At 37.5% G+C, this 61,166-nt stretch overlaps 2 pseudogenes; one reads left to right on the top strand and one right to left on the bottom strand.

Annotated features, from left to right (window-relative positions):
* LOC138919773 (olfactory receptor 2H1-like) overlaps positions 1–115 on the top strand; it is a 1,091-nt pseudogene extending 976 nt beyond the window's left edge.
* OR2T11P (olfactory receptor family 2 subfamily T member 11, pseudogene) lies at positions 45,781–46,734 on the bottom strand (annotated as a pseudogene).

Below are 61,166 nucleotides of genomic sequence, written 5' to 3'. Positions count from 1 at the left end.
GGATGCCCTGCAAAGACTGATGAAGAAGGGGATTAGCTTACAAAAAAGTACATGATCAGTGTTTTGTACTAGAAAGTAAATTGAAAATTATGACATTCTGCCGCTCTACATAAAAAAGAAGCTTTGATGTGCCACTAAAATGTTGGGTTTAGTAAAAGAGGGTAATTTATGACATTCTCTATCCCTATATCTCACTTGTCATTTTGTTACAAAAAGTAGAAAGTACAAATGTAATATCAATATTTGGTCAATAATAAATATTTAATTTACCAAAATAATAAATATTCAATTTATCAAAATAATCAATATTTCATCAGTAGGATGTCTCCATTTCCACATGTGATCCCATGAAGGAGAGGAAAGGGCCACAGGGCCAAGTTCTGACAACTAAATGCTCTTTCCTGTTATCCATGTTACTTCCTGTCACGTTTCGTGGGTCATGGGAAGTCAGGTGGTCATGTATAACTTCAAGTAGGCAGAGTTTTTAGATTTTCCCTTATCTCCAAAAGTGGAACACAACTGGGTGATGGTGAACCATGAAATGTGTGTTTCATGCATAAAAAGACCCGGCTGAGAGACTCAGTTTCCTGGAGATGAGAAGGGTAAGTGATGTTTTATTCATGAGCTGAGGGACAAGTAGGAGTTCCTTTTTCAAAGCAGTTTTATGGAATGGGTGTTTTTGTAAAAACCTAAGAAAATTTTTCAGAAGGACAATGCATGTTGCACTGTCAGCTCACTCAATAAAGTGGCAACTACATGTTTTGTTTTGCTGTTTCTCTTCTCATTCAGTTACTATTTACACTCTTTTTGTCCTCCCAATTAATTCTTTTTAAAGTAATATTATTTATTCCACTTCTTTCCATGGTTAAAATCTTTCTCTAATAACTGGTCATCCTGTTAGTCCTATTAGCTGTTTTAATTGATACTTTTCATTTGCAGTCCCCTCACAGAGCACAAACTGAGTCAATGTTCCTAAGCAAAAACATCAGAGTAGAGGTAAGAATTACAGAACACACAGAATTTTTATTATTATTGTTAATTATTTAGACACAGGCCCATTGTGCAATGTGCCCCAAGCAACCTTGGGCACATTCAAACTGACTCTGGCCTTTCCTCACTAAAATATTTAAAACAGTGAAAATCACCTTTTATCAGAAAAAAATTAGAAAATCATCACTGATATTATTCAGGCTGGAAACATACAGAGAGAACATTCAATCTCCAAACAGCAGAGTACAGATAAATATTCATCAAGATAGACCATGTCTTGAGCCATGAAATAAACCTTAACAAATTCAAAAAATTTGGAATTACACTCTTGGTGTAGTCACAGCAGGATTTGAGGGAAACTCACTGGAGACCACCTGGAATCTACACTGAACCAGCATTTGATACCATAGGGGCCCACTGAGCACCTCCTGGATCACTGACTTCTTCAGGTGACCCTGTTGAGTCCTCCTGAAACTCAGACCTCCTTATTTTAAGTTGACACTCCAGAGTTGATATGAGCTGTTTTAAGGTCTTAAGACTAGGTCTCTTATGGAGGTACTGGTACAGACCATAGGTAAGAGGAACCTAGGGGAATTCCCAGGCCAGGGGAGCCTAGAAGGAAATTTGGAGTGAATGGGGAAGGATGACCTTTTAAATTTGGCTTTAAATTGGAAAGAATTGTGTCTATAAAGTCTGAAAAAATTGCTTGATAGAGAAATGAGAGACTGGACACATCCAGCTCCAAAGAAAAGGGACATTCTCATCCCGGCTGAAAAGGCATGCTCAGGCGGTTGAGGACCTCACTGGGAGTGTTGGAGGATCAGAAGCCTCGTGATGTGTGGCAGTCCCTTGGGGAACTCACCATTGTTCACATTAGTTAAGTATGGGTTCATCCAGGGAAGAACAATGGGCTGGTCACCCATGCTCTGAGCCCCCAACACTGCTTTTAGATTGCCTGAGGGAGAAATTGAGGCACATAAGGGGGTGTTTATAACCTTTCTCTAGGAAGCAATGCTCAATGAGCAGTACATCTCTGACCCATTACACCATCCTTAGACATTGTTTGGACTATGCAGCAAACCAAAATTTAAAGGAAAATGGGAAATCAAGGTTCCAGAAATCCTGACCAGTTCCCCAATGGGCAGCCTCTCCTCTGAACACGGGTTGTCTTCATGTTGTGACTTTCAATTGCTTAACAAAAGGATGAATATTCTCATCTCAGATTACTGAAAGAAAGAAAGCAAAAAAACTGGGAAAAGTGGTTTTTGCAGCCATAGTCTGTTACAGGAACACCCTAGCCCAGAAAACTAAGGTAAACCTTTGTTGTATCTGTCTCTTTGTGTGTGTCTATATGTATGTTACAAAAATATGGCATTTTACTTGCAGATGGTACAATTTCTAAAGAGGTCTGCCCAATTGACTTAAAGTCACTGCTTGCAAAAATCTTTCTAAATGCAAGTAACTCAAATGTCTTTCAAGTTAAGATGATATGAAATAATCATTGATGAATGAAAGCTTGTTTAAGTTTGTTGGTTTGATTAAAACAAGCATGTCCTCGAGCTATAAGCATTGGATATGATGCACACTTGAAGCCTTTATACTATGTTTATTGATCAGATAAGCTTGATGTGGATTAAGGCTGCTCCAGCTAGAGAAGCCCAAGGTGACCTGGCCTACATGCCAAACTATATGACCCAGTGGACTTGTTTTATGGTATGAATTAGGACCGCCCCAGGGAGAGAAGCCCAGGGCGTCCTCACCTACATGCCGATCTATATGGCCAGATTCATATCTAAAGTTATATGACCGCACAATCACCAGACCCCATCTGCACTGAAATCATTTAATGACTTTTTACATCATCTTTTCTTTTCTCCAGTAAAAATAAGTCACGTACCCATGCCTTATAAAATTAGCCCTAACCCTCAACTCGGGGCAACAGCGGGAGCTCTGACCGCCCATGGGCCCTGTCCCAATGCCAGTGGGGGCAGCAGAAGCGGTGGCAGCAGAAGCTCTGACTGCCCATGGGTCCTGTCCCCATGCTATTCCACAGTATTCTCTAAATAAAAGATCACTACTGCCAGATCTTGAGAGTCTAAGAAATCTTTCTTTCGACTCCTCGGCTCACCGACCCCGCATCAAGCTGATGTTATCTCTATTACAAAACTGGTCAATAAAAATAATAATGAAATGATTGTTAATTTTGTCTAACATCTCATGAAGCCTTGTAGGCAATCTAAGTGATTAGTGGGGAGAAGTAACTAACTACGTTGATTTAAAAAAAGATGAGTGTTGGGTGAACTGTTAACAATGATTATGTGTTATGGTGTACATACTTAAAATAGCTTACAAAATCTCTTTGGTAACTTGAAACTTTGAAGTTTTCCTGGGTTAATTTAAATGAGAAAGATTCATTAAATATCTAGATCATCTCTAAATAGGATAGAATGTTGGACATTAATGATTAATGCAGGTTTTCCAACTTTGGGCTTTTTATAACAAGAAACTAAAAGGTGTTTAGGCCTATTGGTAAACATGTCTTGTGTTTTATTAAAGATTGTACTATGAAGTAACATGTTCCTAGAAATTATAAAAGTGTTTATAAATTTTCCAAGCCACTAAATGCTAAAGAAATTTGATAATTGCTTACTTCTTAATTTTCACTAAAAATCAAGTTTTCTAAAGGTTAAGTATTCTAATATACCATTGAAGCTACTAAAAATTAATAAGGGAAACATATTCAGGGAAAAGTAAGATGTAAATTTTCAGTTAAGAAGGTATAAAGAATGGAAAAATTTTGTTTATTTTGTTAAGAAAGGTAAATTTGTCCCAAAGTACTAGAAGGAAAAAATAAAGAAAGGCATGGGGAAAATTCTGAGTGTGTAAAAAAAAAATTATAGAAGGTTCCTGAAAGGGAAACCCTGAGAAGTTTTGTACAGGCCAAGTTGGCTAAGATTGAAATGAATCTAATTAAGCAAGTGGGTTCTAATATAAAAAATAAACTGGTGGAAAATTAGAATTTCACGTTCTCTATTAAAAGAATAATTTTCTTAAACTCTTAGACTGCTCTGTTTGTTTTTTTTTTTTTGAGGAAGATTAGCCCTGAGCTAACAACTAACAATCCTCCTCTTTTTGATGAGGAAGACTGGACCTGAGCTCACATCCGTGCCCATCTTCCTCTACTTTATACATGGGACGTCTACCACAGCATGGCTTTCCAAGCAGTGCCATGTCCACACCCGGGATCTGAACCAGTGAAACCCAGGCCGCCAAAGTGGAACATGTGCACTTAACCACTGTGCCACCCGGCTGGCCCCTAAACCGCTCTTGATAAAGAGATTATAAAAGGTTTTTCTTTACTTTTGATTAGGTTTACCTAAAAGACAGAAGATCTATATTTTGTTAAGACAATTTCCTATGTTCAAAAAGACTGAGATCTCTCTACTAAGATTTTTGACTGTTTCTGTTGTCACTTTGGTTAAACATTTTTATGAAGCATTTTTTCAGTGACCCTTGTTTCACAGTGACAAGATCAACAACCCCTTGATCTTGTTTAAGTATTTCTTTTTTGATATTTTTAACAAGCTCACAATAATTCATAACCTAAATGAAATCTTTACTTTGGCATTCTTTGAGAATTTCTGGAGCGCCCCTGGGACTTCTCAAAGAAATGTGTTCTCTCTTCCTATAAGAGGCAGATGCTAATTAGGCTTGTTTGGTATGCTAAATTGCATGGGAAGCATTGTCAAGTAAATGATGATAAACCTACATAGGTTATATTGTGTAAGCAAATTTTATTCACTATTTTAACCTTACTACCTTGCTTTCAACATCCCTAGGGGAAAAGACCACAACTGCATTCTATTATTTGATTTTATTTATAAATGGGTCTTATTTAAATGATAAGCAAGGATGTTATTGAGCAGGATATGCTGTCTGGCCTCAAGAATGCCTGTTACTTTGTATTAACTCTGCTAACCCAGTAAAAGATTTCCTTCTATAGGCTCAAGAAGTTGCCATGGAAGAAAAAAATATATATGTATATAAAGGTAATAACAAAAGGGGAAAAACAATACTTTTGGAAACTCTTCCACAGTGACTCATAAAGCCTATTGGACATATTATATGCCCAATGTATAATCCAGAGAACCCACTTCATGAGTCACAAGGCCACTTTCCCCTTCCTAAGGGATCCTTTGAGGTATGGTAATTGGGCTTTGTCCAAATGGCACTCTCTCAAGGATAAATATATCTTGTAATGATCTGTATGTTCTCACATTGTATTGAGGCTTTTCCTTGCAGAAGAGTGACAGTTTTAGGTAAATTATTATTAAAAAGGATATTTCCTGTGTGAGGAATTCCTTCCAAGTTACATAGTGATGGGGGAACTCATTTCACTAGATAGATAATTAAATCTATTTGTAACATTTGGCTAATAATGCAGCATTTCCACTGTACTTACAATCACCAATCCTCAGGATTGGTGGAAAGAACTAACGGCATAATCAAAACTCAATTGACAAAGCTCTCAGAAGTATATACTCTGCATGGCCAAAAGCTCTTCCGCTAGTGCTCCTTAATCTTAGATCTACACCTTTTTGTAAACATCAGCTGTCTCCTTTTGAAATAATAGGACAGCCTATGCAATTAGAAGAAAGAAATTTGTGAAACAACTTTACATAAGGGATATATTACATTGTTGTCAAGATCTTATTGATGTGCTTAAAAGAAATGAAAGGCTGGTAGTTGATTCTTCTTACAGAGACCACTCAGACCTTAAGGATAGTGGACTATAACCTGGAGAATTTATCAGAAGAGGCATCAAATAAAAGACTCTTTGGAGCCCTATTGAAACGGATCACACCAGGATGAGAAGATGGCATCTGTTATGGACAACTATCCCAAGACTCCAGACCAGGCCTATATTCCCAACCTTGTATTCCCTCATTTAAAGCTTTGTTATGCTTAAACTGTACACCTATTTTATAATTGTTCCACTTAAGATTTCAAAATACTATCCTACTTGAAGAAAGCTACAGAACAACAGCAGCATGTCCATAGTGGTGGCCTGTTGAAGCAGTGACCTGGGACCCAGGCCCCTGGTCTCAAAGCAGCAGCAATGCATCTCCAGCAATGACTTGTCAGGGTGGCAACCTGGGACCATGGGCAGGATGATGATCAGAGGCAGCTCCTGTGACCAGAGCAGGGCAGAGAGTAGCAGCATTTACAGTCACATCTATGGTGAGGCACTGAGCGGTCCCAGTTCCAGAGAGCAGTGACAACATTGCCTGGGGCCCCTGGCGACAGGTCTCAATGCAGCAACAGCTCCATTTTTATTTAAAAAAATATTTAAAATGGTTTTGTAGAATAATATAGAAGAAGTGCTTCATAACTATTGATTATATTATATGCAATTAGGTACTTTCTGAATTTATTTTTAGTAGAAAATTTAATAATTTTTGCTTTACAACAAAATAAGAAATCCCAAGTTACCATTTACTTATTTTGTTGTGTTTTGTACTGTTTTGTCTTTGGAGAGAAATTTATATATGTTTGCAAACTCTTTTATTGTGGACTCATCACTGAAATGTGTACCGTGTGTGTAATATCTTTATATGGACACATATACTCTGAAATGTGTAGTATCGTGGTAATAATCACAATCAAGTCATCTCTTAAGTATCATTAGAGTGTCAAAATCTGACTGAGACTAAATGTTTGAAATGTATCTCCTTTACTCATGTCTCTAATTGCACAAACAAATATTAGGGACACATAAATGAGGATACATATAGACTTTCATGTGTAATCACCCTCCTTTTGGATTTCTTGTAAATACCATGACATAAGAAGAATGCTCTATTAATTAAACACAGACATCAACAGTAACGGTTAATTTCCAGTGTCAACTCTACTTGGCCCTGAGATGCCCTAATTAAACATTATTTCTAACTGTATCCATGAAGTTATTTATGGAGAAGAATTCCTTTTGGATCAATAGATTGAGTAAACCATATTGCATTCCCTCATGTGGGTGGACGTCATCACTTTTGTTCACGGACTGAATAGAGCCAACAGGCAGAGGAAGGGAGAATTTGCTCTCTGCTTGGCTTGAGCTAAGACATTGTTCTTCTCCTGAACTTGCAGTGGAGACTACACCACTGCTTTCTCAGGCCTCCAGCATGCAGATGACAGATCAAGAATTTCCCAGCCCCCACAACCACAGGAGCCAATTTCTTACAATAAATCTCTCTCTCTCCATCACTCTCTATATCTCTATCTATTTGCATGTATCTATCTATCTGTGCAACACACACTATTGGTACTATTTCTCTAGAGAACCCTAAATAATATGTAAACTGCTTTGAATGTTTTCGTGAAATGCTCCCCATGGATTTTCATAAATCCCATTTACTACAGATTGACTTATTTGTCAGAGGGGATCCTTGGATTCTAGAATATTTTCCATTTTTGTTAGAACACAAATATCACACTAGCTCTTAATATCTAGGGAAGATTGGCTTAAAGTCACTGACTCCCCAAGATTTGGAAAGGTAAATCCTCTCCCTCTGATTTCTGTGACTCTCCAGGGCATTTAGATTCATGTGGTTTCTTGTACTTCGTGCTTTCCCTAAATGGTACCAGGATGATTGCATTAATATTTGGTTCCTTCTACCTTCCTTGTCCAACATTTTTAGGACAAGGGCTCCCTTCTTAGTCAAAGACAACTGCTGGGGCTCCTACCATCATACCTACATTTTAGAAACCTGGAATTAGAACTGGCAAATAAACATGCACGTGGTCACATTTTTTCTATGGACATTATGGTCTTTTTATTTGAGCACTCATGTTATCAGTAAATATTAGCTAATTTATTATTAAGGAGTAGGGATAAGGTGAGAACTAAGGAAATCTGGTGTCATCTTCCACATTCTGCCATGGCACATCTTACCCTTCACCTACATGAGTTGTACTTGTTTCTACCCAAAACACACTTTTCCTTGATGCACAGTCACAATCACACGCACTTACACACTTCAACTAAGACTATTTATTTAGAGGATTAAGAATGTTTACCAAGATTTCATTGAAATACTTATTCCTTTTATATGAAAATTTAACTGAAAATATAAAATGCATACTGATGAATTCACAAATATAGCCACACACATAAATTAACACAAAGTATGAATACTCATTTACTCACCACCTAGATCAAGAAAGAGAATACTATCAACACTCAGAAATTCCCCTCATGTCCCCATTGGGTCATCAGAAATAGCCACAACTCTGACTTCTAGCCTGCCTAAGTGGTAGACTTCAGCATATGCTCTGTACACCTAACTTCCAACTTGAATGCCCACAGGACAAAGCCATGCAGCCTGCTTGTATGTGTCACAGTTGTCTTTGCCCCTCACTGCCCCCACTGTTCCTCTAGAGAGCTTCAGTGATGGTAACAGGCTCTATGGATCTTGTTCTCCATGTCTGCTTCTTGGATCAGTCAAGCTTACCTGAATTAATGGTCATTCTATGCATTCCTTTAATGGTTGTAATTCTGGAGAACATCTTTTCATGATGGAGAGGCAGATAACAAGGAATCTGTTGTTATTTTTTATTATTGAAGTAACATTGGTTTATAACATTGTCTAAGTTTCAAGTGTACATCATATTTTGACTTCTGTGCAGACTACATTGTGTTCCCCAACAAAAGGTTAGTTGCCTCCACCGCTGTACAAGTGTCCTCCTTTACCCCTTTTACCCTCCTCCCTTCCCCTCTGGGAGCCACCAATCTATTCTCTATATCTATGTGTTTGTTTGTTGTTATTGTTGTTTTTATCTTGCACATACGAGTGAAATCATATGGTATTTGTCTTTTTCTGGCTTATTTCACTTCGTGTAATATTCTCAAGGTCCACCCATGTTGTCACAAATGGTAAGATTTCATCTTTTTATGGCTGAGTAGTATCCCATTGTACATATGTACCATTTCTTCTTCATTCATTCATTTATGGGACCTTAAGTTGTTTCAAAGTCTTGGCTATTGTGAATAATGGTGCAATGAACATAGGGGTGCATGTATCTTTTCAAATTAGTGCATTCATGTTCTTTAGGTAAATATCCAGAAGTGGGATAGCTGGATCATATAGTAGTTCTATTTTTATCTTTTTGAGGAATCTCCACACTATTTTTCAACAGTAGCTGCAGCTGTTTACATTCCTACCAACAGTGAATGAGTGTTCCCTTTTTTCTGCAGCCTCTCCAACATTTGTTATTTCTTGTCTTTTTAATAATAGACATACTGAGGCCAGCCCACTGGCACAGTGATTAAGTTGGCATGTTCCACTTTGGTGGCCCAGAGTTCACTGGTTCAGATCACAGCTGCCGACATGGTACTTTACTGCATGGCAAGCCATGCTGTAGTAGGCGTCCTACATATAAAGGAGAGGAAGATGGGCAGGGATGTTAGTTTAGGGCCATTCTTCCTCAGCAAAAAGAGGAGGTTTTGCAGCAGATGTTAGCTCAGGGCTAATCTTCCTCAAAAAAATAAATAAGTAAATAGCCATTCTGATGAGTGTAAGACAATATCTCATTGTGGTTTTGATTTGCATTTCCTTAATAATTCTATATTATTTTTGATTGGATCTTTTTTAAATTTTTAAAATTTTGTCTTGAGTAATCTGACATCTGGTGTTTGGGATACCCATCGTTTTTCACCATTTCGTGAGACTACTTTAACTTACAATGTTCAGTGATCTTGAACTTGGGTTTCAGAAGTTACTTTCTACCTCAACTTTGATCATGTTGACTGTATTTAATTTGCTTATGTTTTCATTTGTATTATTTGTATTTATGTGCACATGCTATAATATGAGTTCCTTTCACCACAAAAATCATAGTTTTTCTCCTAAAATTCAGCTAAACACTAAAATATATGAACAATGAAATTTTATTTATATAATTTCCATCTAACATTAAAAGCTAAAGTGTTGTTTTTAGGAGTATATGTTTATCTAGTACTACAATAAAAAAGTTCTGGTAACGATTACTATCAAATTTACTTGGCAAATCATGCAATCAATATTGTTCGAAGATTTTCATATCTGATAGAGGAAACATCTGATGCAGGAGACTTAAAAAATAATAACTAAGTTCATAGAAGATCTTAAATGAGATCCTGGAACAACAATAGACATAAGTAAAAAAACTGATGAAATGTTAATTTCCTGGTTCTGATCATTGTTTATGGGCAAGTAAATGATAAAATTAGGAGAAGTGGGGTGAGAGGAACATGGAAATTTTCTGTATTAATTTTGAAACTTTTCTTAATTTCAAATGTATAATATTGCTTTTAAAAATATAAAACAATATTTACAATAATAATAATTTAGTATATGTTTATCTTTGTGTTGAGGAGAGGAACATGTAGCTGTGCTTCTTGAACGTGGGGGACCATTATGTGAATTGTTTTGGAGCTGTATCTTCAGTGATTAAATAGTACATTTTGTTTTGTCATATTTTATAATGTAAAAAAGATAAAATTCATTTATAGTGTGATTATTTCTCTAAGAAACCCTGCTGTTGCCTCTGCCATTAAGTTATAAGAGGAAATTAGCTTTTTAAAATCTTCATAATATTGGCCACGGCCTCAAGGAAGCTAGACAGTCCCTTTGATGGGCACTTTGCACCATGTGTTACTAGACCAGGGTCAGTGGAGCCTCATCTGATACTTATCCTGATCCTACCCCCACAAATCCAGGTCTGAGAGCCCAGGAAGGCTAGGACATCTTGTCCCCCCTCTTTCATTGGCTTCCTAAGCATTGGGACATCAAACTCTGAGTAGCAGTACTTTATCCAACATTGTGCTTGAGTATATGATATCATTCCATTAAAGATTATTCTGTAATTTTAAATGTTCATATTTTTCATTAATGAGAAAAAATCATTAGTGATAGCTTGATAAGTTAATTTTGTCATGCAATGGAATAATGTACATCAATTTTGAAATGTTAATTGTGAGTGACATCAGCATTGCAACAGATTGAGTCATTCCCTTCATCTCCCCCTTCAAAGTCACAATCAGTGAGACATCCAGTGACCAATAAAAGACTCTCTGCACAGCACACCAGAACACTGGATTGAACCAAGCATCTATACATCTGCAGGTGGTTGGACTGGACCTCAGAAGAAAGTGGAACTAGGGAGCAGCCCATTCTCTCTCCTCCAGCAGCAGTGATGCAAAATGCAGATCCTCACACTGGCACACATGCCAGTGTCTGCAGGCTGCAAGGATAAACACAGCACTCTTGATTTCGCCCCTGACCCCACAGCAGTGCTGGGTGGTGTACACGCCCTGAGACTACAAGACACAAAGTGGGGCTGGCAACCTGGCCTCCTTGTCCTCCACCAGCAGTGGCACTGGTCTTTCCAACAGAGGGGACTATACCCAAGGTATGAATTTCCTAAACAGGGGCCGGGTGTCCTGTCTGAGTTTTCAGAGCAGACCATCAGTGCATGTGTGCCAGCACCGGCAATGAGAAGCGGTGGCCCCTACCACTCACGGTGGTGACAGGTGGTGTACACAGCCTGATGATTTGGGACACAGAAAAGAGACAGTGACCTGGTCCCCTCTCCCAAGAGTGTCATCAATATTTTCAGTTGTGGAGACTGCATCTGAGGTGATAACTTCCTCAGCAGGGGCAGGGTGCCTTGATTTCAGGTTTCAGAGACCACCAGCATGTGCACCAGCACCAACAACCAGAGCCTGTGGCCCCTGTCTCATCTGAGGGGCAGGTGGCACACACATCCTGAGGCTTCAGGACACAGAGTGGTGCCAGAGACCCAGCACCCTCCTCATCCCCAGGCAGTGGCACTGGTCTCTACAGCAGTGGAGACAGCAAACAAAATGTGGATTTCACTTGCAGGAACAGTGTCCTGACTTCAGATCTCAAATAAAAGCACAACAGTGGATGCCAGTGACCAGAGTCTGCAGGGCCAGCAACAACACTTGTGGCTTGGCCTCTTCTCACGCAGCAGTGACAGGTGACACCTGTGGCCTGAGGCTTCAGGAACCACAGTAGAACCTGAGACCCAGTGCCCAGTGGCAGCACCCCTTACACTAGTTCCACCACCAGCTGGGGCTGCACACAAGAACTCTGGCCCTTGACATGAACAGCAAAACCTGTGAACCCAGCACCCCTGGCACCAGTGCTATCAACACCACAAGATAACCCAGGAGGAGCAGCACAGGTGGTGCCTGGGGCAGCAGCATTCAAGCCTGTGGAGAACCTACAGAGAAGAAGGGGGGGGCATGAGACTCAGGCTACACCAGAAGCTGCAGAGTGGTCACAGCCTGGTGACTCTGGTGGAAACACCTGAGGGTGAAGAGACATCAAAAGCAATGAGACACCACCGTCCTCAGAGGCATGAGTGGCACAAGGAGGGCACTGATGATGCCCCTAGCAGAGGCAGTTGAGGACGGAAAGTGAAGGCTCTCAAATATAACCAGGAAAGCTCAGAACCAAAGTAGCCAAAGCTTAACCCAAATAAGAAAGGTGATTCTACCACAAATGCACAGGCAGAGGATAGATGCACCAAACACCGTGAACTACAGTAACACAGCAGAACAGAAGAATGACAGCTCTTCAGAAACAAAACCCGAAATCACAGAAGATTACAATCTAACTGACAAGGAATTCAAAATAACTGTTGTAAAGAAACTCAATGAGGAGACAGTGTCAGGATGGTAGTATTGACAGACTCTGAACTCACCTCCTCCCACAAACACAATGAATTTACAACTACTCTTGGAAGAACACCAATGAAAGAGAACCGAAAACTGGAACAAAAAGAACCCTCACAACAAGGGACAGTGCAGACTGAAGTGGAAGAAGCAGAAATTCCTTTCTGGAGAGAAAAAAGCCACCTTTGAGCCGTGGCACTTCACAGCAAGACAGAAGCAATCATAAGGTTTGAGGCCTTCCCTGAATCAGTAGGGGGCCTGAGCAGGGGTGCATTACTGCATAAGCATCCTTCAGACGCAGCACAATGGAGACAAGTGTCATAATCTGGCTTTGATTGCTATTCATAGCAACAGGGAATACACCTAGAAGAGCTATCACACATAAGGGGAAAAAACCCAGCTCTTAAAGGGCTCACATACAAATTCACCCATTTTGTAAAGCAATCTAAAATCACCAGAAAGAAAGGTATGCAGTCCTTTGTTGAAAAGAGTCACCTGATAGGCTCTGGGTGTATCTAGGTGAGAGGTAAGACCTCCTCAAGGACAGAAACATTGGTAGCAGCCATTATTATGACCTAGTTCAGGAGTGCTGACACAGATGTTGGCAGATACAACGAGCACTCTTCTTCTGGCCTGTTAGCACTGGGTCCACACCACACATCAGAGCACAAGTTTAATCCAGCTCAGCCAGCACAGCCAGCCTGCCCAAGGGACTGCCTCACCCAGCAGCAAGCCCTCAGGAAACTTGTAGGCCTGCAAAGGTGAAGGATCTGGAACCTTTGCAGCCTGGTGAGTCAGTCCCTCTCTGTGGGGCTGGGCATGAATGCGGGGTGGGCCTGCATTGGTGGGGCCCGTGCAGAGGTGTGACTGGGTCTACTTTAGTGGGTTGGGGCATGCACATTGGGGCAGAACTGTGTTGATGGGGCATGTGGACCTGTGGGTGGTGGGCCTTGACAACTGCAACAGACTTGTGTTTTGCAACATCCACATAAGGGATTGGTTCCACCAACCAAAGCCTGAAACAATTGGCTGCTCCTGTGTCTGAGGCCTGCCCCATGCAGTTTCAATCTGAAAAAGGGTGACAACAGCATTGCAGGCCAGAGGCCTACAGCAATTGTAAGCCCCTGAGACTAGCAACCAGCCACATACTGACTTAACAAGAAAAACTGCAATGAGAATGTGCTGTTAGATCTTGCAGCTAACTGTGCTGGGGCTCCCAATGCCTGATAAAGTGACTGAAGTGACCATAGCTGACACACTTAGCTATGAACTACAACCAGGCAGCCAGGGGGACAGCCTAGCCTCCCAAGGCAGCTGCAGCAAAGTAACCCTGCTACAACAGAAGAGCAAAAGTAGCCCACACAGGGGACACTCCTGGAACATTTGGAATTGGTGATGAATGGAAAGCACATGGCTGGGCTTCATAAGGCATCTCTTATATAAGGCCATCTCTCCAAGATCAGGGGATGTATCTTACCTACCTAATATATAGATATGAACACAGAGAAAGAGGCAAAATGAGAAGACAAAGGGATTCATTCTAAGTAAGGGAACAAGACAAAACCACAGGAAAAAACCTAAACAAAACAAAGATAAACAATCTACCTGACAAAGAGTGCAAACTAGTAGTCATAAGGATGCTCACTGAGCTCAGAAAAAAGAGTGGATGAACACAGTGAAAACTTCAACAACGAACTCAAAAATACTTAGAAAAACCAATCAGAATTGAAGAATACAATTCCAGAAATAAAAAACTCACTAGAGGGACTCAATAACAGATGAGATGATACAGAACAATGGACCAGAGAGCTGGAAGAAAGGCTATAGGAAATTGTCCAAGCTTCACACATGAAAGAAAGATAAAAAGAATGAGGACACTCTAAGAGAACTCTGGGACAACATCAAGTATGCTAACATTTGTATGATAGGTTCCCCAGAAGGACAAAAGAGAGACAAGAAGATAAGAAACTATTAGAATAAATAATAGCTGAAAATTTTCCTAACTTAAGGAAGGAAACAGACCTTCAGGCACAGGAAGCACAGAGAGCACCAAACAGGATAAACTCAAAGAGGCCCACACCAAGACACATTATCATTAAAATGTCAAGAATTAAAGATAGAATCCTGAGGGCTGACCCAGTGGCACAGCAGTTAAGTTCACACATTCTGCTTCATCAGCCCAGGGTTCATGAGTTCAGATCCCAGCCACGGACCTAGACACCACTTATCAAGTCATGCTGTGAAGGCATCACACATATAAAATGAAGGAGGATGGGCATGGATATTAGCTCAGGACCAATCTTTCTCAGCAAAAAGAGGATTGCAGCTGGTGTTAGTTCAGGGATAATGTTCCTCAAAAGAAAAAAAAAAGAGAGAGAATCCTAAAAGGCACAAGGGAAAGGCAAAATTTACATACAAAGGAAACGTCCTCAGGCTATCAGCTGACTTCTCGGCAGAATCTTTACAGGCTAGAGTGGATTGGCACAATATTTTTAAATTGTTGAAAGGAAAAAACCTACAACCAAGAATACTCTACTCAGCAATGTTATCATTCAGAATGGAAGGAGAGCTAAGCGAAAACTAAAGGAGTTTATCACAAAGAAACCAACCTTACAAGAAATGCTAAAGGGACTTACTTAAGTGGAAAAGAGAAGATCACAAGAAGAATAAGAAAATTATCCAAAATATAGCCATAAGGGGCCAGCCTGGAGGTGCAGCAGTTAATTTCACACATTCCACTTCAGTGGCCTGGGGTTCACTGGTTCAGATACCAATTGTGGATCTATACACTGCTTGTCAAGCCATGCTGTGGCAGGCATCCCACAAATAAACTAGAGGAAGATGGGCATGGATGTTAGCTAAGGGCCAGTCTGCCCTAGCAGAAAGAAGAGGATTGATGGCAGATGTTAGCTCAGGGATAAACATCCTCAAAAAATAAAAAAAGCAATAAAACCACTGGAAAAGGCAAATAAATAGTAAAGGTAGCAGATCAACCACCTATGAACATAAAAGGAAGGTGAAAAGAAAGAACTAGTAAAATGATCTATTTCCATGATAAGAGAGTAACAGATGCACAGGCATACAAAAAAAGAGGTTAGATATATCAAACCAGAAACTGTAGGTATAAAAGAGTAGAGCTTTTGACAAGAGGTCAAACTAAAGAGATCATCAACTTGACATAGATTGCTATATACGTAGGTTAGTATATACGAACCTCATGGTAATAACAAACCAGAAACCTATAATAAATACACAAAAACTTAAGACAAAGGAACTGGAACAAAATAATAAAGAAAGACATCAAAACACAGGGGAAGAAAAGAACATGAAAACATGAGTGCATAAAGATATATGCACGCCTATGTTCATCTCAGCATTATACACAGTAGCCAAGAATTGCAAGCAACCCAAGTGCCCATCAACAGACAAAGAGACAAAGAAGATGTGGTAAAGATACACAATGGAATACTACTGAGACAGAAGAAATGATGAAATCTGGCCATTTGTGACAGCATGGATGGACCTTGAAAGTATTATCCTAACTGAAATAAGTCAGAGGGAGAAAGTCAAATACTGTATGATCTCACTCATAAGTAGAAGATAAAAACAATGATAAGCAAACACATAGAAACAGAGATTATATTGACAGTTACCAAAGTGGAAAATTGGGGAGAGGAGGCAGTAAAGGGATGAGTAAGCACAAGTATGTGGTGATGGATTATAATAATTCTTTTGGTGGTGAGCATGATGTAATGTACACAGAATTTGAAATATATAATGATGTACACTTGAAATGTCTATAAAGTTATAAACCAATGTTACTGCAATAAAAAATAAAATAAAATATTGTAATTTAAAAATAAATAAATAAATAAACAGCTGAATAAATAAATAAGAAAAATGAAAACATGAGTGTAGAGAGCAAAAGAAGAAAGGAACACAGAAGAACTACAAAGACACCTGGAAAAAAGTAAGAAAATGGCAATAAGTACTTTTTTTTAATTAATAGCTACATTAAATGTCAATGGACTAAATGCTCCAGTCAAAATGCATAGGGTGGTCGAATGGGTACCAAAAAAAGACCATATATATGCTGCATACAAGAGACAAACTTCAGAATTAAAGGTATTCAAAAACTAGAAGTGAAGGGATGGAAAAGATGGTCCATGCAAATGGCAATTAAAATAAAGCTGGGGTAGCAATACATATATCAGAAAAAATAGACTTTAAAACAAAAACTGTAACAAGAGACAAAGGAGGGCACTACATAATGATAAAGGGAACAACCTAACAAGAGGACATTACACTTGTAAATATCTATGCACCCAACATAGGAACACCTAAACGTATAAAGCAATTATTAACAGACATAAAAGGAAAAGCAGACAGTCACACAATAATAGTAGGGGACTTTAGCACTTCACTTACACCAATGGATAGATCATCGAAACAGAAGATCAATAAGGAAACATTGGCCTTAAATAACACGTTAGACCAGATGGACTTAGTAGATACATATAGAACATTCCATCCAAAAACCACAGAATACACATTCTTTTCAAATGTTTGTGGAACTTTCTCCAGGATTGATCACATATTAAGCCACAAAACAAGTCTAAATAAATTTAAGAAGACTGAAATAATAGCAAGTATCTTTTCTGACCACAGAGGTATGAAACTAAAAATCAACAACAGGAAGAAAATAAGAAAAGCCATAAGTATGTGGAGATTAAGTGAAAATGCTACAGAACAATGATTGGGTCAATGAAGAAATTAAGGAGAAATCAAAAAATACCTGGAGACAAATGAAAATACAACAGACCAAAATCTATGTGATACATCAAAAGCCATTTGAAGAGGACATTTATAGAAATTCAGGCCTACCTCAACTAACAAGAAAATTCGCAAGTAAACAATCTGACAGTCCACTTAAAGGAGCTGGAGAAACAACAAACAAAGCCAAAAAATCAGCAGAAGGAAATAATAAAAATCAGAGCAGAAATAAATGAAATAGAGACTAAAAAAAAAAAAATTAAAGAGAAAAAAATCAATGAAACCAAGAGCTAGTCCTTTGAAAGGATAAATAAAATAACAAACCTTTGGCTGGAGTCACCAAGAAAAAAAAAGAGAGAAGGCTCAAATATAAAATCAGAAATGAAAGAGGAGAAATTACAACAGGCACCTCAGAAATACGAAAAAAAAAAAAAAAAAGAATAGTACGAAAATCTCTAAGCCAAGAAAATGGATAATTTAGAAGAAATGGATAAATTCTTTGAGTCATAAAACCTTCCAAAAACTGAATCCAGAAAAAGTAGAGAATTTGAATAAAGCAATTATCAGTAAGGAGATCAAAACAGTAATCAAAAATCTTCCCCAAAATAAAAGTCCAGGACCAGAAAGATTCCCTGGTGAATTTTACTGAACATTCAAAGACAATACCTACCCTTCTGAAATTCTCCCAAAACATGAAGAGGAGGAGAAATTTTTAACTCATTCTACAGGCCAATATTACCTTGATCCCAAAACCAGAGAAGAACAACACAAGAAAAGAAAATCATAGGTCAATATCACTGGTGAACAGCAATGCAAAAATCCTCAACAAAACAGTAGCAAATCAAATGCAGCACTACATGGAAAACATCATACAACATGACCAAGTGAGATTTATTCGAGGGATGGGTGACTACCTACAAATCCATCAACATGATACACCAAATTAACAAAATGAAGAATACAAATCACATGATCATCTCAATAGAAGCATAGAAAGTGTTTGACAAGAGTACGGCATCCTTTTATGATAAAAGCTATGAATAAAATGAGTATAGAAGGAAAATTCCTGAACATAATAAAGGCCACATATGGCACACTCACAGCTAATGTCATTCTTAATGGAGAAAAGTTGAAAGCTACCCCTCTAAAACGCAGGAACCAGACAAAAACGCCCACTTCCAACACTCTTATTTAGCATAGTATTGGAAGTGTTAGCCAGAACAATCAGGCAAGAAAAAGAAATATAAGGGAAACAAACTGGAAAAGGAAAAATGAAACTATTACTATTTGCAGATGACATGACTTTGTATATAGAAAACCCTAAAGAATCAACTAAAAGTGTTTCAAAATAATAAATAGAGTCAAGTTGTGGGATAAAAAATCAACATACCAAAATCAGTTGCATTTCTATACAGTAACAATTAAGTAGCAGAAAGAGAAATTAAGAATATAATCCCATTTACAATTGGAACAAAAAGAATAAAATACCTAGGAATAAGTTTAAGCAAAGAGGTGAAAGAACTGTACACTAAAATCTATGACACATTATTGAAAGAACTTGAAGAAATCACAATGAAATGTAAAGATATTCTGCGCTGTATGTTGGAAGAATTAAGATAAGTAAAATGTCCAGACTTCCTAAAATTGACTATAAATTCAATGCGATCCATGCCAAACTTCCAACAACATTTTTCACAGAAATAGCACAAAGAACCCTAACATTTATCTGGAACAACAAAATATAAGCATTAAATACCCAAAATATAAGAACTTATATATCTCAACAACAAAATATCTAAAAGCTCAATTAAAAAATGGGCAAAAGATCTGAACAGAAATTTCTCCAAAGAAGATATACAGATGGTCAACAGGCACATGAAAGGATGTTCAACATCATTAACTCTCAGGGAAATGCAAATCAAAACTACAATGAGATATCACTTCACTCCAGTCAGAATGGCTATAATTAGCAAAACGGGAAACAATGTGTTGGAGAGGATGTAGAGAGAAGGGACACTCATAAACTGCTGGTGGGAGTGAAAATTGGTGCAGCTACTATGGAATGCAGTACAGAGATTCCTTGGAAAATTAAGAATAGATCTACCATATGATCCAGCTATTCCACTACTGAGTATTCATCCAAAGAACTTGAAAGCACAACTGCATCAAGGTATATGCACCCCTATGTTCATCGAAGCATTATTAACAATAGCCAAGACTTGGAAGTAACCTAGGTGTCCATCAAGGGATGTATGGGTAAAGAAGATGTGATGTATCTACATAATGGAATATTACTCAGTCATAAGAAATGATGAAATCTGGTCATTTGTGACAACATGGACGGACCTTGAGGGTATCATGTTAAGTGAAATGTCGGAGACAGAAAGTCAAATACCAGATGGTCTCACTCATATGTAGAAGATAAAAACAACAAACAAACGCATAGTAACAGAGATTGGATTGGTGCTTGCCAGAGAGAAGGGTGCAGGAAGGAGTACAAAAGGGATTACTAGGCACGAGTGTATGGTGATGGATTCTAATCAGTCCTTGGTTGGTGAACATGATGTAATCTACACAGAATTTGAAATATATTATGATGTAAATGTGAAATTTATGTAATGTTATAAATCAATGTTACCATAATTAAGAAAAATTTTGCCCATATTGATGCATATGGAGAAACCATTCTGGTTTAAATCTGATTTTGCCTAAAACTTGTTTTTTCCCAGAGCAGCCTTACTTACGGCCCATCAAACATGCACTGTACATCTGCTTCAAACATTTGCCCAAAGAAAAGAGTGCACTCTTTAAAGATAGGGATGAATGTCTCCCTCTCTTTGACACCAATACCATTACTTCTTTGAAGATAAGCTTTTCTTCCCAGAGAAGCATGGTCAAGTTGACCAACATATGTGCTAAACTGCAGCAGAGTATCTTCTTGTGACTTTGGACAGAGAATTCTGTTCCTGGCATGCTTACTATACATTCTTTGTTCTGAAATGGTATATAACCATGACATAAGCCATTCTTTCCGAGAGTGCTACTTCCCTGCAGTAGGGAGTCCTTGAAGGCTAGTCCTCACATTACGCCCAATAAATATCACTCGTTCTTATCTATAAATTTGTTGTTGATGATTTGTGTCAATAATAGGATACAAAACAAGTCAGTAAATTTAAGATTGAAATCACATCAAATATGTTTTAAACCACGTTGGTGTAAAACAGAAATCAATAATGGAAAAGCTAGAAAATCTGAAAATATGTGAAAATTAAACACATACCCAAATAAACAATGGTTCAAAGAAGAAACCAAAAGTGAAATCAAAAGATATCTCAACATAGGGGCCAGCCCCATGGTGTACTGGTTAAGTTTGGCATATTCTGCTTCAGCAGCCTGGGTTCACAGGTTCAGATCCCAGGCATGGCCCTACACCACTCAACAGCCACACTGTGGCAGTAACCTAAACATAAATTAGAGGAAGATTGGCACGGATGTTAGCTCAGGGTTAATCTTCCTTAGTTAAAAAAAAAAAAAATGATAAAAATCACAAATGAAAATGGAAACACAACTTACCAAAACTATGGGATACTGTGAAAGCAGTTTTGAGAGGAATGTTTAGAGTAGTAAATACATTTTAAAAAGTAGAAAGATCTCAAATAAACATCCTAACTTTACACCTCAAGGAAGTAGAAAAAGAAAACCCAAGTAAGCCGAAAGTTAGCAGAAAGAAGGAAATAACAAATAGAGTGGAAATGAATGAAATAGAGACCCAAAAAACGTTAGAAAATGAAAGAAACGACTCTGTTTTTTCAAAAAGATACACAAAATTCTCAAAAGTTTAACAAAAGTAACTAATACAAAGGAAGAAGACAAATAAAATCAGAAATGACAAATGAAACATTACAACTCATAATACGGAACACACAGGATCATAAGAGACTACTATGAACAATTATATGCCAAGAAATTGTGTAACATAGGTGAAATATAGAAATTCCCAGAAAATACAACCTACCAAGACTGAATCAAAGAGGAATACAAAACCTAAATACAACAATAACAAGTAAGGATATTAAATCAATAATAACTTGCCAACACAGAAAAAGCCAGAACCAGATTGCTTCATTGGTAAGTACTACCAAACATTTAAGGAAGAATTAATGCCAAACCTTCTCAAACTCAACAAATTTTAAGAGGAGAGAAGACATCCAAATTCATTTTATGAGCCCAGCACTATCCTGATATCAAAGGCAGATAAGGAATCTACAAGAAAAAATTCTATAGACCCATATCCCCTGCAAAATATACAAACTAAATTTAGCAAATCAAATTCAAAAACACATTAAAAAATTATACACAGTGAGTAGGATTTATCCCTGAGATTCAAGGATGGTTCTGCATATGTAAATCAATATATGTAATACATCATATTAATATAATGAAAATTTAAAATCATATGTTTATCTTAATTATGCAGATAAAGTATTTGACAAATTACTCCTTTGATAGTTAAAACCCTCAATAAATTTGGTATAGAAGGAACAAACCTCAACCTAATAAAGGTCATATGAAGAAACTATAGTTAACACTATACTTCATGGTGAAAAATTGGAAGATTTTCCTCTAAGATCAGGAACCAGACAAGGGTCCCCACTCTCACCACTATTATCCAGCATGGTACTGGAGGTCCTAGCTAAAGAAATTAGGCAAGACGAAAAAATAAAATGCATCCAAATCAGAAAAGAAGGAGTAAAAATTGTTCTTATTTGCAGATGGTATGGATTTATATACAGAAAAATCCTAAAGACTCAACCAAAATACTGTTGGATCTAATCAACAAATTCAGTAAACTTGCAGGATGTAAAATCAATACGCAGTAAACTGATGTTTTTCTATACACTAACAACAGGGTATCTGAAAAAAAATAATGAAAACCATGCTGTTGACAATAACTTCAAAGACAATAAAATACCCAGTATTTAATTTAAGCAAGTAAGTGAAAGATCCACCCAATAAAAACTGCAAGAACTTTATGAAAGAAATTAAAATAGACACAAACCAATGGATAGATGTTTCATGTTGATGAATCGTATGAATTAATATTGGCCATAGTACAAAAAGTCATCTGTACATTCAGTGCATTCCCTGTCAAAATTCTAGTGGCATTTTTCACAAAAATTTTTAAAAATCCTATAATTTGTGTTGAACCACAAAAGACCCCAAATAGCCAAAGTAATCATGAGAAAAAAAATGAAAAATCTAGGGACATCACACTTATTTCAACTTATATTGCAAAGTTTTTGCTTTGTATTATTGCAAAATAATTACTCTATTTATAGTGATTAAATAATATGGTACTGGCATAAAAATAGACACTTAGACCAATAGAACAGAATAGAGAACTCAGAATAAACTCTAGCTTATATGGCCAATTAATATTCTCAAGGGAGCCAAGAAAATTCAAAGGGAAAAAGTCTCTTCAACAAATGGTGCAAGGAAAATTGAAAAATTACACGACTAAAAATGAAGTTGGATTCTAGATTACACCACTCACAGAATTTACCTCAGAATGGATTACAGATTGAAATGTAAGAACTGAAACCATAAAATTCCTGGAAAAAAACATAGGGAAGAAGCTCCTTGATATAGGACTGGGAAATAAATTGTTTGGCTATGGCATCAGAGGAAAACAACAAAATTAAGAATCAACAAGTGGGATTACACCAAGCCAAAAAGCTTCCTACAGAAAAATAAGCAATAAAGTACAAAATGACAATCTATGAAAACAGAGGAAACACTTGTAATGGGTATACTGGATAAGGGTGTAATATCCAAAATATATGAATTTCTTATACAACTCCAAGAAAAATAAGTCATAAGGATTAAATAGACCTTTTTTCCAAAGAATACATACAAATGACCACAGGTACATGAAAAGATGCTCAACATCACTAGTTATCAGGGAAATGCAAGTGATGTGTCACTTCACATCTGTTAAGATGGCTATCATCAAGAAGATAAGCAAAAATAAATTTTGGCAAAGATGTGGAGATATGGGAACCCTTGTACACTGTCAGTGGAAATTTAAATTGGTTTAGTGTTTGAAAAACAGTATGGATGTTCCTCAAAAAATTAAAAATAGAAGTGTGGGTTTCATTCCAGGGATGCAGGAATGGTTCAACATCCGCAAATTTATCAATGTGATACACCACATTAACGAAGAATAAAAGTGACATGATCATCTCAATAGATGCAGAGAAAGCATTTGAGAAGTTACAGCATCCATTTATGATAAAAAGTCTAAATAAAATGGGTATAGAAGGAAAATAACATAATAAAGGTGATATATAACAAACCCACAGCAAATATCATTCTCAACACAGAAAAACTGAAAGCTATCCCTCTAAGAACAAGAACCAGACAAGGACGTCCATTTTCCCCACTCTCATTTAACATAGTGTTGGAAGTCCTAGCCAGAGTGAGCAGACAAGAAAAAGAAATAAAAGGGATCCATACTGGAAAAGAAGTGAAACTGTCACTTTTAGAAGACAACATGATTTTATATATAGAAAATCCTAAAGAATCCACTAAAAATCTTTTTGAAATAATAAGTGAATACAGTCAAGTCACAGGATACAAATTCAATATACAAAAATCGGTTGCATTTCTCTAAACTAACAACGAAGTAGCAAGAAGAGAAATTATGAATACAATCCTATCTATAATTGATACGAAAAGAATAAAATACTTAGGAATAAACTTAACCAATGAGGTGAAAGAACTGTACATCAAAAACTATAAAACATTGTTGAAAGACATTGAAGAAGACACAAAGAAATGGAAAGATATTCTGTGCTCTTGGGTTGGAAGAATAAAGATAGTTAAAATGTCCATACTTCCTAAAGCAATCTACAGATTCAATGCAATCCCTAGCAAAATTTCAACAACATTTTTCACAGAAGTAGCACAAAGAATCCTAAAATTTATATGGAATAACAAAAGACCCCGAATAGACAAAGCGTTCCTAAGAAAAAAAAAACAAAGCTGGAGGTATCACACTCCCTGATTTCAAATTATACTACAAAGCCATAGTAACCAAAACAGCATAGTACTGGCACAAAAACAGACACAGAGATCAATGGAACAGAATCGAGAGGCCAGAAATAAACCCACACATTTATGGTCAGCTAATGTTCCACAAGGGAGCCAAGAGCATACGATGGAGAAAGGAGAGTGTCTTCAATAAATGGTGTTGGGAAAACTGGACAGTCACATGCAAAAGAATGAAAGTAGACCATTCCTTTACTCCATGCACAAAAATCAAGTCAAAATGGGTTAAAGATTTGAATGTAAGACCTGAAACCATGAAACCTCTAGAAGAACATATAGGCAATACACTCTTTGACGTCAGTCTTAGCAGGCTATTTTCAAGTATCATGTCTGACTGGGCAAGGGAAACAAAAGAAAAAATGAACAAACCGAGCTACACCAAACTAAAAAGCTTCTGCACAGCAAAGGAAACCATCAACAAAACAAAAAGACAACCTAACAACTGGGAGAAGATATTTATAAACCATATAGTAGATAAGGGGTTAATCCAAAATATACAAAGAACTCATACAGCTCAACAACAAAATCAAACAACCGAATTGAATATTGGGCAAAAGATGTGAACAGAGATTTCTGCAAAGAAGGTATATGGGTGGCCAACAGTCATATGAAAAGATACTCAACATCATTAGCTATCAGGGAAATGCAAATCAAAACTACAATGAGATATCACTTCGCCGTGGTCAGAATGGCTATAATTAACAAGACAGGAAACAACAAGTACTGGACAGGATGTGGAGAGAATGCAACCTTCGTACACTGCTGGTGGGAATGCAAACTGGTACAGCTACTATGGAAAGCGATATGGAGTATCCTCAACAAATTAAGAATAGATCTACCATGTGATCCAGTTATTCCACTGATGGGTATCTATCCAAATAACTTGAAAACACAAATGCATAAAGATACGTGCACCCTTATGTTCATTGCAGCATTATTCACAACAGCGAACACTTGGAAGACTTCACCCACAAAGGGACAGATGGATAAAGAAAATGTGGTGGTGGTGGTATAGATCTCGTCAAGATGGAGGTGTGAGCAGATGTTGAACTCGCCTCCTCCCATGAACACAGCCCGGTTACAACAAATTTTGGAAGAATTATCCTGGATTGAAAACTGAATACTGGATAAAATGAAACCCCACGACAAGGGACAGTCCTGACAAAGGCAGAAGAAGCAGTAATTCCTGCTGGAGAGGAAATAATCCACCTGTGGGAGCAGTGGAGCTTCTCAGCTAGCCAGGTGGGAGCCAGCCTAAGGTATGCAGCCCTCCCTGGAGCAGTGAGGTCTAAAGTGGGGGCGATAATGCAATAAGCATCCTTCGGACTCAGCCCAACTGAAACGGGGGTCTTACTGTCTGGCTTTGCTGGCTATTAACTGCAGCGAGGACACCCCCAGAAAAGCGATCGGCTGAAAGCCAAAAAGACGCAGGTGTTAAAGGACCCACACACAAAATCACTCATTGCAGCGACCTAAAATCACCAGAGAGAAGGCTGACAGTCCTTTGGTGAAATGAGACTCACCTGGTGGGCTCTAGGGGCATCTTGGTGAGAGGAGAGACCTCTCCAGAGACTGAGACATTGGTGGGGGCTGTTATTCTGAACTGGTCCATGTGTGATGATAAGGACACTGGTGGCGGCCATTGAGGTGCATCCCTTGGGCTGTTAGCTCAGGGGTCTACCACACCCACTAGAGCACAGATTTAATCCAGTTCAGCCAGGGCAGACGACCAGCCCTAGAGAATGGCCCCACCAAACAGCAAGCCCTCAGGCTACTTTTCAGCCTGCATTGACTGGGTGCCTTGATCCTCTATAGGCAGGCAAGGGTGTCTGCCTCTGTAGGGCAGTGCCTGTGTGAGGATCAGATGAATTGTGGGGGTCATTAGGGGAGAGGTGCAGGCCTCTGCTAGTGCTGTTGGGGTACGCTCCAGGGGGTTGAGAAGTGTTCATGGACCAGGACTGCATTGACAGTGTACGTGGCCCTGTGGTGGGTGAGGCTTATCAGCAGCAGAAGACTTGTGCTTCACAAATAGCCATAAAAAGGATCAGTCCCACCTTCCAAAGCCAGAAATAATTGAGTGTCCCCATGCCAAGAGCTAGCCCAACTCAGCTGTACTCCTAAGAGAATTGACAACAGCCTTGTTGGCCTCAGGACTATCACAACTGTATGCCCCTGAGCCTAGCAACCAGCCACACTGGGTACCAACCCAATTAAGAGCACAACTGCAATAAGAATGTGCTGATAGACTTTGTAGCCAACAGTGCTGAGGCTCCCAAAAACGGATTTACAAACAGCTGGCCAGGGAAGGAAAGATCAGACTCCCTGGATACCTGCAGTGGGAGTAACCTTGCCACAGCAGAAGGACACAAGTAGCCCACAAAGAAGTCATTCCTGGTTGTTATGGACTGGTGATGAGAGGGAAGCACACTGCTGGGCCTCATAAGGCATCTCCTACATAAGGCCACCTGTCCAAGTTCAGGAGTCATAGCTGACTCACCTGATACATAGAAATAAGCACAGAGAAAGAGGCACAATGAGGAGACAAAGGAATACTTTCCAATCAAGGGAACAGCAAGCAACTCCAGAAAAAGGACTAAATGAACAGAAACTAGCAAGCTACTTGACAAAGAGTTCAAACAAAATATCATGAAGATGCTCACAGATGTGCAGAGAAGAATGGATGAACACAGTGAGCACATCAGCAAAGAACTGGTGGATATAAAAAAATAAAAAATGAAGAATACAATACTCGAAATGAGAAATTCACTAGAGGGGCTCAATAGCAGAGTAGAGGAAGCAGAAGAACGAATCAGCAAGCTAGATGAAAGACTAGAGGAAATCACCCAAGCAGAACAGAAAAGAGAAAAAAAGAATTAGACAGAATGAGAACAGTGTAAGGGAAGCCTGGGATAATATCAAGCATGCTAGCATTTGGATTATAGGTGTCCCAGAAGGAGAAGAGAGAGACAAAGGGGCAGAAAATTTATTTGTAGAAATAATAGACGAAAACTTTCCTAACCTGAGGAGGGAAACAGACATCCAAGTTCAGGAAGCACAGGGAGCTCCAAACAAGATAAGCCCAGAGAGGCCCACACCAAGACATATTACAATCAAAATGTCCAAAATTAAAGACAAAGAGAGAATCCTAAAAGCAGCAAGAGAAAGGCCACAAGTGACATATAAAGGGAAGCCCATTAGGCTATCAGCAAACTTCTCAGTCCAGACTCTACAGGCGAGAAGAGAATGGCATGACATATTTAAAGTGCTAAAAGGAAAAACCTACAGCCAAGAATACTCTATCCATCAAGGTTGTCATTCAGAATGGAAGAAGAGATAAAGTGCTTCCCAGACAAGCAAAAATTAAAAGAATTTATCATCAAGAAACCAGTTCTGAAAGAAATGTTGAAGGGGCTAATTTAAATGGGAAAGCAATGACCACAAATAGAGGTAAAAAATTATCAAAAAAAACCAGAACAACACCAAAAAAACAGGCAATAAAATCACTTATAAGGTAAAAATATACTAAAGGCAGCAGATCAACTACCTGTGAAGGTAATATAAAGGTTAAAAGACAAATGTACTAAAATCACCTATTTCAATTATGAAAAGGTAATGGATAGACACACACGAAACAAAAGAGTATATATGATGTGAAAAACATATAATGTTGAAGGAGGGGAATGAAAAAGCAGAGCTTTTAGAAAGAGGTCAAGCTAAAGAGTCTATCTACTCAATATGGACTGTTATATGCATAGTATATTAAATAGGATCCTCATAGTAACCACAAATCAGAAACCTATAACAAACCAGAAAAAATGTAAGAGAAAGGAAATCAAACATATTACTAAAGATAGCCATCAAACCACAAGGTAAGAGAGGAAGAGGAAAAGAAAGAAACAGAGAAGAACTACTAAAACACCCAGAAAAAAGAAAAAGTGACAAAATGGCTATAAATACATATTTACCAATAGCTACTTTAAATGTCAATGGACTAAATACTCCAATCAAATGCCATAGGGTGGCCAATTGGATTAAAAAACAAGACCCATGTATATGCTGCATACAAGAGATGCAATTCAGATCTATAGACACTCACAATCTGAAAGTGAAAGGATGGAAAAATATATTCCATGCAAATGGCAAAGAAAAGAAAGCGGGGGTAGCAATACTTACATTAGACAAAATAGACATTAAAACAAAAAATATAATAAGAGACAAAGGTGGTCACTACATAATGATAAAGGGAACAATCCAACAAGAAAATATTTTCTTATATACACTTGTAGAGGGTGAAATCATCAAAATGGCGTGATGAGCTGACCCTGGACTCTCTCCCCTCCAAACTACAAGCAAAAAACCAGAACAACTGCATTTCAACCAAAAACTCTAATACAGAGATTGTCAGAAACCCACAGCACCAAGACGATGGAGGACGGAGAGGCTGCAGCTGGCCTCAGAGGAGCTGGAATAGGGTAAGAGGGAAATTCGCTCCCTTCCCTAGAGACTGAGATCTCTGCTGAGGGTGAGGGAAGGAGTGGGGGAGGGGCTGCATGACCAGGGAATGTCCAGCAATCCCACCACCAGTGCAGTGGAAACCCGCTAACAGGGGAAAGCTTCCACGTCCCGTGGACCCCATCAAACCAGGGCCCAGGGAAACCAGAGAGCGAGATTGGATTGGAATCCAGGTCTGCACAGGAGAGAACGTGCCCCTCTTCCCCCAACCCCTGCTGCATGCCAGCCATTGCGACTGAAGGCAGAGGGCTCAGAACGTGCAGCACTCGACCCCCATCTAGTGGCCACAGGCTGTAACTGCAAGTGAATACTACCATCATGCGCAAAAACGGCTCCTCTACCATCCAGCAATTTATAAAAGCTCCAGACTAGAAGGAAAAGAATAAAAACACAGAATTAAGTCCTGAGGACTTGGAAATAGCTAAACTAAGTGAAAATGAGTTCAGAGTAGCTATCATCAAAAAACTCAATGATGTAAAGGGAAAGATAGAGAAACAAGTCAACGAGTTCTGGAGTTACTTCACAAAAGAGATTGAAACTATAAAGAAGAATCAATCAGAAATACTAGAGGTGACAAATACAATGGACCAGATAAAACAGAATACGGATTCCCTGAATGCCCATGTAGACACCATAGAGGAGCAATTCAGGATAATCGAACATAGACAGGCTTAATGGCTCCAGACAGAGGAAGAAAGAGAAGTAAGAATTAAAAAGAATGAGGAAAATCTCAGAGAAATAACGGATTCAATGTGGAGAACCACCTTAAGAATCATCGGAATTCCTGAGTGCGTAGAAAAGGAAAATGGAGCAGAAAGTGTGCTTAATGAAATTATAGAAGAGAACTTCCAAAATCTAGGGATTGAGGGAGAAATGTGTGTGGAGGAAGCTTTCAGACATCCTAGATTTTTCAATGAAAAAAGACCTACTGCAAGGCATATAGTAGTAAAAATGGCAAAAATGAATGACAAAGAAAGAATATTCAGGGCAGCAAGACAGAAGAAAATAACCTACAAAGGAACTCCTATCAGACTTTCAGTGGATTTCTCCACAGAAACCTTACAAGCTAGGAGAGAATGGAATGACATATTCAAAACTTTAAAGGATAAAAATCTTCAGCCAAGAATACTCTATCCAGCAAAAATATCCTTCAGATATGAGGGAGAAATTAAATCTTTTCCAGACAAACAAAAGTTAAGGGAATTTGTAACCAAAACTCCTCCACTACAACAAATCCTCAAGAAGGCTAGCATACGTGAAAAAAGGTAAAAAGGGAGAAAGGGGTCACAAAACACAGAGTAGAGAGACAAAAATATAGAACCAGAATAGGATAGCAAATATTCAACTGCAGCATTAGGATAAAGGGAAGGAACCCACCAAAGCTAAGACGATCTTATCTCTCTAACCACAAACTCATAATATGACTTGAAATAAGAGATGAAAATAATAATTTAGGAGGTGAAGAGGAAAGGGACTAAGTCATTCTAGGCCAAGTAAGTAAGAGACCACCAGAGAATGGTCTATATTATACATGAGATTCTAAACACAAACTTCAGGGTAGCCACTAAACTGAAAAACAGAACAGAGCCACAAAATATAAATAAGGAAAAATCTAAGAAACCCAGCATAAGAAATTGCAGAAATCAATGGGTAGGCTAAAACACACAGGAAGAGAAACAAAGGTAACACAGGAAAACCAGATAACGAATGACAGAATGACAGCATTAAGCCCACATGCATCAATAATCAACCTCAATGTAAACGGATTGAACTCTCCAATAAAAAGACACAGATTGGCAAAATGGATTAAAGAACAAGAGCCAACAATTTTCTGCCTCCAGGAAACACACCTCAGCCCCAAGGACAAACACAGGCTCAGAGTGAAGGGGTGGAAACCAATACTTCAAGTTAATAGCAAGCAAAAGAAAGCAGGTTTTGCAATGCTTATATCAGACAAAACTGATTTCAAAATAAGGCAGGTAAAGAGAGATACAGAGGGACAATATATAATGAGCAAAGGGACACTTCATCAAGAAGAAATAACACTTATAAATATCTACGCACCCAAGACAGGAGCACCAAATTTCATAAAGCATCTATTAACAGACCTAAAGGAAGATGTTCAAAACAACAAATAATAGTAGGGGACCTCAACACCCCACTCACATCAATGGACAGATCATCCAGACAGAAAATCAACAAGGAAATAGTGGAGCTGAATGAAAAACTAAAACAATTGGACTTAATAGACATATATAGATCACTTCATCCAAAAACAACAGAATACACATTCTTCTCAAGTGTGCAGGGAACATTCGCAAAGATCGACCATATGTTGGGAGACAAGGCAAGCCTCTACAAATTTAAAAAAATTGAAATAATAACAAGCATCTTCTCCGATCATAGGCTATAAGGCTAGAAATTAATTACAAGAAAAAAAAACCTGAGAAAAGCACAAGGATGTGGAGACTAAACAATATGCTATTGAACAAGCAATGGATCATTGAAGAAATTGAGGAAGAAATAAAAAAATACCTGGAGACAAATGAAAATGATAACATGCCATACCAATTCATATGGGATACAGCAGAAGCTGTATTAAGAGGAAAATTCATCGCAATACAGGCACATCTTAACAAACAAGAAAAATCCCAAAGAAGCAATCTTAAACTACACCTAACTGAACTAGAGAAAGAAGAACAAATAAAGCCCAAAGTCAGCAGAAGGAGAGAAAAAATAAAAATCAGAGGAGAAATAAATGCCAGTGAAATGAAAAAGGTGCTAGAAAGGATCAATGAAACAAAGAGGTGGTTCTTGGAGAATATAAATAAAATTGACAAACTCCTAGCCAGACTTACAAAGAAACAAAAGGAGAAAGCTCAAATAAACAAAAGCAGAAATGAAAGAGGAGAAATAACCACAGACTCTGCAGAAATACAACGGATTATAAGAGAATACTGCGAAAAATTATATGCCAACAAAATGGATAACCTAGAGGAAATGGATAAATTCTTGGACTCCTACAATCTCCCAAAGCTCACTCAAGAAGAAGCGGACAATTTGAACAGGCCAATCCCAAGGAAAGAGATTGAAACAGCAATCAAAAGCATCCCAAAGAATTAAACCCCAGGACCACATGGCTTTCCTGGGGAATTCTACCAAACTTTCAGACAGGAGTTAATACCTATCCTTTTCAAGCTATTCCAAAAAACTGGGGAGGATGGAACACTTCCTAACACATTCTCCGAGGGCAACATCATGCTGATACCAAAGCCTGACAAGGACAGCACGAAAAAGAAAACTACAGGCCAATATTGCTGATGAACATAGATGCAAAAATTCTCAACAAAATTTTGGCAATCAGAATTCAGCAATTCATCAAAAGGATCATACATCATGATCAAGTGGGATTCATACCAGGAACACAGGAATGGTTCAACGTCAGCAAATAAATCAACGTGATACACCACCTCAAAAAACTGAGGAATAAAAACCACATGATCATCTCAATAGATGCCAAGAAAGCATTTGACGAGATCCAACAGCCATTTATGATAAAAACTCTGAACAAAATTGGCATAGAAAGGACCTACCTCAACATAATAAAAGCCGTATATGACAAACGCACTGCAAACATCATACTTAGTGGGCAAAACTGAGCACCATCACCCTGAAAACAGGAATGAGACAAGGATGCCCTCTATCACCACTCTTATTTAACATAGTACTGGAGGTCCTGGCCAGAGCAATAAGGCAAGAAAAAGGAATAAAAGGAATCCAAATAGGGAGGGAAGAAGTGAAACTCTCACTCTTTGCAGATGACGTGACCTTATGCATAGAAAACCCCAAGAATCCATTGGAAAACTTTTAGAAGTAATCAAAAACTACAGCAAAGTTGCAGGGTATAACATCAATTTACATAAATCAGTAGCATTTCTATATTCTAATAATGAACTAACAGAGAAAGAACTCAAGAACCCATACCATTCACAATCCCTACAAAAGTTATAAAATACCTTGGAGTGAATTTATCTAAGGAAGTGAAAGACCAATACAATGAAAATTATGAGGCCTTTCTGAAGAAATGGATTGTGAGATAAAGAGATGGAAAGGCATTCCATGTACATGGGTTGGAAGAATAAACATAGTTAAAATGTCCATTCTACCTAAATCAATCTATAGCTTCAATGCTATCCCAATCAGAATCCCAATGACATTCTTTACAGAATCAGAAGAAAGAATCCTAAAATTCATATAGGGCAACAACAGACTCTGGATTTCTAAAGCAGTCCTGAGAAAAAAGAACAAAACGGTCTTTTCAACAAATGGTGCTGGGAAAACTGGAAAGCCACATGTAAAAGAATGAAAATGACCATTATTTCTCACCATTCACCAAAATAAACTCAAAATGGATGAAAGACCTAAAGGGGAGACCTGAAACCATAAGGCTTCTAGAAGAAAATGTAGGCAGTACATTCTTTGACATCAGTATTTAAAGGATCTTTTCGGAGACTGATCTCAGAGAAGGGAAACAATAGGAAGAATAAACAAACGGGACTTCATCAGACTAAAGAGCTTCTTCAAGGCAAAGGAAAAGACAATTGAAACAAAAAAAAAACCCCACTAACTGGGAAAAAATATTTGCAAGCCATACATCTGACAAAGGCTAATATCCATAATATATAAAGAACTCACACAACTCAACAATAAAAAATCAAACAACCAGATCAAAAAATGGGCAGGAGACATGAAGAGATATTTCTCCAGAGAAGATATATGGATGGCCAATAGGCACATGAAAAGATGTTCATCATCACTGACCATCAGGGAAATGCAAATCAAAACTACACTAAGATATCACCTTTCACCCATTAGAATCATAAAAATATCTAAAACTAATAGTAACAAATGTTGGAGAGGTTGTGGAGAAAAAGGAACCCTCATACACTACTGGTGGGAATGCAAACTGGTGCAGCCACTATGGAAAACAGCATGGAGATTCCTCAAAAAATTTAAAATAGAACTACCATGTGACCCAGCTATCCCACTCGTGGGTATCTATCCAAAGAGCTTGAAGTCAGCAATTCCAAAAGTCCTATGCACCCTAATGTTCATTGCAGCATTATTTACAATAGCTGAGACATGGAAACATCCTAAGTGCCCATCAACAGATGATTGGATAAAGAAGATGTGGTATATATATACATGAGGGGATACTACTCAGCTGTAAAACAGAACAAAATCATCCCATTTGCAACAACATGGATGGACCTTGAGGGGATTATGTTAAGTGAAATAAGCCAGATAGAGAAGGACAATCTCTGTATGACTCCACTCATATGAGGAATTTAAAAATGTAGACAAAGAGAACAGATTAGTGGATACCCAGGGCAAAGGTGGGGTGGGGGGTGGGCACAAAGTGTGAAGGGGTGCACCTACAACACGACTGACAAACAATAATGTACATGTACATGTTCATGAACTCAATAAAAATTAAAATAAAATATATATATATATATATATAAAACTTATAAATATCTATGCACCCAACACAGGAGCACCTAAATATATAAAGCAATTATTAACAGACATAAGACGAGAAATAGACAGTAACACAATAATAGTAGAGGATTTTAACACTCCACTTACACCAATGGATAGATCATCCAAACAGAAGATCAATAAGGAAACACTTGCCTTAAAGGATACATTAGACCAGATGGACTTAGTAGATATATACAGAACATTCCAATCAAAAACCACACAATACACATTCTTTTCAAATGCCCATGGAACATTCTCCAGGATTGATCACATATTAGGCCACAAAACAAGTCTCAATAAATTTAAGAAGATTGAAATAATACCATGTATCTTTTCTGACCACAAAGGTATGAAAGTGAAAAATCAACTCGAGAAAGAAAACCAGAAAAGCCACAAAAATGTGGCCATTGAACAAAATGCTACTGAACAATGATTGGGTCAATGAAGAAATCAAAGAAGAAATCAAAAAATTCCTGGAGACAAATGAAAATGAAACCTGACAAGCCAAAATCTGTGGGATACAGCAAAATCAGTTCTATGCGGGAAGTTTATAGCAATTCAGGCCTACCTCAACAAAGAAGAAAAATCCCAAATAGACAATCTCAAAGTGCACCTAAAGGAACTGGAAAAAGAACAGCAAACAAAGCCCAAAATCAGCATAAAAGAAATAATAAAAATCAGAGCAGAAATAAATGAATTAGAGACTAAAAAGCAATAGAAAAAATTAATGAAAGCATCAGATGGTTCTTCAAAAAGATAAAAAATAATTGAAAAACCCTTAGCTAGACTCACCAAGAAAAAAACAGAGAAGGCTCAGATAAATAAAATCAGAAAAGAAAGAGGAGAGATTATAATAGAGACCTCAGAAATACAAAAGATAATAAGAGAATACTGTGAAAAGCTACATGCCAACAAATTGGATAATGTAGAAGAAATGGATTAATTCTTAAAAACATACAACCTTCCAAAACTGGACCAAGAAGATGTAGAAAATTTGAATAGACTGATCACTAGTAAGGAGATCAAAACAGTAATCAAAAACCTCCCAAAAGGTAAAAGTCCAGGACCAGATGGCTTCCCTGGTGAGTTCTACCAAACAATCAAAGAAGACTTAATACTTATCGTTCTCAAATTCCTCCAAAAAATTGAAGAGGAGGGGAGGCTTCCTAACTCCTTCTAAGAAGCCAAAATTATCCTGAAACCAAAGCCAGACAAGGACAACACAACAAAAGAAAATTACAGACCATTATCACTGAAGAACATCGATGCAAAAATCCTCACCAAAATACTAGTAAATGGAATACAACAATACATTAAAAAGATCATACATCATAATCAAGTGGGTTTCATTCCAGGGATGCAGGGATGGTTCAACCTCTGCAAATCTATCAAAGTGATACACCACATTAACACAATGAAGAATAAAAATCACATGATCATCTCAATAGATGCAGAGAAAGCATTTGAAAAGATACAGCATCCATTTATGATAAAAAATCTAAATAAAATGGGTATAGAAGGAAATTACCTCAACATAATAAAGGCAATATATGACAAACCCACAGCAAATATCATTCTCAATGCAGAAAAACTGAAAGTTATCCCTCCAAGAACAGGAACCAGACAAGGATGCCCACTGTCACCACTCTTATTTAACATAGTATTGGAAGTCCTAGCCAGAGCAATCAGGCAAGAAAAAGAAATAAAATGTATCCCCATTGGAAAAGAAGAAGTGAACCTGTCGCTCTTGCAGACGACATGATTTTATATCTATAAAACCCTAAAGAGTCCACTAAAAAACTTTTAGCAATAGTAAAGGAATACAGTCAAGTTGTGGGATACAAAATCAATGTACAAAAATCGGTTTCATTTCTATACACTAACCACGAAGTAGCACAAAGAGAAATTAAGAATACAATCCCATTTACAACTGCAACAAAAAGAATAAAATACCTAGGAATAAACTTAACCAAGTGGTGAAAGATCTGTGCACTTAAAACTATAAAACATTGTTGAGAGAAATCGAAGAAGACACAAAGAAATGGAAAGATACTCCATGCTCTTGGATTGGAAGAATTAACACCGTTAAAATCTCCATACTTCCTAAAGCAATCTATAGATTCAATGCAATCTCTATCAAAGATCCAACAACATTTTTTACAGAAATATAACAAAGAAGCATAAATTTATGTGGAACAACAAAAGACCCCAAATAGCCAACGGATTCCTGAGAAAAAAGAACAAAGCTGGAGGTATCACACTCCCTGATTTCAAATTATACTACAAAGCCCTAGTAACCAAACTGGCACAAAAACAGACAGACAGATCAATGGAAGAAAAGTGAGAGCCAAGAAGTAAACCCAGACGTTTATGGACAGCTAATATTTGACAAGGGAACCAATAGCATACGATGGAGAAAGGAGAGTCTCTTCAATAAATGGTATTGGGAAAACTGGACAGCCACATGCAAAAGAATGAAAGTAGACCATTCCCTTACATCATGCACAAAAATCAACTCAAAATGGATTGAAGACTTGAATGTAACACCCAAAACCATGAGACTTTTAGAAGAAAACATAGGCAGTATGCTCTATGACAATTGTCTGAGCAGCATATTTTCAAGTCCCATGTCTGACCGGGCAAGGGAAACAAAAGAAAAAATGAACAAAGGGGTCTACATCAAACTAAAAAGCTTCTGCACAGCAAAGGGAACCATCAACAAAACAAAAAGACAACCTAACAATTGGGAGAAGATATTTGCAAACCATATATCAGATAAGGGGTTGATATCCAAAATATACAAAGAACACATACAGCTCAACAACAAAAAAACCCAACAATCCAATTAGAACGTGGGTAAAAGATCTGAACAGAGATTTCTCCAAAGAAGATATATGGATGGCCAACAGGCATATGAAAAGATACTCAACATCATTAGCTATCAGGGAAATGCAAATCAAAACTACAATGAGGTATCACCTGACTCTGATCAGAGTGGCTATTATTAACAAGAAAGGAAACAACAAATGTTGGAGAGGGTGTGGAGAGAAGGGAACCCTTGTTCACTGCTGGTGGCAGTGCAAACTGGTACAGCCACTATGGAAAGCAGTTTGAAGTATCCTCAGAAAATTAAGGATAGATCTACCATACGACCCAGCTCTTCCACTGCTGGGCATTATCCAAAGAACTTGAAAACACAAAGGTGTAAAGATACTTGCGCCCCTATGTTCACTGCAGCATTATACACAATAGCCAAGACTTGGAAGCAACCTAGGTGCCCATCAAGGGACGAATGGATAAAGATGTGGTATTATACACGATGGACTACTACTCAGCCATAAGAAATGACAAAATCTGGCCATCTATGAAAACATGGATGGACCTTGAGGGTATTATGCTGAGGGAAATAAGTCAGAGGGAGAAAGTCAAATACCATATGATGTCAAACATATGTAGAAGATATAAACAAAGACCAAAAATAAACACGTAGAATTGTACATTGGATTGGTGGTTACCTTTGGGGAAGCAGGGAGGGAGGAGGGCAAAAGGGATGATTAGGCTCACATGTGAGGGGATGGACTATAATTAGTGTTCGGGTAGTGAACATGATGTAATGTGCACCAAATTCAAAATATGATATACATTTGAAAAAAAAGAAAGAAAACGTGGTATATAGGCATAATGGAATACTACTCAGCCATAAGAAATGACGATATCCGGCTATTTGTGACAACATGGATGGACCTTGAGGATATTATGCTAAGTGAAATAAGTTAGAGCATGAAAGTCAAACACTGTATGATCTCACTCATAATTAGAAGATAAAACAACAACAAACAAACACATAACAACAGGTATTGGATTGGTGGTTATCACAGGGGAAGGGGGAGGAGGGTAGGGCAAAAGGGGTGATTAGGCTCACATGTGAGGTGATGAACTACAATTAATTTTTGCTTTGTCAACATGATGTAATCTACACAAAATTCAAAATGTGTGTATATATATACTTCCATGTTTATTACAATATTATTCACAATATCCCAGATATGAAAATAAGTTCTGTTTATTGCACAGAAAATATTTACAATTGCGATAGCACTGGATTTCTCAGTTGCGATAGTCAACATCAGAAGACAAAGCAGTGATATCCTTAAAATCATGAGGAAAAATGATTTTCAACCTAAAAGTCTCAACTTAACCGAACAACTCTCAAGTGGGGTCATAAATTAATGTCATTTTCACACATGTAAGTTCTCAAACAATTTTCCTTCTGTGTACCTTGTTTAGGAATCTGTTGTAGGATATGCTCCGCTAAAATGAGAGTAAACAAGAAAGAGAAAGGCTGGGGGTGCAGACATCAAGGGATCCAGGGAGGAGTATTTGTGGTGGTGAAACATCCCGGGAGGAGCTCTGTGCAGCTAAGCTCCAGGAAAACAGTGTGTGTAGGAGCAGGAGGACAGAGGCTACATGAGGGATGGCCTACGAAGAAGATTTGGAGAATTCTGAAGTAGTCACAAGATCCAGAGGATATTTATCAGTAGGGAACTTATACAATATGGCAGAGGAGAAAACTAAGCAAACAAATCAGCCTGAGACCTGATTAATTCCAGGGTAAAAAAAAGAACATTAAAATGGCATGTTAAAAGAAATGTACCCAGAATGCTACTAATGTCTTTAATGCTATTTTATACCATCTTAATATAAAAATTGAACACTGGTTTGACAAAACCAGTGGAGCTACAATTTTATTGGAATGATGAGATAAAAGTATGTGCATGTTTGTAGGGCCAGGAGAGTGGGAAGGACCTAAATCCACATTACTGGCAGTCAAACCTGTATCAGTTATTTATCTTTGGGTTCTCAACTCCAAACCCAACATGCTTGTTCTGCCCCTTGATCCTGGGGCTGGATCTCCGCAAACTAGTCACTCTGAATTCATTACAAGTTTGTTTCATTTTCCTCCTAAGGGAATAACCAGAAAGAGATTGAAAACAGAAAAGAAGAGGAAACAAAATTCTCTGCTTATTCCTGGTTCCTTCTTAGTCTTCCAACAATTCAACACCTATATAACTAATTCCTTGTGTTAATTTCCCTGTTTTTGAAAAAAAAAACTATTAGGTTACTCTTTATGTAAAACCATACTACATTTAAGCCACGTGAAGGAAAAGGCTTTTTATTCTCCACTATACTATAATCTTGCCCCTAGTATAGTACTTGATGTTTAATAAAATTAAACAAAATGGTTTTGTAGGATAACATAGAGTGTTTTATTACTATGGCTTATATTATATACAACTATGCACTTTCTGTATTTTATTTTTTAATTGTATATTTAATGATTCATGTTTTTCAACAAAATAAGAAATACAGTTATTATGTGCTTACTTGATAATTTAAAGTTATTTTTCTTGCTTTTTTTAGAGAGACACATTAGTATACATTTGTAAATTCAGTATATATGGACCCATACACTATGTGTATTATGTGTTTATTGATCATAATCAAGTCATTTCTTCATCACTACAGTGTGGATATCTGTTTGAGATTAAATGTATTGAAATGTGTTTCTTTTACACAGATTTCCAATTGATGGGAGTAGGCATAATTCAAACCATAAAACTCCTGGAGGAAAACACAGGCAGTAAGTACTTTGACATCAGTCTTAGCAATGTTTTTTTGATCTGACTCCAAAAGCAAGGGAAGCAAAAGCAAAAATAAACAAATTGGATTTTGTCTAAAAAGGCTAGTGCACAGTGAAGGAAACCATCAGCAAAATGAAACTGCAATCTACTGAATGAAAGAGGATATTTGCAAATGATATATCTAATAAGGGGTTAACATACAAAATATATAAAGAACTCATACCACTCAATTAAAAAAATACAATAGATTGATTTAAAAACGGCAAAGGTCTTGAATAGAATTTTTTCCAAAGAAGATATATAGATGACCAACAGACACGTGAAAAGATGCAAACATCACTAATCATCAGGGAAATGCAAATCAAAACCATAGTCAGGTAGCACCTCACACCTCCAGAATGGCTATTATCAAAAAGACAACAAATAACAACTGTTGGCAAGGATGTGGAGAAAAAGAAATCTTTATACACTGTTAGTGGGAAAGTAAGTTGGTGCAGCCACTATGGAAAACATTACAGAGGTTCCTCAAAAATTCCTCTGTAATGGAAAACATTACAGAGGTTCCTCAAAAAATTAAAAATAGGACTACCATGTGATTCAGCAATTCCACTTAGTATTTATTTGAAGAAAAGGGAAATACTATTCAAAAACTTACTTGTACCCCTATGTTCATTGCAACATTATTTACAGTAGCCAAGAAATGGAAGCAACATAAGTGTCCACTGATGGATTAATGGATAAAGAAGATGTGAGATATATATTACTCAGCTATGAAAAAAGAAGGAAAGCTTGCCATTTGTGATAATATAGGTGGACTTAGAGGATATTACGCTAAGTGAAATGAGTCAGAGAAAGATAAATGCCGCATGATTTCACTTATATGTAGAATCCAAAAGCAAAACAACTAAACAAACAAAACAAAATAGAAAAATTCATAGATGCAAAGAACAAACTGGTGGTTGCCAGAGGGGAGGTAAGTTGCAGATTGATGAAATACGTTAATGGTGATTAAAATATTTAAGATTTCAGTTATAAAATAAGTACATGATGGGGATGTAAAGTACAGCAGAGGAAATTTAGTCAAAAGTGTATTAACTTTGTACAGTGACAGATTGTTCCTAGATTTGTCGTGATGATCACTTTATAATGTATTTAAACGTTGTCACTATGTTGTACACTTGAAAGTAATATCATATTATACATCAGCTATACTTCAATAAAAAAACACCAATAACACTTGTACAGGAAATCCTTGGTTGCATAATCTGAAAACTTTTAGAAAAACAACAGTTGAGTATTAAATAAACCAAAACATTTTATTGTACCTTCCTGATTGCTTCTAGAGTGGTATGGAGTGAAAACAAGACAGAATATGTAAGGACTAGGGTCTGATGGAGATGCACACGTAAGTATAATGTGTTAATGACAGCTCACACTTCAGGACTCTTATAGAGAACCGCTAAGAATGTCAATGTTGCAACTGATCCTTCCCCTATCAGTGTGGTGGATGTCGTGATGAGCCAATTGTTTCTATGGGGAGTCCAGGCACCTGAGGATAGAAAACTCTCCATATCCCATAGGATTCACACCCTAGAGCTTGACCCCTTGATCCAGAATGTACTCTGGGAACCAGGGGCAAAAATATCTACTATAGAGACCAGCCTGGTGGTGCAGCAGTTAGCTTCACAGGTTCTGCTTCGGTGGCCTGGGGTTCACTGGTTCAGATCCCAGGTGTGGACATGGCATGGGTTGGCAAGCCATGCTGCGGTAGGTGCCCCACATATAAAATGACGGAAGATGGGCATGGATGTTAGGTCAGGGCTTGTCTTCCTCAGCAAAAAAGAGGAGGATTGGCAGCAGATGTTAGCTCAGGGCTAATCTTCCTCAAAAAAGAATACTGACTATAGTGCTGGTGATAACAACTAAAACAAGAACTATGAGTCAGGAAAAAGCTGCATTTATAGTTGACATTTAATGCTCGTGAAAATAAAGAAACTGAGTCACAAAGAGGTTAAGTGACTTGCCTAAGACCATAAGTGATGGAATTGGGGTTGAAACAGCTCATTCATGGTCTTAAACTCAGAATATTGTCTCTGATAATGACGATGATGTCAACCAAAACTTTGCTCAATGCAGAAAATATTTAATGACAAAAAGAAAAACAAAATCAACATCAGTCCTTCAAAGGTGTCTTTAATATCCTTTTGTTGTAGTTTCTTTCGTTTGTTTTATTTCCTTAATCATACATGCTGTTTTAAGGAACACTAAGGACATATTGTGTAGTTTTAGATTAATGCCATGTTAACTATATACAAGGTGGCAGTTGGATGATACCAAATTGGTCCCCTAGTAACACCTACTGGAGGTCAACATAGAATCTGAAAATAACCCCTTGGGGACGTTTTTTTAGTGTACAGATTTCTCCCCCCTGTGGAAACAGATCATCAAGCCAAGGGATAAATGGAGATAAATATAAAATCTCAGATACATTCACTAATGGCTACAAGTTCAGCATCTGAGGTAGACGCCACTTAATCAGTCACAAAAGGCTCCTAGTGAGAGCTGTGCCTTGAGAACACACAGAAGAATGCCAAGAGACCAGATGACAAAGGCAGAACTTCTTTTACCTCAAGAAGCAACAGTCACAGACTCAGAAAATTTCTGTTCTAAGAAGCCTCTCCCCTTTCTTGATTTTTGATTAACTCTTAACAAAACAGGAAGCTGTGGTACAGAGAGGTTAGGTGATATGTCCAAGGATACACAGCCCAGAAATTAAAAAAAAAAAAAAAAAAAGATTCAAACACCAATGAGTAACTTCAAGTCTCTGATCTTAAGGCCTCTTTAATTTTCACCTGAAATTGGTGTTACAGGTTAGAAGTAATTAAAAAAAACTAAACGTGAATAGGAAAACCCTATAAAAAATAAGATCAAATGCTGACCAATCACTTATTGGACATACACAAAGGTATAAATCAGAAAATTTTAATAAAATCTATTGTAACACAAAGGATGTTCACTGAGTATAACTCAGGACTTACAGTATGGAGATTGTTTCACACTAAGTGGGAATCCAACTTGTCACCAGAGAAGCCATCACAAAGACCAGATTAAAGACTGGATGTATTGTTGGGGGTGTCTTTAACTCCTAAATTTAAATAATTAATATGTTGAAGTTACAGGTTGTTATCTCAGGACTGAAAATCACACCATATTATAAAAAAAAGCTCCAAAGCAGCATGAATGTTGGTTATACAACCTTTAATTTCAAAAAGACAACAATTCATTGAAACGAACAATAGTGAACACCTATTACATGCTGGCAAATTTAGGCGCTGCAAAATCATAAATGAAGATAACATCTTTCACACACATAAGGAATTCTAAGTCTGTAGAACTAGTGGCAGTTTTTTCTGTTATGCTTGTCACTGTTGTTACCATACTTAATTGTAGGTGGAATGTTGCATGCAAACTCTTTGTTAGACAACAGAATGAGTACACTTACTGTACTATCTGACAAACATGCTTATGCTAAAGGCATTCATCGATCCTAAGTAAGGGTCCTAAGACTACCCTACAATCCTAATCTCTTTTTTGTTTACTCGGCTGCTCTCTGAAACGACTCTCATCTTTTTCCAAGTTTTAACAATCCTCCCTGTCCTACTGTCCACAAACAAAAGCCATCCAGGATTCTAATTGCACTGAGAAAATAGAAGCTATCAGAAGAGAACTTATTTGTGTCACATATGGTGTACTTTACCTCCTGCTACAGTCAAGGTATTGGCTATGTTCACATGAAAAATCAACCTTGCCCTTCTAAATTGGTTTCTATCTGCCACACTCAAGCGTCACCCCTCTGGAAGAAGCTTTCTCCATTTTTAATCTATCATCATTTACTCTTTGTGTAGAATCACTTCCTTAACCATATCTAAATCTCATGAGAAAACAAAACACATTGATATGATATGCTCTTCTAGCTACTGCTCCATTTCTTTGTTCTCAAGTACAAAAAAAAAAGATTAATACAAACTGTATTTATACTGTATCTTTCCCACTTTCTCCCCCCGCCCCCAATTTTACCATGAATCCTCTCTGAGTACAACTCCATTGAAATTGCTCTTACTAAGGTCACAAGTGATTTCGATGTTGCCAAATGCAATGGTCAACTCTGAGTTCTCATTATAATTCAACAGAATCTGCACCTGTTGCAGTTGATTGCACTCTTCATCTTTGAACAGTTTCTTCCCGTGTATCTGAGATATTGCTTCTTACCCAACAATCTGAATCTCTTGTATCACTTACTTCTCAACTAAACACAGTTGCCTCAGGTCTCAGTCTCAAAACTTTCCTCTTACCTAAGTGATCTCAACTGATCTTATGTCCTTCAACATCCCTTTTACTATAAAGACTACCAGAACTACACCTATAGTCCAGCACTCTAAACTGAATCCCAGGTGGCTTCACATATCTCATAGGCATTTCAAATGTGTCTCAAGAACTAAATTCCTGGTTTCTCTTGTGTAATCCTGCTGTTCTAGAAATTTTCAAAATCTCAGTAAATAGAAATTTCATTTTCCTTGTGCTTGAGCCCAAAACATCGAATTATCTCTCATTCTCCATTCTTTCCTAACAGACATGATCTTAATGTTTTCCCATTGGAATATTTTCCATGGAATATTTATCCATGAATATTTACCTTTCCACAAGCTAAATATTGTTGTGTCACTACTCTAATCAATCCATCTTTGTCTCTCATTTAAAGTGTCCTAAGTTGCCTTCCTGCATTCAGCCTAGCTCCCTGCTCTATTTTCCACACTGTAGACACACTGATCCTTTTAACAATGTACATCTTATCAAGTTACACCTCTACAGAATACTCTTCAAGTGCTTCCCGTCTCACTCTGAACCAAACTAAAAATGCATCCAAATCCTGCTGTTGATTCACTCAGAGTTGAGCAATGTACACTTTCTTCCCATACACTCCACCCTTCCTAGAATGTTGCTGTTAAAATAACATGGAAGGAGACACAGTAGTGCTCTTTGATGTTGACTATCAGAGTCAGATCTTTTTGAATAAGTATGCAATGCTTCACATTCAATATTCATAGTTTAGTTAAGCTCAATCATTATTTACTGTGGACTAGTATTTGACAGTCACTATTTTCTGCAGAATTTTTGACAAAAAAATTTTGTAGCTTTCTTTAACCATGACTTATATGCGAAGAGGACTTAGAAGGAGTTGCTGTGAACTCTAATATCTCCTCTTCCTCTTCTTTTTGCAAAAAAAGTCTTTCCATGCTCAATGAAACATCTTTGCTTCCTTCTGCCTGAGAGCAAGAAACAAGACAAGGTAAATCCTCTTAATCATCAATTGTAAATAATCTTTGATAGCTGACCAAATAGTCTCGTGTGAAACAGGACACACAGAGGTGTTCTCAGGAAGACTATTTTCACAGTATTGAATCCCTAAGCATCACTTGTGGATACTTTCTGAGAAGATGAGCATCGTGACAATAATTTTTTAAATGCCCCCATGACATCCTTGTTTCTGAGGCTGTAGATGAGAGGATTGAGCATGGGTGTGACGATGGTATAGAAGGCTGACACCACCTTGTCCTGTTCAGGGGTGTGGAATGACTGGGGCAGCACGTAAGTGTAGAAGGCAGCCCCATAGAAAATGCTGACTACAGTCAAGTGGGAAGAACAAGTGGTAAAGGCCTTTTTTCGGCCTTCAGCAGAGCGCATGTGGTGGACCGTTAACAAGATGAGAGAGTAGGAAGTTGAGATAATAGAGATGGGGATGAGCAACATGAGTACACAGCAGATATACATCAGGGTTTCATACAAGGATGTGTCGGCACAGGCCAGTCTGAGAACTGCAGGGATCTCACAGAAGAAATGGTTGATACTGCGGGAGCCACAGTAGGGGACATTCATTGTAATAGGGGTGAGCAGGAAGCCATCCAGTGACCCACCAAACCAGGCACCAGAAGCCAGGAGAAGACACACCCCGCGGTTCATCAGGACTGGGTACCTAAGAGGGTTACAGACAGCCACGTAGCGGTCATAGGCCATGAGGCCCAAGAGGAAGAACTCTGAGCCAATCATGGTCAAGTAGAGGAAGATCTGGATGCCACAGGCCACAAAGGAAATGGTCTTCTCTTTAGAAACCATGTCAACCAGCAGCTTTGGGACAGTGGTACAAATGAAAAGGGTGTCCATGATGGACAGCTGGCTGAGCAGAAAGTACATGGGAGTGTGGAGGCGGGTGTCCACCTGAATCAAGACTATCATGACCAAATTTGCAGTTACAGCCACCATGAAAATAGCAAAAATAACAGCAAAGATAATCCCTGTAGCTTTGCTGTTCACCAGAAGCCCCAGGAGGATAAAGTCAGAGGATACAGTACCATTCTTCATTGACATTGCCTATGGCAGCTCCAGGGGAGCAGGAAGCCACAAAGACTAGGAAGGAAATGGAGAGAAAACACTTTCTATATGAGAGAAACTCACAACCAGAGGGCACTGGTTAGGACGAAATTTTCCAAGGCAGAATGCTGGAGAAAAACAAATAGACCAAGAGACACATCATAATTCAGTAACTATAGATCTATTTCTCTTTGTTGGAGAACAATCCTTTTTATATTGTGTGTATGTTCATGCTGTAATGTTTAGGCTACACTAGATGCATAATAAAGTTGGTTTTTCTACTCCTTAGTAAAGGTTTAACTATATTGTTCTATTCATTCTGCATTTCTTGCATCCAGAATGCTGTCCAACCCATAGCTGGAATAAATAATTATTGGTTGGAGAACAGGGTGATTGACACACTGAACATCTGAATAGGAGCAAAATGAATCTTTAAGAAGTGAAGGTTGTAAAGAACAAAACACCTTCTGTGAGTCTTCTCTCAATACTTCACTTCTGACACTCTGGTCACCGAATGTGTGGGGGTTTCTTCCCCATACCAAGCAAACTCTAGGTCTTCAGGCTACAGCTGAGTGACTTACAACTTAAATGAATTCTTACAATATCTACCCAGGCATACCCTAATATCCCACACGTTAAGAGTTCAGTCCCACAAGACTGGAATCCACTTCAGAAGCCAATTACAAGTACAGGTTTTCACCTGCGCTGCTGAACCACTGGCTATAAATCAGATGTTCCCATGACCCACTTCCTGGGTTCAATCAATATTTTAGTGTTTCATAGAACTCAAGGAAAGTTTTTCCTTCTAGACTGAGTAGTATGTAACTCAGGAACTACCAGGTAGAAGATATGCATGGTGTAAATATGTGGGGAGGGGTGTGGGATTTTTGTGCTCTCTGGGTGGGCCACCCTCCTAGCTCCTCCACGTGTACACCAAACTATCCCTCTGCATTCTTTTCTTTGGACTTTTATGGGGATTTGTTATTTAGGCATGACTGATTAAATCATTGGCCATTCATGATTAATTAGACCTCAACTTCTCTCCTCTCCTAGGAGATCTGGGATGTGGAATGTAAAAGTTCCTAGCCTCTAATCATATGGTTAGTTCCCTGGCAAACATCTCCCATCGCTAGAGGCTTTCCATAAGTTATCGCATTAACATAAACTCAGGTGTAGTTGGAAGCAGCTTATTATGAATAATAAAAGACACCTGCATAGCTCTTATTATTTATGAATGGTTTTAGGGGCTCTGTGCCAGGAATGGGGACAAAGACCAAATATATATTTCTTGTCATGAATCACAGTATCACACAGGGTTAAGACATTTCTTGGGGCCTCACGAATGAAATGTTTTAGTTGTCATATTTCACCTGGGTTATTCCCGTAGCTTTCCCACTGTCTCCCTGTTCTCTCTCTTGAATGCTTTTAGTATGATCTCAGCAGAGAAAAGTCACATTGAGAAACCTACATCAGACCAGATCTCTCTCTGCTGAAAATTCTGCTATGGCACTTCATATCCTACTTCAAAGCCCATCATGTTGTTACCTTTTCACCCTCTGAAATTATCTCCCGCCTCCTCCAGTGTGTTTACCCTGGTGCTGCATCTCCCCTAGCCTCCTTGCTGATCCTTGTCCCCATTCTGGGGGAGTCCCTAACCTGGGCCCTTTGCCTCTATTGTACCCAGGACTGAGTCTCCTCCTCACATCTGTGTGTTTGTCCTTCATGTCTTTCAGGGCTTTGTTCAAAACCCATCTTTCAGAGGGGCCTGTTCTGGTAAGTCTTGATGACTTTATCTTTTCATGTTCCTTAATACCATCTGACATGTATACTCATTCTATTTTGTTTTTGCTTCCTGCCATAAACAGTAAGCTCAATATAAGCAGGGATGTTTGCTTATTTTGTTTCATGTGTGCTTCCAGAATATAAAAGAATGTCTGGCACATGGTAAATATTTCTTGAATATTTAAATGAATGATTATTAAACGTATACAGTCTAGAAAAATGGAATTATTTTTTCTTGTGCTTGTTTAAATAATGCATTTCTAGTAGAATTCCTTTAAAATACACCAGGGTATTTTCCATAAAACATGCAAAAGGGAAATAAAATATTTTAAGTGCCAGGTCCTTGTGTTTATCTTCACTGTAAAATGAATGTGCCATAAAATATCATCTACCTACATTTTCTGGTAAGAAACTTAGTTCTCAGAAATAGAAATACATCACATATCTCTAAGATTATGCAGCAATAAAAATTTTACATCTTAATCATCTAAATTTTGCATATAAATTTTAGACATTACTCTGTGACTTAAAATCAACATACTGTCTTAGAGTCACATGTCAGCATAATTTACAGCAAACAAGGGACTCACCATTTTTCCTCTCTTCTGTATCTGTACTTGTTGTGACAGCTCTTTATTCACTATGTTCCAATTACTGTTTAAAAGGTGACTGTAGCTTCAGATGTTATTATCAATGCAGAGATTGCATTGTGGATGTTAATAATAGAGTTCAAATACTTCCTATGATGTGCCGGTAATAAGAAAATCATTGTGCATTAGTTTTCTTAGCATCGAGTTTCCATCTGTCTGTTATTGTCAAAAAAATTGAGTCTTAAAAAATGCTACTATCAATTTTGTATTCTATTAAATTTGATAAACCTATAATAGATTTAACTTAGTATTAAAATCAATTTTGCTAGGCAGAATAATGTCCTCGTCACTACTTAAAGATCCTTATGTTTTAACCCACAGACTATGAATATACTCCCTTGTTTGGCAAAAGAGACTTTGCAGATGTGACTAAGCTGGGAAAAGTGAGATGAAGAGATTATTCTGGAATCAAGTGTTATGCATGATGTAAGTACAAGGGGGACAGTAGCCAGAGGAGGACATGTGAAATTAGGAACAGAGGTCCAAGTGATTCAAATGCTGGCTTTGAAGATGAAGAAGAGGCAAGAAATTAAGTGGTCTCTAGAATCTGAAAAAGGCTAGGAAATGAATCCCATTCTAAAGTCTTCAGAAAGGAATGTAGTGCTCCTGACACATTGATTTTAGGCCAGTGTGAGCAATTTCAGACTTGTGATGTCCAGAATTATAGGATAAAAAGTGTCTATCATTATAAGCCACTGAGTTTGTGGTAATTAGATACAGCAGCCACAGGAAACTAATACACCAATAAATAATTTTATCAGTTTTTAAACATAAGCAAATTTGAGGCATGTTGCTAATAATAAATTAGCATCACCCATACAGTCCTTACTGTGTGCCAGGCATCTTTTCACATGCTCCTGTGTTTTGATGTAGTCACTCTTCTCAGCACCTCTATGGAGTCAATCGCTTTAATTATCACCACCTTAAATTTGCAGAAACTGAGGCATGGAGATGCAAGTGGCAGAGTTAGGTCCTGGTTCAAGGACTAGGATTTTGTTTTCTACACTTGCTACAACTATACTCAATTGACCCCTAAATGCACATCTTTTTAAGCGTCAGTTAAGTTTACAACCAGCTAAGGCAAATCAAACGAATACAGGCTGCAAGGCGATAATCACATTTCAGAAAAATTTAAATTTCTGGTCAAAAATTGTCAACAAAGTTCCAAAGTAACAAAATGAAGTTATTTCAAAAAATCCAAAATGCTATCTAACATCTGGGCAATCTCTAGTCATCACATATCTGCATGCCTGGCTTCCTACTGAGGTCTGCAAACACACACACACACACACACACGCACACACACACACAAGCCTTCACCAAATATACCCCAGGAAACAATCTTTGAACATCACACTCACAAATTATACTGCTGAATATCCACTGCTGAGACAACTTCTTATCTGCAAGGAGACACGAGAACGCCCCATCCAATAGTCCTGCTCCCAGTATTTCACCAGTATAACCAACATTGTATACGCAGCCATATCTCCTTTTGAGGGTCCAGGTTTGAAGGAAATCCTCCCTACAATGGAAAGTACTGTGAGAGTCGCCCCACTGTGTATCCAGGTCCCTGGTTACCTGGGAGCTGACATTTTCAACGTGATTGTTCCCTACTTGAGGCAGACCAGAGTCAGTTATGAAACTCAATATCACTGGAAAATTAAAGGTGTTTTCAGCCTCTTTTTCCAACCAGATGGTCCCCTCTGGATCTTGCTGAGTGAACCCATCAAAAACTTCTCCCACCCATCGTGCCCTGAATATGTGTGAACCACTGCACACTTGGTGCCATATTTCTCTAACTCACTTGCTTTGTGAGGCTATGGAATGTAATGAAACCTGAAGTTGTTGGTCTGACTGTACCCAGCTACGCGTCTGATGCCCGAAGATAGAAGTTCAGAACTTAAGTTTAATTTGCTCTGACTGTTCCTTACAGTACAAGCACAAGACAGCTTCTTCAACAGGCTACATTCTGGGGAGCACCGGTTAATTTCTCTTTTGCTGTACAAGCCACAGAATGTAGAAGTGGGGTTTGAGCTGCCAATCTTGCTAGCTTGACCCTCTAGTTGAGAGTTGGGTTGTGTCAACACTGAGTATTGAAAGAGGGCTCTCATAAACCACGGGTGGAAATGGCAGCAGATATTATTTTTGTTTGAGAGCATGCCAAGCCAATATCAAGACCTGAAAAATAATGTGTATAAAACTTCCACTGTTAGGGAATTTTATATGTAAATCTACAGATAAGTGGGCAACTTTGTAAAATATTCATCTTTGTATTGTTTATGGTAGTAAGAAAGCAGAGGCCACTTGAACATCTGCTGTTAGAAGTACTATGCAATTTAGGTTTTAATATTAGAATTAATAATAGAATTTCAGTAGCCATTGGGATATGAGGTGGATCTATAGTAAGTATTATGGAATGACAGTTTCATTGCATTCTTAAATAAAAAATGTAGCATATTTACAATATGCGTTGTACATAGATGCATTATATATTATATCAATAAATAGTATATATTATTTGATAAGGAGATATATATGTATAAATAGCATGTATATGATAAAGATATATATACAAGTGTATATGTGTATGTATGTAAAGTTTAATGTATATGCATAAGTGTATGGACATATATGTGTATATATGTGCATATATTTGTAATTATGAAGTAAATCAAAGTTTTCGCTCCTGGTGGACTTTCAAGTGGCACCAATTTTTTCTTGGCTATATATTCTGTCTGCCTGCAATTATAGATTATATGTGAAAGAATAATTTACTTTTAAATCAAAGAATAAGTCTCCTATTCAAAACTTGGGCAATAAATACATTTAATTTTTCACATTTTAGTCTTTAAATATTTGGAAGATGACTGAGCTGGTATAAATTTACATCAGAATCCTGCCCACATCTTCGCCTTTATCCTAAGACATAATTCACCTGATTTCTGACAAATATTAAACCTCCATACCACAAGATGTCAACTGAAATATGTGCTTCTCTTCTTAAAATATTCACTTTAGTCGCTGTAAGCTAAATTTTGAGGGATTCACTAACAGGTAAACATCCAAAAGAGTCAGAAAATATGAATTTTTAAACACATAACATATCAGAAAAGTAAAATAATTATTTAGAGAATAGGAGAGAAATACATATAAAATAATGCCCAGGGGCCAGCCCAGTGGCACAGTGGTTCAGTGCACATGTTCTGCTTCGGCGGCCCGGGGTTCACTGGTTTGGATCCCAAGTGTGGACATGGTACAGCTTCGCAAGCCATGCTGTGGTAGGAATCCCACATATAAAGCAGAGGAAGATGGGCACGGATGTTAGCTCAGGGCCTGTCTTCCTCAGCAAAAAGAGGAGGTTTGGCAGAAGATGTTAGCTCAGTGCTAATCTTCCTCAAAAAAAAAAAAAAAAGAGTGCCCAGACATAGTTGAGACTTACCCATTGGTGTAAACAACTCCAATTTCCTAGAGTAAATTTCCCAGTTTTCTACAATCACTTTAAACTCTAAGTTGCCTCTTTCCTTTGCTCCTCTCACAGTTTAACGTCATTTGTACTGAGAATCTGTACCTCAATGGGCTGGGTGGAAATCCAGGGTCTGCCACTTACTCGCCATGTGATGCCGAGAAAGTCACTGGTCAAGCTTACCTTTGGCTCAAAGGGCATCATAGCAGCCCCTGTCCTCAGGGTTATTGTGAGGATTCTGTGTACTGTCCTCATAATAGTACCTGGCATTTAATAGTATCACAGTTTGGGCTATAAGTTTTAGGATCTCTGATCACTACATAACTCTCCACTTTGGTAATTGTGGGAAGAGAACAAGGTCCAGAGTGAGAAAATTATATTAGTTTCTGAATTTGAAGACGGTCATTACATATAAGCTTATTTTCATCACTTTAATTCCCTTAGCCTAATGTTTCATATATATAAAGCAAACATTATAGTAAAAATGATTATAAAATTTATAATATTTTAGACTATAAATCCAAGGTTATAAAAGCATTTATTCTCAATAAAAAAGTAGAATTGGACCAGTTATCTGTTTTGAGACTGAAACCATTCAATACTTGCACAACACGAGTTGTAATCTTGTTCTTAAAAATACTCAAAGATTTTTACAATCTTTCCAATTAAAAATAACCATTATTTTCAGGAAGTCCCAACTTTGGTCCAATTTATACAATCTTTCTCTTATGGAAAAAATTTTCCCACAGTTTATCCAAGAAGGCAGGGAAGAAGCTGTCTTAATTGCAGCTTCATCATTTCTGCAGAAACTGAGGTCCAGAAACATGGATTTAACTACATTAAAATATGCTTCTTAATTTCATAATTTTAAGTTTATTGATTATTCATTAAAATTACTGCTCATGCAGTTGAACAATGGAAACTCAGGAAAGAGAGCAGCTTTGATAATGCCAACTGAAATATGTAATCCTAAACCTTGTTCTAACATCTAAGTTTTCAGTCATAATGGAAAGAAGCATCTTTCTGTTTTCATAATTTAGCAAACGCCTACTTGTTGCATTTTCCTCCTGTTTTCTCAAAAGGATAATGGATATCTACGCTATATCTAGTAAAAATCCATAATCTTTCTTTGCAGCAGCCACAATTTTAAAACACTTAAATAGAAATGACATCAGAATTGGCGAATTTGGAAAGAAAGAAAGTATGATATTTTTGGTTACAACTGCACCCTTGGCATGTAACACTGTGTGAGCTGGTAAAATACACCTAATTTTCTTTTTTGAGGAAGATTAGCCATGAGCTAACATCTGCAGCCAGTTCTCCAATTTTTGCTGAGGAAGACTGGCCCTAAGCTAACATCTGTGCCCATCTTCCTGTACTTTGTAAGTGGGACACTTGCCACAGTGTGGCATGACAACCAGTACATAGGTCCACACCTGGGATCCAAACAAGAGAACTCCGAGCCACCAAAGTGGAACGTGCAAACTTACCAAATGCAACACCCAACGGGCCTCAATACACCTAATTCTTTTAACTTCAGTTTCTGTTACAACTCTTCAAACGTGGGATTCCAAGGAAATGGGAAAAAAAGAATTACAAATATATTAAAATGTGTATTTTTGAGTACTAATTCTTCTAAAATGGAAGGACATGCATTCATTCACTTAACTAATTTTTTTGACCACATATTCTCTATTAGGAAAGTTTTTGGTGCTTGAGATACATCAGGGAACAAAATGTAGACCCACATCCTTGCTTATCTCATGACTAAAATTTAATACAATAGAATGAGCTTAAAAATATAAGCAAAGATAATAAAATAAAGCAAGATCAGATAACCAAGAGTTGATGCTACAGGTATGTATTTATCACCTTTATATTCTTATCTAATTGTGAAAAACAAGGTGATATAGCAAAACAGAATCCTCAAACATTTTGTTGAAATTTAAGTCCCTAGGATTTTGAAAGAAGCACTCACTGGGACGTTTGGTAAATGTTTGGCCAGGTCTTGGTAGGTATGCTGGTTTAAAAAGATGTAGACTCAACACAATCCCAAGTGAAAACAATAACAAAAATGCTTTTCATTTCAGTTCATTATATTTTATGTTAACCTTTTGTTTGAAATAATCTTTCAATGTCATAAAATTATCTATCATTACAACTATTCTGCCCCATGAAAATCACTTATTTAATGAGTCAGTATCTGATTTTTCAAACATTTTGTTTTCACATTGTTATCAGACCTATTAGCACAACTTCACTTTGCCCAAACTAAGTAGCCTAACTTGGCAGAGATGTATTGACACTTTCTAGGCAAAAGAGGTCTGTATTCTCTTTTCTACGCTAAATAATCATCTAGATATTTTCAGTTTCTCCAGTATTCTTTTATGTCTGAAATCTTCCTGGTATACAATAAAGCATGCAATAAATTTTTTAATAAGTAGGCTTTATACTACCCATTATAATTTTTATATTATATAAACATAAATGAAATTAATATGTAAAGCCAAGGGTTCAGTTAATTTTATGCCCATATGCCTCACCTGTAGAAAGACCCCAGTGGGGTCTGTCACTCAACATATATCAGGTCCTTGGTAAACCAGCTTAGCTGGCATCTGACAGAAAACAACCATGGATTTTATTAGCATATTACTCTCAGAGGAATATTTTTTCATGGGTCATTATTAGGATTAACTAAGCTGGCACCTGCACATTGTGCCACATGCTTCTCTCCTTTGGAAATTATCTGTCAATTAATGGCAATGTTTGGCACAAAAACAGAAGACCAGAAGTCAGAAGACATGTCCCGAGGCTCTCATAATACTGTTGATTGGAAAAGGCAGTAATTTGCTCTAAATATCAGTTCCCTATCTCATATGGTGCTAATCTCTTCTCTAAATACTCAGTAGGACTTTGTGGAGATTAGAATCAAAACCAGATAATATATTTCTTTATGTCTTAGAGCTTAGAGATGTTTCCCTTTCATCTTTTATACATAATCTACAACACTGCCTATCATGCATAAGTATACACTTGGTAATTTTTAATTAACTTAAAATTATTATACTTTATAATTTTCTATCCATGGTAGTACATCACATTTTTTATAAAGAGTAATATCTAGTGACCACAGATTACCTTGTATATAAATTTGTTAAGATTACTGCGGGAAAATCCATGGTTATCCCTTTAAGTTAGGACTAGTCTTATGAGTGAAGGGAGAGGGTACTCACCATTTGTATGAAGTGATTTTTTTTTAAATTAAATCATATTAAAGCAGAGCATACAACAGAAAAGTGCAACAATTATAAGTGGCAAGTTGATGAATCATCATAAAGTGAATACACCCATGTAGCCACAACTGAGGTGGGGAAATAGCCTCAGAAAAGTTCCAGTACGTCCTTAGAGAAAAAACAAAATTCTGAGATTGGACTCAATAAAGTGGCAAGGTAGTAAAGACTAGAGGAGTTGACTAGTTCTTCAAATGTCAAGACACCAAATCAGATATTGAAGAACATGAAAAATCATGGAAAGACTGCAGTATAAAGCAACATAATAGTTTTTTAGTAATCAATCTCAAAGAAATGGAGGTCTGTGATTTACCCAATAAATAATTCAAAACAGTTGTTGTAAAGCAGCTTTGTGAGGCAAGGGAGACAAAGAAAGACAATTCAATAAGATCAGTAAAAGCAATACATGAGTAAAACGAGAAGTTCTTCAAAGAGATAGAAATCATAAAAGGGACCAAACAGAAATTCTGGACCTGAATAATACAATAAATTAAATTAAAATATGCAACAGAGAACATCAACAGCAGACTTTATCAAACAGAAGGAAAAATTCATGCACCAATGAAAGATCATTTAAAATCATCTAGTCAGAGTAGAACAAAGAATAAAAGAATGATAAAGAATGAGGAAATCTTATGAGAGTTATGAGAAACCATTGAAAGTAAACACTCCACGCAGTTTAGAGGAAGAGAGAGGGGCAGGAAGCTTAATCCAAGTTTATTAAGACAATAATATTCCAAGCTATTGTTTAATGATTTAAATATTAAGCTATTTTTTAACTTATAATAAAACTGTTAAAATGAAAGTCAAAGAATAAATTTTAAAAGCTGAAAGACAAAAAAGAATCTGCACATAAGAGGAACCCTCATAAGGCTATCAGTGAATATTTCAGCAGAAAATTCACAGGTCAGAAACAGTGGCTTAATATGGTCAAAGTGCTGGGCAAAAACCTGCCAGCCAAGAATATTTCACTAAGCAAAGGTAGCCTCCAAAAATGGAGTGATAAAGACTTCCCAAGACAAAAAATGCTGAGGGAATTCATCAACACCAGGCCAGCATTGAAAGAGAACCTGAAAGAATTTATGCATGTTAAAAATGAAAGAATACTGAGAAGTAACATAAAAACATATGAAAATAGAAAACTTCATAGATAATTATATAGAAAAATAGATAATTATATATTCAAAGTCAAAATACTCTAATATTGTAATACGATGTAATAATATACTGAACTCTTGTAAAGCTTAAAGATAAAGTACTAGAAATAAAGCTACAATGATTTAATAATGAATATATAGTATAAAAACAGGTAAACTGTGACATCAAAAACATAAAATATAAGGGAGGGGAGTAAAAGTGTAGACTATTTGTATACAATCCAAGATAAGTTGTTATCAGCTTAACATACACTGCTATAAATATAGGATGTTTAAAGTAAGCTTTAAGGCAAAAACAAGCCAAAACTTACAGTTGATACACAAAAATCAAATAGAAGAGAATTAAAGCATATGACTATCGAAAATCATCATTCACAAATAAAGGAAAAGAAGAAAGCAACACAAACCAAGGGAAGACAAAGCAAGAGAAAACAATTAATAAGATGGAATTAGTAAGTACTTAAGTAGCAATAATTATTTTAAGTATAAATGTATTAAATTCTCCAATAAAGTAGCTAAATGGATAAATAAAACGATTGAACTGTATGCTGCCTACAAAAGACTTACTTCAGCTTTAAGAAGACACATAGGTTCAAAGTGAAGAGATGGATGGAAAAAAACATTTCATGCAAATAGAAACCAAAAGAGAACAGGGGTGGCTAGAATTATATTAGACAAAATAGACTCTAGATGAAAAACTATGTGAAGATACACAGGAGGTCAATACAAAATGATAAAGGGGATAATCCATCAAGAGTATACAGCAATTGAATTTTTTTTTCGGTAGGAGCAAAATGGTGGGCTGAGCTTGACCAAGGACTCTCTCCCCTCCAAACTACAAACAAAGAACCAAATTTCAACCAATAACTCTAATACCAAGACCGTCAGAGACCTACAGCAACAAGAACATGGAGGAGGGACAGAGAGGCTGCAGCTGGCATTGGAGAAGCTGCAACAGGGTAAGAGAGAACTTCACTCCCTCCCCAAGAGACTGGGGTCACTGCCATGGGTGAGGGAGGGAGTGGGGGAGGGGCCACGTGAACAGGGCATCATCCAGGAGTCCCGCCGCTAGTGCAGCAGAAACCCACTGACAGGGGAAATCTTCCATGTGTGGGAACCCCATCAAGCCAGGGCCCCAGGAGACCAGAGAGCCAGAGCTGATAGGAATCCTGATCAGCACACGAGAGAAAGTGCCCCTCCTCCACCAACCTGCACTGTGTATCCACCATCACAGCTGAAGGCTGAGGGCTCAGAATGTGTGGCTCTCGACCCCCATCTACTGGCGAGAGAGTGTAACTGCAACCAAATGCTACCATGATGAGCAAAAACCGCTCCTCTACCATTCAGCAATTTATAAAAGCTCCAGACTAGAAGGAAAACAATAAGAACACAGAATTAAATCCTGAGGACTTGGAAATAGGTTAACTAAGTGAAAATGAGTTCAGAGTAGCTATCATCGAAAAACTCAAGGAGGTTGAGGGAAAGATTGAGAAAAACGTCAATGAATTCTGGAGTTACTTCACAAAAGAGATTGAAACTATAAAGAAGGATCAATCAGAAATACTAGAGATGAAAAATACAACAGGCCATATAAAACAGAACACGGATTCCCTGAATGCCTGTGTAGACACCATAGAGGAGCAAATTAGCATACAAACATAGACAGGATGAATGGCACCAGACAGAGGAAGAAAGAGAATTAAGGATTGAAAAGAATGAGGAAAATATCAGAGTAATAGCGAATTCAATGAGGAGAACCAATTTAAGAATCATCGGAATTCCTGAGGGCAAGGAAAAGGAAATTGGAGCAGAAAGTGTGCTTAATGAAATTATAGAAGGGAACTTCCCAAATCTAGGGATTGAGCGAGATATGTGTATGGAGGAAGCTTTCAGATCTCCCAGATTTGTCAATGTAAAAAGACCTACTGCAAGGCACATAGTAGTAAAAATGACAAAAAAGAATGACAAAGAAAGAATACTAAGGGCAGCAAGACAGAAGAAAATAACCTACAAAGGAACTCCTATCAGACTTTCAGTGGATTTCTCTACAGAAACCTTAAAAGCTCCAATAGAATGGAGGGACATATTCAAAACTTTAAAAGAGAAAAATCTTCAGCAGAGAATACTCTATCCAACAAAAATATCCTTCAGATATGAGGGAGAAATTAAATCTTTTCCAGACAAACAAAACTTAAGAGAATTTGTAACCAAAAGTCCTCCACTACAAGAAATCCTCAAGAAGGCTGTCATACCTGAAAAAAGAAAAACAAGGAGCAAGGGGTCACAAACCAAAGAGTAGGGAGACAAATAGATAGAACCAGAATAGTACAGCAAATATTCAACTATAGCATTAGGATAAATATAAGGAAAGCACCAAAGCAAAGATGATCTTATCAGTCTAACTATAAACTCATAACACAAGTTGGAATAAGAGATGAAAATAATCTAGGATGGGAAGAGCAAACGGACTAAATCAGTCTAGGACAAGGAAGTAAGAGACAACCAGAGAACAGAATATATTATACACGAGATTCTAAATACAAACTTCAGGGTATCCACTAAACGAAAAAACAGAACAGAGCCACAAAACATAAAGAAGGAAAATCTGAGAAACCCAGCATAAGAATTTGCAGAAGTCAATGAGTAAGCTAAAACACACAGGACAAGAAAAAAGGGTAATGCAGGAAAACCAGATAACAAGTGACAGAATGACAGCAGTAAGCCCACATGCATCAATAATCACCCTCAATGTAAACGGATTGAACTCTCCAATAAAAAGACACAGAGTGGCAAAATGGATTAAGGAACAAGATCAAAAATTTTGTTGCATCCAGGAAACATGCATCAGCCCCAAGGACAAAAACAGGCTCAGAGGAAAGGGGTGGAAGACAATACTTCAAGGTAATACTGAGCAAAAGAAAGCAGGTGTTGCAATGCTTATATCAGACAAAACGGATTTCAAAATAAGGCAGGTAAAGAGAGGCACAGAAGGACAATATATAATGATCAAAGGCACACTTCATCAAGAAGAAATAATGGTTATAAATATCTATGCACCCAACACAGGAGCACCAAAGTTCATAAAACAACTATTAACAGACCTAAAGGAAGATGTTAAAAACAACACAATAATAGTAGGGGACCTCAACACCCCATTCACATCAATGGACAGATCATCCAGACAGAAAATCAACAAGGAAATAGTGGAGCTAAATGAAAAACTAAAACAATTCGACTTTATAGACATATAAAGAACATTGCATCCAAAAACAGCAGAATACACATTCTTCTCAAGTGCACATGGAACATTCTCAAGGATAGGCCATATGTTGGGAAACAAGGAATACCTCTACAAATTTAAAAAACACTTGAAATAGTAACAAGCAGCCTCTCCAATCATAATGCTATAAGGCTAAAAATTAATTATAAGAAAAAGGGTGAGAAAGGCACAAGGATATGGAGACTAAACAATACACTACTGAACATGCAATGGATCATGGAAGAAATTAAAGAAGAAATCAAAAAATACCTGGAGACAAATGAAAATGATAACATGCCATACCAACTCATGTGGGATACAGCAAAAGCTGTATTAAGAGGAAAAATCATTGCAATACAGACACATCTTGACAAACAAGAAAAATCCCAAATAAGCAATCTTAAACTACACCTAACCGAATTAGAGAAAGAAAAAGAAACAAAGCTCAAAATCAGCAGAAGGAGAGAAGTAATAAAAATCAGACCAGAAATAAATGCTATTGAAATGAAAAAGGGGGTAGAAAGGATCAATGAAACAAAGAGCTGGTTCTTTGAGAAGATGAATAAAATTGACAAACCCCTAGCCAAACTTACAAAGAAAAAAGGTGAGAATGCTCAAATAAACAAAATCAGAAATGAAAGAGGAGAAATAACAACAGAGTCCGTAGAAGTACCATGGATTATAAGAGAATACTACAAAAAATTATATGCCAACAAAATGGATAACATCGAGGGAATGGATAAATACTTGGACTCCTACAATCTCCCAAAGCTCACTGAAGAAGAAGCAGACAATTTGATCAAACCAATCACAAAGAAAGAGATT

This window comes from Equus caballus, chromosome 21 (assembly GCF_041296265.1).
Source record: "Equus caballus isolate H_3958 breed thoroughbred chromosome 21, TB-T2T, whole genome shotgun sequence".
NCBI classification, from domain to species: domain Eukaryota; kingdom Metazoa; phylum Chordata; class Mammalia; order Perissodactyla; family Equidae; genus Equus; species Equus caballus.
The sequence above is the reverse complement of the archived record's forward strand: the minus strand, read 5'-3'. Positions and strand labels throughout refer to the sequence as shown.